The following is a 72,089-nucleotide window of genomic DNA, read 5'->3' as shown; positions in this document are numbered from 1 at the left end:
AGATATCTACGTAAATGCTTGAGCGTATATGATGAAACGGTTCCATTATCCGAGGTGAAACTGGATAATAAGTTAAGTAGAAGAGATCGTAAATGAAAGAACGACTAATCTACGTAATAAAGAAATGAAGTTGGTGCTTGTCAAGTGGAAACACCATCGAGGCCCAAATTATACTTAGGGAAAATAAGAATGAAATAAGAGGGAAGTATCCCCATTTGTTTTAATCGTTATGATTTCGGGGACAAAATCCTCAAAAGGAGGAGGTATTTGTAACACACACGTTCTGTTATCGTGTTACATAATTATTAAAAGTGAATAATATTATGAAATATTTTATAATATTGAGTGTAGAGTTCTAACAGATAGTGTTTACTAGAAATTAAGTGAAACTATGTTTAGAATCACTCAGAAAATATTGGAAGTCTTATGAGATTCCAATTAAAAGCCAAATAGTGAAATTTAGCGAAAATATAAAATTTGAAATAAGTAAAATTTTATTATGGAAAGTTGTAAACAATGTCGTTAGAAATATTTAGGCGAAAACCTCGTCGAAATCTGAGTTATAAGTGAGTTTTCGATAAACTACTTTTTAGCCTTAGTGATCTAAATGAAAGTTGTAGTACTCGTGAAAATAATAAACTTTCATATAAAGAACATTTGAATCTAACTTCGTATTAGGAAGTTATGATTTTTCTAAGTTTCAGAATAGCGGTAGGCAGCTAAAAACTCGAAATAAAGATCGAGCAATATTTAACCAAAACAACCTAAACGGGAATTGAAGGTCTCGTCAATAGTAGTACAACGGTAAAAAGACAGACGAAAACGGATGTCGGATGAAGAAGTTATGAATTTTTAACGGATTTACCAGTCTCAGTCAGTTAAAAATAATAATATTAAAAATAAAGTCAAAATTAGCCGACGAAGTCTAAACGAAAGTTGTAGAATATATTCTTGCCTACGAGTGCATATAAAGAACGTCAAAAAACGGAGCCCGTATGCGAAAGTTATGGATTTTAGAAGGTTTGGGTGCAATTTCCGAGGAATCTCGCATAGGCCACGTCACTTTCGCTCCATGCGCGTCCCGTGTCCGATCCGTGACTCATCCGAAGCTGGCTCCGCCGCGTGTCGCACACCTGTCGCCTTCCGATTGGACCGAATCGCGGACCAGTGCGCGTCCGGCGTGCCTCGCACAGGTGCCCGCGTACGACCTCGCATACGTGTCTCTCTCCCTCGCTGCCACCTGCCTTCGCTGACTCACGCTTCTCGGCCGACCCTCGCAATCTCGCCCTATAAATAGGAAGGCTGCGAGCCCTCCCGGGTAAATGTTGGAACATTGCCCATTTTCACCCCTAAACTCATATTTTAGCTATTTTGACATCCCCCGAAGCCCCGATATCAATTTTAACAACCGAAACACGTCCCGAAGTGCCCGGAGACCCCGAGAAATTTATCTTTTCGGTTTGAAGCTCTACCTTCGCAAGGCCCGGTTTTCAAGAAAGCTCCCGGTTTTCAACGAAGAAAGCTATTTATTATAACGAAGTGCTGCACAAATTGCTATTTTAACCCCGGTTATATCTCGGTGAGTTCAATATATAGGAATAATTCTATGTTATGTGTTATATGTGCTATGTGCTTTTCAGTGTTATTATTCCGGGTTATTTTCCCGTGTTATTTTTATCCGCTATTTTAATAGCAAAGTAATACCTTTGACCATGTGATCAGTGAAAGGACTTAGATTCACAATGGTACTGGTACGTAGCCTCTGGCCATGTAGAATATGTCTCCGTAAGAGAATGACTTCTATTCTATGGCATTGGCAAATGGTTAGATATGGCTATAAGCCTGAAATCTATCAAGATGTTAATCAGAAATGGTATGTCTTCTGTGCCATTTTGTCACACCCCGAAACCGACAGCGGAAACGTTCCGGGGCGGATGACGTCATGTATAGTATCACAACCAATGAATAACAGCAATCATAGCAACACAACCATTACAATGAATACTTAAATAAAATGTTTACATCGGTTTGAAACTTTGTCTAAAACTTTGTTTGCATTACATCCAAATAGTTTTGCATGAACATAAACATTAAGTTCTTATTGCTCCCAGTCCCCCAAAAATCCAGCAGGTACCTGTGTACTGATTTCCTGAGAATACAAGCAGTTTGAAAATATCAGCATAAAGCTGGTGAGTTCATAAGCAGTAATTTGTAATGAAAACTTGTTGATGAGCTAGTCAAAAGTTGTAACGTTTCAAGAAAGTCCGATATTTTCTTTAGTGAAAATGTAGCGTTATCGTTTACGTATAAAACCATGAATGTTCGTTACTGAAAACTGTATTGATAAGCGAATATACTACCTCATGTGACTAACTAAAGTTAATCATGAAGTATAAATATTTTGAATGCATAGCCATAGCAAGTGGTTCTGCTTGAAAACCCTGGCCTGGCCAGTATACGTAGTGTGTTTTAGTTCTATTTAGTAAAAATAAAACCGTTGAAGAGTGCCAGGTTTGTAAACTAAAGGTGATTTATACATAATGTGAGTCGTATAACCATGCTTGATATGACTAGTGACCATTCCAACGTTCTTCAGGTGTCGAGTGAAATGACATTTGTACATCTCAGGCATGCCCGCCTAACTGTAGCTAGCAGTGCAGATGTGGGATTGTCAGTCCCGAATAGATCTATTCACAAATCTCACGCTCTCCCTCCAGGAGACTCTGGTTATACAGTGGTAGGATTTATCCCTGTACACCTAAGGGTACAGTAGTGAAGTAGCGCCTCACAGTATCATACAATCTAGTTTACATGTAGGGTAGTGTCGTTCTACCGTAGTGAAAAACCGTATGTATACCGTAGATAGTGATAATTACAGTTATGAATACCATGATAAAGTAGTGATGTAAACTGTAAACGGTTTCTGTCTCAGTGCATATGTTTAACAGTGAACGTTTATGTACTTGTCATGTTTTTAGAAAAATCCCAAACTACACCGATTATAGTTTGCATGAATAGTGAATAGCGTGTCCGGAAAACTATGCAAATTTTAGTGAAAACGTCCCTTATGCTCAGCATATCACAAAAGGGATTTAAAGTGATTTGCATGAGTTTTTGAAAACATTTATGTTTAGCTTGTATTCCCCCCTGAAAACATTAAAAATACGGAAAAACGAAGGGGTATGAACTCACTGTTGTTGCGTGAAAATCGTTGACCGAAATGAAGATCCTCGAGTTGTTGCACGTGAAACTTAACGAAATCCTATATTCAAATAAATACATATATGTATCTAATTTAGCGATTTCGATAAATAAAGTGTCATAAGAACACTTATATTCGGTTGAGGAATGTTACCGGGACTTGATCGAATCGAAGAAAATGGGTTTTCAGCCAAAAGCACCACCGAAAAGGTGTTTACGGCCGTGAACAAGAGTTTACGGTCGTAAACTGGAGTTTACGGTTTCTGAAGGATTGGGGAGTTTACGGCCGTAAACTCAAGAACAGAGTTTACGGTCTTTGAAGGCTCGGACCGTAAACTAAAGAACATAGTTTACGGTTTCTGAAGGCTGACCTTAAACTCAAGAACACTAGTGCTGGATGCTTATTTCGAAGAGATGAGTGCCCTGAGACGTTCCAAAGCGACCCAAACGTGGTTTTCTCGATGCCTTCCGAAGTTTGAAGGTGTTTTGAGTGTTTACGGTTAAGGTTTTTAGAGAGACAAGGAGAGAGTTTTGGCCAGAAATGTTCTAATGAAGGTGGAGGCATCGTATTTATAGGGGTGTTGTGGGGGGTCCACTCGTTACTGACCGTAAATAGGTTTACAGTCGTAAAAGAGTTTACGGCCGTAAACACGTTTACGGTCGTAATCCCACTTCGACCGAAAATGTTTGATTTTTCGAGATAATCGGGTTTCCGCTCGATTTTTGGTTACGACTCACAAATAATTTAATTAAATATAACTAGATTATTTTCTAAACCAAAAAGTTTGACGGAAAAGTTAACGAATTCGAAATTCTATTAACGGAAATCGCGTAACGGAAACGGAAAAAGTTTCGGGTTGTCACACATTTGGGCCGAAACTTTATTGATGTATATCAAGTATGGAAATTGTTGTGTCTCATAGATTGTATATCTTTGAATCAAATCATTGATTAATATGGAAAGTTTGTCACATGATTCACATATGCCTTTGTTATCCCTTGTTCCTCTTTGCTTCTGTCATATTGAAGTATATATATGGCATAACGTTATATTGTATCTATTGTTGAACTCACTAAGCGTCACCGCTTACCCTCTCAATGTTTAAAAATTACAGGAGATTAGCATTCAGTATAGTTATATACTGATAGAAAATTTTGAATAATTTGAAACTATTGTATTTAGTAATCATGTATGTATAAAAGTATAGTATCATGGGTAGTTGTGTAATATATATATATATATATATATATATATATATATATATATATATATATATAACACTTTGTAATAGTCGGTTTGTATCCAAATAGTTTGTAATCACCTTATCCATGTAAAATATTGTTTTTACGAATATGCATGTAGCATGTTTTGAGGAAGTAACATGGAGTGTTTATGCAAGTGAGGGTTCTTTCAATATGTATGTACGTATTTTCTGTATGTATATTTATGCAAACGATAACATATATGGTTGCGCCAAAAATGACCCGTTTATAAAAGTATTAGACAAAACTACAAAAATGGTTCATTTTTTCTGCTTTTTAGTTCAAATTCGACTTTTTTGGTTTCATGTTGATTTTTGCCTAGTTTGTATGTGGTTTTGGTTGCTCTGAAAATTAAATTGACTATTATACCCTTTTACTTGTATTTTTAACATTTTTAATATTTGTTTTAATAATTTAATAACTAAAAATATAAAAGGGGACCTCTCTCTCTCTCTCATTGAATGTATAGTACAAACCTATCTATTGATCGAGGTTAGGAAGGTTGCCTTGTGCTTTCCTGTCCTTCCTTTGAATCGATGGCATAATCTTGCTTTAACTATACCATCGGATGTCATCCAACACCCATTCATTTTACATTTTTTAAGCCCTACCATACAATTTGGTTAACGTACTTACAATTTGAGGTCATATTTGTTTTAATTTTCAGACCCATACACTATAAAAGCTTTAAGGAAGATTGATGATGCTAAGCTTTTGTTTGTTGAGAGAGAGAGAGAGAGAGAGAGAGAGAGAGAGAGAGAGAGAGAGAGAGAGAGAGAGAGAGAGAGAGAGAGAGAGAGAGAGAGAGAGAGAGAGAGAGAGAGAGAGAGACCCTTTTTATATTTTTAGTTATTAAATTATTAAAGCAAATACTAAAAATGTAAAAATATAAATAAAAGGGTATAATAGTCATTTTAATTCTCGGAGAGAACCAAAACCAGATACAAACTAGACTAGAAAGACAATGAAACCAAAAAAATCGAGGTTTTGACTAAACCTCAGAAAAAATGCATATCATAGGGACCATTTTTTGTAGTTTTGTCAAAGCATTATATATGTTGAGATTTTCTCACCATGAGACTATAAGAGCCCTTGAGGTGAAAGGAGAGACATCGATATGTATAGAGTCTGTCTAGTCGAACAAATACAATAGACAACAAAAGGTGGGGGTGGCCATTGAATACTAGGTCAACTGTGATAATCTTTTATTGTTAGATAATCTCTATGAATATGCAATGATAATTATTGGATTTGATTAGCAGATATATCAAAAGGTACCAGAAGTTGTCGAGAACTTAGAATGTTTGAATCATACAACGATTTCAGTTTCTCCCAGACCTCTTCGACCGAATCAAGATCAACAACAATGTCAAGCAGCTCTTCCCTAATTGAACCCAAGATCCAACCTTTGATAAGTATATTATATTGTTTCTCCATCTCTGGGCTCAAACCTCTTGACGAGTAAATTTTGCATCTACAATGCCATACAGATTGTAAGTCTCCATCAGGGAAAACATCTGTGTCTTCCAAAGATGGTAATTGTTGTTGCTGGAAAGCTTCACAAAAACAAAATTAGAAACATTAGTATTTGATGCGTATAAGTACTTTAGGTCTTCTTGTATTGTGCTAAAGCATTTGGAGGAGGAGGATGGATTGATGAGCTTGCCATCTGAATGAAGAATAGATCTAAATGAATGCATGCAGTTAACATCTTCATGGTTCATATATAGTTTAAACAGGTTTATATTGTATTCGATACTTGCAATGTTTAGTCTCCGCTTTATCTTTTTACACTCACGTTGTGTTTGCCAGAAGATATTCCTACACAGATAAGAGCATTAAAGATGAATAAAGTACGAACATTTTTTTTAAACGGCAGCTATCCTACTCCTAGTATCTTTTTTTAATAATTACTTTATTCTAATGAATCTTGTCAATACTTGGATTGGGCAGGTGGGGGCCGGTTATGTCAGTGGCGTGGAAAACGTGTGTATATGTATTTCATTTGAGTCTGATATTTCCGGTTATCATTTTTATCCGTCCACTCAGTGGCGGATTCAGGATTGAAGTAAAGAGGCATCGCCGACAAAAAAAAATCACGTAATACACAACTAAAAAAAATTCTGAAAAAAAATTACAGTAGTAAAATCTTTTTGAGGTGTATCCTGGGCTACCGTGGGATACATACTAGATCCACCATTGTCCGTAACTAATCTGTAGGTATAATTTACCCATGAGCATTTATGTAGAACTTATGTAGGTATCGCCACCACCGAATACGGATTGTGTTGTAGGTATTGACCTTGTTATCTAGTGGTGTCTAGTAGTGCTACTTAGTTTTCAACGTTAGTATAATTGAATGTTAATCCAATTTCACTAATGATCTGAATTGGTTACTAAATAGCTAGTTTAGGGCATATTGGTCGCTCGAAGTTTCATTTACTTTGTCACTTAAGAGAAACTTTAGGTGGAATTGGTTTTCTGTAATGCATATGTGGTGGTCATGAGCAATTGTTGATAGTTAAATATTAATCGGTTTTGATGAGGTGTATTATTATTTATGTTACTATTAATATTATTATTATCATTAATAATTTTTTTATTTTTTTTTATTATTATTTTTTAGATTTAAAATTGAATACTCGAATTTTTTCAAGTTCATTGACAAGATTCCTGTAATTATTTAAAGACCTCTCAGTGTACGAATATCGCTAGCAAAAAGAAAGAGTAATAAGTGAGTAAAGATAAAGCGGAGAGCACGCAATGCATGCATGCAAGTACTATGAAATATATCAAACGGATCTTGGTGTTTTGAAATGACATGTCCCTCAATTCCTTTATACTTTTAGTTGTTCTATCTTGGTTTGTTAGGTATAAATTTGGCGCTGATTAGCGATTAGGTTCCACGATTAGTTAAATATAGAGTCGTGTATACAGTACACGGGCTAAACTTTGTACTCTGTCTCCAATTCCCTGATGGCTTTATTCTTTTCAATAAATGCTGCCATTAAAAAAAAAATAAACAAATCGTATATATTAGTAATGCCCCTAATCTGTGTGGGAATATGTTTCGCTCAAAGAAAGTAAAAGGACAAAAGATAAAGCCGATACTAATTGATGCACGCATCGAATATAATATTACTTAACCCTGCCCTATATATAAACCATGAAGAAGCTCATGAACATGCAATTAACCCACACATATCTCTTCTCCATGCGAATGGCACTCCCATCAAACCCATCATCTTCTTCTTCTTCTTGTGACGCCTCCTCATTATACCCAGATCCATTTCATGCAAATGTTTCTAACTTCGTTTCTGTGAAGCTTTCCAGTGAACGAAACTACCGTCTATGGGAGAAGCAGATGGGGTGCCTCCTGAAGAGTTACAATCTCCATGGCATTGTATGTGAACCAATTACCCCAGACCTCATTACCCGATTTGACAGACTTGTTAAGGGTTGGATTTTTGGTTCGATTAGTGAAGAGCTACTTGACAATGTTGTCGAACTTGAATCAGCTAAAGCAGTTTGGGACAAACTACAATCTATCTACTGTCCGTGTTGTAAAATACGACGGATCCAAATTGACTTAAATAATATTAGCTCAATGCGGAATGGGATCAAAAATTATCAAAGCGTAATAATCACAACGTAATACGAATAAAATAAATAGAATAGAGACACAGGAATTTACGTGGAAACCCAAATCGGGAAAAAACCACGGGCGGAGGAAGCCGAGAAACAATTCACTATAATTTGTAGTGTTTACAGGGATTATGAAAGATATTACAAAATAGAGTGGGAGAGCTAAAATACACGGTGGTGTATCAGTATATATATGTAATGCTTTTTTTTATATATATACTTGGATGATTTTTGGTTGTTCTAAAACTTCTCTGGCTCAGGCTATTTATAGCCAAAGAGAATACCAATTGCAAAATAAAATGTCGTCCAAATTGTAGGCGTCCAATTGTAGGCGCCTATGAATTATATATGCGCCTTCAAATTATTCAATTTCACATATACTATTCATAGTCAAATTTTGAATGCGCCTAACAAAAGAGTTCACCGTCCATTCTTTCATTCACATATATATTACTATTCATAGTCAAACTACGAATAGTAAAGGATAAGTTACTGAAATAACCCCTGAACTATTTGCCACTTGCTAATTTTGGAGGCAACTTTTCCACAATCTCCACCTTGACATCAAAATTAAGCAAGTCATGCTTTACGATTAGTCAAAACCTATAGCTCATCAAACTCTAAAACTTCCATAAGAACCTGCAAATTTTATATAGAGAAAAAAATTGTTTCCGAAAAATAAATAATACTTCCTCCACCACGAGCCTTCAGGCTCAACTGCGATCAGAAACACCCACCATGTCCAAACATAATTTGAACTTGGCTATAGGAAGACTTTTGGTGAACATATCAGCGGGATTATAATCTGTATGAATCTTGTCCACAACACAATCACCTTTTTCAATGATATCCCGCACAAAATGATAACGAATATCAATATGCTTTGTTTGGTCATGAAACATTTGATCTTTACTCAAGAAGATAGCACTCTGGTTGTCACAGAAAACTGTGGTCACCTTTATTCTATTATCGAGTTCTCCAAATAACCCCTTCAACCAGATATCTTCCTTAACTGCTTCTGTAATCGCCATGTACTCTGCCTCAGTAGAAGACAGGGCAACTGTAGACTGTAACTGGGCTTTCCAACTAACAGCACAACCATTTAGAGTAAACACATACCCAGTAATTGATCTTCGTTTATCCAAATCTTTGCCATAATCTGAATCAACATATCCGAACACCCCAGTGTTAAATTTACCAAAACGTAAACACATAGAAGACGTACCGCGTAAATAACGAAAAATCCACTGTACTGCTTTCCAGTGTTCTTTCCCCGGGTTCGCCATGTATCTACTAACCATGCTAACAGCATAAGCCAAATCAGGGCGCGTGTAGATCATAGCATACATCAAAGACCCAACAGCACTAGAGTATGGAACACGTGCCATGTAAGCCATATCAGTCTCATTAGTAGGACTCAAAGCGGATGATAGCTTGAAATGAGCTGCAAAAGGTGTGTTGACAGACTTTGCTTCGTGCATACTGAAGCGTCTTAGGACTTTCTCAATATAAGTTTTCTGAGAAAGATGCAAGATCCTAGACTTCCTGTCACGAATAATTTCCATACCTAAAATCTTTTTGGCAGCTCCTAAGTCCTTCATTTCAAATTCAGCTTTCAACTGGTCTTTTAACTTCTGAATCTCCTTCATATCTTTCGCTGCAATCAACATGTCATCCACGTACAAGAGTAAGTAGATCTTTAAACCATTGTCACCTTTCTTGAAATAAACGCAGCTATCATAGGTGCACCTGCTGAATTTGTGACTGGTCATGAAAGAATCGAACCTCTTGTACCATTGTCTAGGAGACTGCTTGAGGCCATAAAGAGATTTGTTCAATTTGCATACGTAGTTCTCCTTTCCAGGAACTGCAAAACCTTCAGGTTGTTACATAAAAATCTCTTCCTCATCTCACCATTTAGGAAAGCTGTAGTGACATCAAGTTGTTCTAACTCAAAATCATTAGAAGCAACCAACCCCAACAATACACGAACGGAAGTATGTTTCACAACTGGGGAATAAATGTCAGTGTAATCAATACCAGGAATCTGACTTTAGCCTTTAGCTACTAACCGAGCTTTGTATCTTGGTTTATCATTTTGGTTGACAGGTTCCTTGAGCTTGTAGACCCACTTGCATTTAACTGGTCTCTTCCCTTTCGGAATAGGAACTAAATTCCAAGTACTGTTTCGCTGCAAAGATTCCATCTCATTTTGCATAGCGAGCATCCAATCATTTGAGTCTTCAGATTTGATAGCCTCGTCATAATTTGCAGGCTCCGTTACAGACTCAATATTATCAGCAACAATAAAAGCATAGGCAACCAAATCAGATTCAACATACCTCTTCGGAGGAATAATCTGTCTTCTCGGTCTATCTCTTGCAATGCTTGGAGTAGTAGCTTGTGGTTTTGAAGGTGTTGAATCTTCACCAACAACATGCTCATCCGACGAAGAAGAATCTTGATGCTGATTTGTACTCTGATTAGTGGTAGGTGAAGTAGGAAGCTCCACCTCCATTTGAGCATTCTCTTTATTTGCTTCGGATGATACATCTGATGCATCTGTTCTTTTAGAAGAGTCAGCAACCGGTTGAAATATAGCAGACTCATCAAAAGTAACATCTCTTGAGATGATAATTTTCTTCAAATCAAAGCTCCATAACTTGTAACCCTTTACACCTTGATTGTACCCAAGAAAAACGCATTTGATTGCTCTTGGTTCTAGCTTCCCATTGTCAACCCGTGCATATGCTGGACATCCGAATGGTTTTAAATCTGAATAATTTGCAGGTTTACCGGACCATAATTCAAACGGAGTTTTCTTCTCGATTGCTCGTGACGGTGATCGGTTGATAACATAGCAAGCAGTCGAAGCAGCCTCCGCCTAAAAAGACTTTGGCAATTTGGAATTAGAAAGCATACACCGGACCTTCTCCATAATGGTGCGATTCATCCTTTCAGCTACACCATTTTGTTGAGGTGAATGGACTACTGTGCGATGTCGAGTAATGCCTTCCTTTTGACAATAGACATTAAACTCTTCTGAGCAAAACTCAAGTCCATTATCCGTACGAAGATACTTTACCACCAGACCTGATTGCTTTTCAACCTGAACTTTCCAATTTCTGAAGGTAGAGAAAACGTCTCCTTTATTTTTTAAGAAGAAAGACCACACCTTCCTGGAGAAATCATCAATAATAGTGAGCATATAAATAGCTCCACCTTTTGAAGCAACTCGAGCCGGTCCCCACAAATCCGAGTGAACATAATCAAGTGGTCCTTTCGTTGTATGGATACCACTTGCAAACCTTACTCGTTTTGCCTTGCCATATACACAGTATTCACAGAAATCCAAATCAACAATCTTTTGTTGACCAAGTAAACCTCTTCGACTCAATTCTGACATGCCTTGAAAACTCATATGGCCGAGTCGAAGGTGCCAAAGACGAGACTGATCTGGATCCGAAAAAAAACTTTGACACAACAGCAGCATCACTCGAAATTGTTTGCCCGTCAAGAAAATAAAGATCTGAGGTTTTTCGTTCGGCTCTCAGTTTGTCGGAACCGTCTTTGAATACCCTGAGAACTCCACCTTTACCAGCAAACTCGTATCCCTTTTTGTCAAAGGAACTGAGAGATAACAAGTTTCTTCTGAGGTCAGGAACATATCTAACATCCCCCATGGTTCGAATAACTCCGTCAAACATACGGATCCTGACTGAACCATGTCCAAGAACTGGACATGTAGTATTGTTACCCATCAACACATAGCCCTGGTTAACCTTTTCAAATGTGTAAAACCAACTTTTGTTGTGACACATATGAAAAGTACAACCAGAGTCGAGTATCCAATCACCAGTGGAATCCAGTTTATCTGAATAAACTGTCAAAAGTTCTCCAATACCTTCGACCTCAGCTAGATCGGCTTCACCCGAAGTGCTAGCTTGTTTACCATTTGCTGCCGTCTTCTCTTTTTCTTTGTTCTTCAACTTGAAGCATTCTTCAAGCACATGTCCCTTCTTGTGACAATAGTTGCAAAACTTTCGTTTGCCTTTTGACTTGGATCTGGTTCTGTTGGAAGATTGAGAAGTTCTACTTCTCTCTGTTGTTCTTCCTCTGGCATTCAAACCTTCGGCTTTAGCATCACTTGAACCACCACCAATAATATGCTTCATCTTCTCTTTGGAATCCAAAGCTGTATAGACTTCATCTAAAACTAGAGTGTCACGGCTATAGATAATAGTATCACGAAAATGGCTATAGGATTCTGGCAACGACGATAGTAAGAATAGAGCCAAGTCTTCATCTTCATACTGAACATCCATATTCTCTAAGTTATTTACTAACTCTTTAAATGTGGATATATGTTCAGCTAAAGAGCCTCCTTCAATCATCTTGAGATTGAACAACCGTTGCTTCAAATGCAACTTGTTTGGTAAGCTCTTGGTCATCAACAGTTGCTCCAACTTTAGCCATAAAGAAGCCGCTGACGTTTCTTTTAGAACATCTTGCAAAACATCGTTTGAGAAGTGCAAACGAATCTGGGATAAAGCCTTCAGATCTTTCATCTCCTTTTCTTCTTCGGTCCATGTATCGGGCATCTTATTGAAACCCAAGAGCGCCTTGTGTAAATCCATCTGAATGAGAATGTCTCTCATCTTTACTTGCCACAACGGAAATCGGGTGTTACGATCCAGTAGTGGAATATCGTATTTTACCGAAGACATGATTAATTACTTGATAAAATGATCCCAACGAGCTAATATCACAACCCGGATGCTCTGATACCAATTGTTGTAAAATACGACGGATCCAAATTGACTTAAATAATATTAGCTCAATGCGGAATGGGATCAAAAATTATCAAAGCGTAATAATCAAAACGTAATACGAATAAAATAAATAGAATAGAGACACAGGAATTTACGTGGAAACCCAAATCGGGAAAAAACCACGGGCGGAGGAAACCGAGAAACAATTCACTATAATTTGTAGTGTTTACTGGGATTATGAAAGAGATTACAAAATAGAGTGGGAGAGCTAAAATACACGGTAGTGTATCAGTATATATATGTAATGCTTTTCTTTTATATATACTTGGATGATTTTTGGTTGTTCTAAAACTTCTCTGGCTCAGGCTATTTATAGCCAAAGAGAATACCAATTGCAAAATAAAATGCCGTCCAAATTGTAGGCGTCCAATTGTACGCGCCTATTAATTATATATGCGCCTTCAAATTATTCAATTTCACATATACTATTCATAGTCAAATTTTGAATGCGCCTAACAAAAGAGTTCACTGTCCATTCTTTCATTCACATATATATTACTATTCATAGTCAAACTATGAATAGTAAAGGATAAGTTACTGAAATAACCCCTGAACTATTTGCCACTTGCTAATTTTGGAGGCAACTTTTCCACAGTCCGACTATAATGATTCCTCAAAAAGGTATTCTCTTGTTATTCCAAACTCAATATTGCAACATTCTAACAATCAACACTGCTTCATATGCACTTATAAGTTTTATACTCATGATTGCCTGTCTCACGTGTGGTAGACTATTAAAATTACAATTTCCACATCATGAACAATTTGATGCGCATATATGCTTTTAATCACATTTGCATCATCGTTTATAAACACACTGCTGTTACATAAAGCTTCTAGAACTTCCAGACTGAGTAAAACAATTGCATAATATGCATAAGTTGGATTATGTAATGCGTGTAATGCACGTATTTTACTTAATTTAGAAGTCCGTAAGCATAGTACTTCTATAAGTTTGCAGTGTGAGTTTAAATGTTCCAATTGAGACAAAAACAGAAGAAAAAGAAACACTTGGAACAGAAACAAAACCTCAAGACATAATTAATTTTAACAGATATACAAACAAAAGTTGAAGACCCAAAAAGGGACGGCCAAAACAAGATCACACGCAACAAGGAGTTGTTAATGCTTGGGGCTATATTGAAAGGGAAATGGCGGGAAGTAGAATCCAAACTAAAAGAAGATAAAGCCGCAGCCACAGAGGCAATAACCAGTGATGGCAACACAGTGCTTCATATAGCTGTTGGAATAGGTCGTAACATTCTGGTCAATGAAATATTATCTTTAATCGAACCCGGACAATTACCTAAAATGGTAAATTTAGATGGAAGCACTGCCCTTCACATTGCAGCAATCGTTGGCAACACAGAAGCAGCAACGCTCTTGATTAAAAAAGACAGAAGTTTGTTGGAAATTCCAGACAATAAAGGTGAAACACCTTTGGATAAAGCTTATCAAAATATGCATCTTGACACCATTGATTGTTTGTTGAAAGCTATCGTCGATGATATAAAAGGAAACAAAATGACTTTTGCTTTAGGATCTGGTGTAAAACTAGGCGTTAACCTTCTTGTTAATGCTGTTTCTGCAAAGAAATATGGTGCGTACACAATATATATTATAGAAATACGATGATCCAAAGATTTACTGCTTTAAATATTCACAGTTTTTCGAATATGCTTGCAGATTTAGCAACAGAGTTACTCAAAAAATTTCCAGAGTTTGCTGTGGAATCTGATAATGTACTTCTAGCAATAGCTAAAACTTTCCCAATTGGGCTGGATTACTGGGAAACACTTATTTATCCAAGTAAGTTTCTAATATACTAGGGATATATAATGGCTTTGTTATTCTTTTTTTATTATGGTCTTTTTTCTTTCAGTTGTGGGTGATATTTGCGAAAGGATAGTCAAGAGAGCCAGGGACTCGTTTAAAATATTAGTAGACTACTACGAGGGCATGATGTCCTTAATAGAATATATACCTGACGACATGATCATTAGTACCATACGATTGCTACTATACTTCACATTGAAAGGTGAGATATTGATATATAACCTGTTAATACAACCCCAGAATTAATCATTTAATTGACTTCACAAAATACAACCTATTTTACAAATGAAAGTTTTCTGCTTATGCAGGTCCATTAGCCATGCTTCGTTGTATTTATTTCATGATTTGCCTACTCATATTGATGCTTTATTTTCCATTCATTATGTTTTATTTCCTCTTCTGGAAGGTTGCAACAAGAATAGGTATATAATGCATGACTCATGTTTAAACTATAATTAACTTCTATACAATATAGATTTGATGACTGTTTTGAACCAATTATTTTCCAACACTCAGTTCCACCCATGAAGCATATCGAGAAGAAAATGAAGGAACAGAAAGAAGCAAAAGAAGTTCTAAAATTGGTATGTGATGAAATAGAGAAGTTGGAATTCCCTGATGTTCATCCTCACTTTTACACCAGACCAATTCTTGAGGCTGCATGTCAAGATATTTATGAGGTTGTTGATGAAATTGTAAAGAGATACCCTGAAGCAATTCGATTAGCTTCACTGGCGCCAGGTACGTCCAAAGTCAATTCTTAACCATTATTGTAGCTAGGGAATTGAAGTAATATATTTTTTGTTTGATATATATAGTAGCAAAAATAATGGGTTAAATTTATTTTACAGGAAGTGGAGAAGGTCGTGTTTCCCAGTTGCACCACTAAAGAGAATACTTTTAAGGAGACACCAGATAAGGTGTTTAGAAGGGAGCACGAAAATTTGGTGAAGGAAGCAGAAAAGTGGATGAAAGCAGTAGCAGAATCATGCAGCATCACTGCAGCACTAATTACCACAATTGTGTTTGCGGCAGCCATTACTGTACCTGGGGGAAGCAATCAAGAAACAGGTATTCCTGTGTTTACAAAAGAAATTGCTTTCACGATCTTTGCAATAACAGATGCAATCTCACTATTTGCATCCAGCACAGCATTACTCATGTTCTTGTCGATCCTCACAGGAAGTTTTGATGAAAGAGATTTTCTCTACACTTTGCCAAGACGACTGATGATTGGGCTTTGCACCTTGATGCTATCTACAACTGCCATGATGGTGGCCTTTGGGGCAACGTTGTTCCTTGTCTTTTGTCATAAAAGACCATGGATGATTGCTCCAATTTGTGTATTATCTTGGGTCCCGATTGCAACTTTTGGTAAACTTCAAATCCCCCTCATAGTAGATCTCTATCGGTCGACATATGGAAACATCTTTCCGATTCCAAAAAAAAGATTATTAAAAGTAGCTATATTTTATTAAAAGCGTAAAAAAAAGATTATTGAAAAAAAAAATTCCAAAAAAAAATGAACAGTTTGAAATCAGATGACATACAATTGTTTTTTGGTAAGTGAAACAAATATGCATCTTGGAATGACCATCTATAGGGTCCAAGAATTGTACATTGATTATGGTGTTGTGAATAGTCGATTTAAGAATTGAGTTCTAGTTTGATAATTAAAAGTATTCCATATATTACATGTCTCTTAAAGCTCTTGATGCATTGATGAATATTTAAGAATTATAGATGAATAATTGAATGATTTAATGGAAACTAATTGTACAGGATGAGAATTTATTAAGTGTCAGGGTGTGTTTGGTTGGATGGAATGAAATGAATTAACTAATGGAATTGATAAGGTAATCGAATGGATTATTATCATGTTATTGTCGTGTTTGTTTACTCCAATGTAAATAAGTCGTTAATACTTGTTGTATGTACAGAGGTATGAAAATTAAAATAAATGGAATGAATTAATGGGCATTGACAAACGCTACTAAAGAAAGCGCTTTTCCCGAGGGACATTTTCCTCGGAAATTCCTAGGAAAACGGCGTTTCCGAGGAAATGCCAAGAAAATTTTGTGCGTAGGTAAAACCCTCCTAGGAAATGTTTTGTAAGCGATTTCTGAGGAACTTTCCGACGCCTTTCCTAGGAAATAGTTTTGTCGGAAGTACCGAGGGTTTTCCTAGGAAGTTTATTTCCGATGAATATCCAAGGAATTTCGGAGGAAGTTTATTTCTGAGGAATTTCCGAGAAAGTTTCAACAACATTATCCTGGAAAAAAATATTTACTAGACACCAGATCTGCTTGAAAATTAAGGTTCAACATATAGGTTCTCTTTCGTGTTCTTGATATATAATCATGGTCAAATTTACGCTTCATATGATAAGCTACCATCCTTTCCCACTGGGAAAGAAAAAAAAAACCATCAAAATGAATCGCGAAAGTTGACATTCCAAACGTAATGTTCAACAAAATTTTTGACTTGTCTGGTGCAAGCAATTTTTTTTTTTTATTCACACTGAAAACATTTCTATAATAAACATTGTGCTTGAACCAAAATGCGTTCTCTATGTTGGATCTAAGTAGCTCGTAACATACATTATAGGGTTCTATTTTAGGGCATAAACTATTATGCAAAAGCTCAAGCAATGGTCACTATAAAGTTGAAATACGTACTACCAAGGATTAGTGTCTTTCCCTAACAGATGGTTACCATGAACAATGCTCAGTTGCAGATGGCAACAACAGTTTCGAATATCTTGTAGTTCATGTAATTTATCAAACAACTAATATGCATCTAAAGTTAATATATATTAATGTTCAGCATCACAACCCACAAAAAACAGTTTCATTGAACAAAGATCGTAATAACAACTAAAATTATAAAACTCGTGATAAACACTTGGTTGGAAAAATCGCTACCCATCACAATACCTGAAATACGAAAAAGAAAAGAAACAAATTTAGATGATATTTAGAAGTCACATAAACATAATTGTTTTGATAACAAGTGAATTGTATGTGTATCATGTGCCTTCATTTCTTCAAACCAACAAAGCATATTTATTCCAATGATTTAATGTAGATGTTAAACACCACACCCTCATCTTGGCATGTCTAGTTGGGAGGGTTAACGAGGCAACCGGTTGTAGATGAGATAGAGTGTGTGATTTTTCTGTTTTTTTTTTCTCTCTTTTTGACTTCCAAAAAATACTTCATTTTTCAAAATATAACCGTTTTTTTTTTCAACTTTTCAAAGTTTAAAGTATTCATCAACTACTATAAATACCAATAAACTTCTTTATTTTCCACCACCTTCAAACATTTTTCATTCATCTCTCCATAGCTTCTTATTTTCCACTGCCTTCAAACCTTCTGCATCTCTCAAAATGGATAAAGAGATCATTTTGGCTCGTGCATGAGTCGATGTAAGTGAGAATCCAAATAGCAACTACCTTAGCAAATACTATGAGGATGCAAATAGAATATGCTAAAAATAGCACTACTCCATCAAACTTAATAGGTTAAATTGTTATTCATGAAGGGTGAAATCAACAATTTTTATTCTTTTACATAAAAAAAAAAGATTGGGGTACCCAAGAAATAAAAAATCACGATTTTGAATGATTGACATTCCTTATTAAAATGTGACATTTCACTCGAAAATGTGCTTTTTTCATTTCTAGTTAATTACTCGTTGTAATCCCTTGGATATTAATACATATCAAACGGGGGCTTAAAGTTGTGGTATGCAAAATATCGTGTTTCGGGGAGATTTCTAGTCTTAGATCCACAATAGAAGCTTTATCAAAGTTTTTTCTTCTTTTTTTTCCCTCAGAATGAAAAAGTTTCGAAAAAACTTTAGAGAAGGAACACGAACACTCAACTTAGAGAGGGTGAAACTAAGTTAGGTTCGTTTATTGAAAAATGGATTAATCAAACATAGTTAATAAAAAAATGCTACAATTAAGATGAATTGTATGGCCTTGAAAAAAAATAACTAGTTCTTGAAATAACTGTTTAATTTGGAGATTTCGGAATTTTAAGGAAATAAATGAAATTACAAGAGTTTAGTTTTGAACCTCATTTTGGTAATGATGCTGATTTGAAGAGATCAAACTATATTGGACATAAAAAGGTGGATTATAATTGTTGATATTGATCCAAAACTGTTTTTACTTAGCCATCAAGTTAACCATCTATTAGGAATGTTTCCTATTTACAGGTTTTGGATATTGTTTACAATTCTATATAAGGCTATTATATAAAGTAGTTAGAAGTCATATATATTCTATTCGTTCCCACATCTTCTCAATCTCTCTTCGCCCTTAGAGACTTGTTAGCAATGTAATCGTTTAATAAGAGTGTCGTTTTCATAGTGGTTTTTTCCTTGTTTCGGGTTTCTACATTATATCGTGGTGTTTGTGTGGTTGTGTTATTACAGTTTTCTGAATTAATAGTTGATCTGTTTTATAAAAAGAAGTACCAGAGAGTTCAAAGATCCAAATTTGTATGTGATCGACGTTGGCCATTTCAAGTAGATCATGTTTCATTGGTCGTTATGAATTGATCGTTTTTTCTTGGCCAATTATTCTTCGGTTGGTCATTGACTTTGTTGGCTGTTTCGGGTGATCAAGTTATTTTTCGGTTAAAATTATCTTGAGTTTCTTGGTCATTTCAAGGTGATCGATTCGGCGTTACGAATTGATCGAGTTTCATGGCTGTTTTGAGTTGATCGATTTTCTTGGCTTTTTCGAGGTGATTGAGTTCTTTTTTGTTGTCCTGTTCGACTATTACAAAATTTTTGAAAGAGTGTTTGTGTTAGATGTCATTTTATACATCTTATATGGTAGCTTTTATTATCATTGTAGCATCATATTTTGTACATTTGCATGTCCTTTATATAAATAATGTTCAGCTCATGTCTTTCGTTAGAATTCCCCGTACTGCTCATGTTTGTATGTCAATTTCAGATAGTTCGAGTGGAGTAGTGCTTTGGAGAAGTTGGATGCGCGTTTGGAGCTTAAAATTGAGCTTGGAACTTATGGAGTATGTTGAGGAATGATTGGAAGATGCTTTGGTCAAGACACATTCGATCGAATTGATCACACGAAGATAGAATATGCAATCTATAGTTAAAGGATGTTGCTGGTAGCTTTGACCCCCTGTCAGTATTTTGACCATATCTCGAGAACCGTAACTCTGATTGATGCAATTCAGAATGATTTGGAAAGTAGACGACATTTCGGACGTCTTAGGCACAACATGCGATCGCGGGTTAGGTCGCAACATGGATTCGAGGTTTTTTCGTGCCAAAAATTCATCCGGAAGTGAAAATGAAAACCTGCGATCGCAGGTTGTGTACATGCGATCGCAGGTTGGCCAAAAAGTGCCAAAATCGCATCCTACTTCATTAAAAAGGCACGAGACGCATTTTCTTCAAAACCTGCGATCGCAGGTTGTGCGCATGCGATCGCATGTGCGTCGTTTTTGCTGTTGGGCGTATAAATAGAGTCTAATAGCATTCCTGTAACCTAAGTTGGCGATTCCAGAGGTACCAGACGACGAAAATACAATCTTGGAGGCGTTTCTTCTCCGATTTCAACGATTTCTGAAGATTTGAAGACTGTGGATCATCTCCTTCAATTAGATTAGTAAGATTAGTTGTTTGATGTCTCTTTTCATCTGTTTTGATCAGATTTTGGCCATGTCTGGCTACAACCTTAGTTTTAAGTTCTGCAAAGAGAAGTACTTTTCATGTGATTGATCATTAGATCTGGTTTTTGATTTGTGTTTTTATCTAGATTCTTCAGTTTTTTTCTTAATGAATGTTTGATTTTGATTGTTGTTATTCTGATCACCTAACTATTGTTTTATCATTCCAGTTAATCAGTTATAGAATACGTAATTGTTCTTGTCAACTGGTAATAAGTAACAAGTAATAAATCGGTTCCGTTTTGGGGATTTGACTTTATTATAAACTGTAAAAATCATATCTTTACGCTTCTGAGCTTGTGAGAAGTATTGGGTATTGCCGGGAATTTTACAAAGAGCTTAATGCAACTTTTCTGATCTTAATTAAGAGCATGTTTAATTAGACAGTAAAAATTTAGGGCTAATTGAAGAGCTTGTTTTGGTTAACTAAATAAGGTAAAAGAGATTATACTAGAGCTTGTTAGTTTTTCTCAGTACCAGCTTAGATAGAACGCATCTGAAATAACCAGGTCAATGTTGATTGCATGATTAGGAAAGTCGCAGCAGAGCTGAAATCGTTTTTAATATTGATTTTCGTTTAGTTTAATATCACTGCATTTTTAGTTTTTATTTTTAATTATAACCCCCTTTTATATAACTAGATTGTGCCTGATGTTAAAAGGCATTGACTTTTAGGTTGTGTCCCTGAGGATTCGACCCTGCTTCCCTGTGCTATATTTTTAGTGCAACTGGCAGTGATAATATACTTGTTTAATACGCGTGCGACAGCGTGTTAACAAATCGGGTATCTGACTCGCCGAGTGAGCGCTGCTAAGGAAAACCCTAATTGCCCAGGTTTGTGACCTATTTAAAGGCCCTTATGGCCTCTATTTGCGGCCACACTTTCCATTGAGAGACCCTAATCGATCCAGAGAGCTTCGAGAGAAAGAGGTAGCTAATTTTCTTCATCTTGGTGAATTCTTGCAAGGAAGAAGGAGAGGGTGTCTAGAGGGGCTCAGATCTTCTACTATTTCATTCAAGGTTGTTGTTTAAGGTATGAATCCATACATGTTTTCATATGATTAGTAGATCTCATGAATTTGGAGTTTCTTTACTCTCTTTTAAGTTGAGTTAGGAAGTATGTGAAGTCCCTTTGAGGCTTAGACATCAGATCTGGACCTTGAGAGGTCCAGAGAGTCCCATGATCCCATATTTATGCAGTCACATAAGAGTATTGAGCCTAAAACACCAATATGAGGGTTATTTTGTCAAATAGAGCTAGATGTGCGATGCATGGACATAAAGATCGAACCTTTATGTGACTTCTGAGCCCTATGAGAGTAGATCTGAAGTTTGGGAAAAGATTTGGCCCCAAAATTGTCTGAATGCAAAAGAGTCTAAATAGACTCGCCGAGTCGAGCAGCTGTCTCGGCGAGTAGCCCAGGGTTTGTCCTGATGAACTGAGTCATGTGGCGACCCGACGAGTTAAGGGTTAGCTCATCGATTTGGAGCTTTCTGAGGTTACCAAGAATCGAATGGACTCGAGGAGTCTCACGAGTGTACTCGACGAGTCTGGTCAAAGTTGGACTGTTGATTGGAGTTGACTTTTGTTGACTTTAGGGTTTAGGTGAAAGAGGTCTAGGAAGGGTAGAATGGTCTTCTACCCACCTTTCATAGATAAGAGTGTAAGGAGAATACTAATTAGAAATATTACCTTGTGATAGGCGGAGGCTAGATCGAGGATATCGAGCACGAGGTTTTTACTAGCTATCTTACAAGGTGAGTCTTCTCACTATACCTTACCCAGAGTGGTAATTATGTGTGACCGGAAGGTCTTATGTGCTTATACGTGATATGTGATATATGTTTTATGTGATATGCTATGTTATGAGTTTGCCTGGTTTGGACCGGAAGGTCGACAGGGTTTGGACCGGAAGGTGAACAGAGTTGGGCCGGAAGGTCAACAGAGTAGGACCGAAAGGTCAACAGAGTTGGGCCGGAAGGTCAACAGAGTAGGACCGAAAGGTCATCATGGGTAGGGCCGGAAGGTCTACCAGAGTTATAGCCTCGAGTGGCTAATATGTGCATGTGGTATTTTGGGGAACTCACTAAGCATTCGTGCTTACCGTGTTATGTGCTATGTGTTTCAGGTACCTTAGAGGATCGCGGGAAGGCACCGGCGTGATTGTACACACATCGTTGATATGGAGCTATTTTGTGGATCCTGGATTTGACTTGTTATTTTGAAAACTTGTTGATGGATATTCGGATTTTGATAATGAAACATGTGTTTTATGATTTTAAAAATAAAATTTTTAGTATGAAATTTTTGGATGTTACAAGTTGGTATCAGAGCCTTGGTTTGAGGGATTCGGATACACCTTCGGGTATGTCTGGACTCAAACTGAGGATTTGAGAAGAGTTTTCCAAAGGAAATGATTTTTTTAAATAGATAAGAGATTTAAGAGAAAAAGGAAACGAGCAATGTGTACAATCAGCCAGCGCCCGAACGGTGATTTCCCAAAATACTACCACATCTGACTCAACAGCTCCTTCTTCCTCTGAGAACTCTACTTTGATTCCAGCCTCAACTACTGGTGTGTCATCTTCCGTTCCAAGTGCTTCCCTAGTGGCATCTTCACTCATGACAGACTCAAGCATCGAGTCTTCATCGCTGTCACAGGCTACGGCTTTGTAGTCCTACACCACTGCATCAGGTTCGTTGTCCTTTGTGAACCGGAAACCATTGTTGCTCGGTTCTCCTTTTTCAAATGGGAAGGCTTCCCGGACAATCAACGTAAACAAAGACTCAACCTAAGCTAAGGCTCTTTCCCTCTGTGGTTGTTACGAAGATATTACGTACCCTTACTTTATGTGTTATGAGATATTATGAGATATGAGATGCATGCTAGAGAGTAGGATATGTATTTCATAATTTAGGACTAGAGTGGCCTGATTTGTGATGCCTTAGCCTAGGAGTTACTGCTACTGTGAATTACTTCGAGTGTGAGTAGGTAGCAGAAAGGAGCTTATGAGAGGTCTACAAGGGTGTAGCCTGTATTCAGTGAGACATAGAGTGCTTGTGAACTGGGATCTTAGGAGGAGGACTCGGGGTGAATACTGATGTGGTGTGAAATGTAGTATAGGGCCTGTACTACTGGAGACACCGGATCAGTGAGCAGTCCAAGTAAGAGTCCCTAGGATACCAAGGAACAAGTAGCGATGATTGATCGAGTGTGAGTGATCTCGATCGAGTCTATGATTATTTTATGTTGTGTTTCAGAGACATCATGGTGGTTACGCGTCGCAACGACGGGGGCAGCGGTAGCAGTGGTACCAATGATGAGGAGATCCGCAGGATGATTCATGAGGAGGTGGCCGCGGCGATCCGAGAGGCTATTCGGGAGATGTTTGGGTATATTAAGACCACACTGATCGAGACGTTTGAAGAGCGATATACTGCTGTTACTGAGGCGGCTGCTGATGCAGTCACCGCAGCTGTCGCTGCTGCCCGGCCATAGGGGGGTGACTCGTTGTTGTACCGGGAGTTCAGCAACATGAAGCCACCAGAGTTTGATGGGACTCAGGATCTGATAGCCGCGATGAGATGGATCTCTGACATCGAGGGATGTTTGAACACTTGTTCCGATCCGGAACATTTGAGGGTATGGTTCGCACTGAACCAGCTTCGCTTGGGGGCGAAGGACTGGTGGAAGTTTGTGACAGCTGATTTCACGCCTGTTGAGCTTACCACGGTGACTTGGGAGAGGTTCACCACTATGTTTCGAGACGAGTACGTTCCCCCAGTGGATAGGGAACAGTTGGCTCAGGAGTTCTTGTCCCTCAAGCAGGGGACTGAGTCTGTGACGGTGATTACGAGGATGTTTCACGAGAGGGCGTTGTTTCGCCCTGAGCACGTGTCTTCTGAGCAGATACGCATGAGTCTGTACTTGAGCATACTGAGGAGGGATATTCGCGAGTTCGTGGCGAACTCGTCATACCGGACATTTGCTGAGCTCCAGGCAAATGCCCGGAAGGAGATAGAGCTGGAGACTCAGGCCAGGGAGGAGGCGGAGTCTTAGAGGAGGGATCGGCGGCCGGCTCATTCTCAACCATCGGCCAAGCGGGCAAAGCCCGCTGATTCGAGGGCTGGAGGCCAGAAGGGCCGCACTTATGGAAAGTGCAGCAAGGGACATGAGGGGATTTATAGGGCAGGTGCTTGATACAAGTGTGGCAAGGAGGGACACGTAGCCAAGGATTACCCCAAGGGGTTCATGGTTTGCTTTCATTGCAATCGGACAAGCCATCGGAAGGCCGAGTGCCCACAGTTGATACAGGGATCAGCGCAGGGATCTGTTGGATTAGATGTCTAAGCCCATAACTATTATTGGTGAGTATTCGACCCGAGAGTAGCATGGTCCATTTGGGTTGCACTTCACCTAACAACTTGTATGGATATAGTTTTGAGAATAAGATTTTTATGATATATTAATATATTATTAGTTATAATATATTAATATGATATCATAATTATTTAATTAGTATTGATCAAGAATTAGTTTAGTGATCAAAATGGAGCTAATTAAATATGGACTCTTGTTTATATATATATATATATATATATATATATATATATATATATAGATTGGGCTAAGATTTATTTAGGATGGGCTAAGAGTATATGGAGTCCATGCAGCTTTTAACCCATGGATCCTAGGTAAATGAAGAGTCATGGGCATTAGGGTTTTACCCCAATCCTCCATACTATATAAAGGAGTCCTTGGTTCTAGAATTGGCACTAGTTGTGTGTGAACAAGAGTGGTGGCCGATCTCAAGAGATCATCATATTCCACTTGAGGCTTCCACACTATTGGGGCTAAGCTTTTAAAGTTCAAGACTTTAAGCCACATCAAAAGGTATGTCATTCTTCTAGTATTTTTATGATCCTTGCTCTCCATGCTATGCTAGTTAGGATGTAAACCTTGGAAACTCTTATTTGCATGTATTTTAGAAGAAAACATAGATCCAAGGTTTCTAGGGTTGCATGTACACCATAGGAGTGTTAGAATGCTCAAAACCCAACAGGGGTATCCGAGACTAGGCTTGTTTTCTTGAATACTTGATGCAAATTGCTGAAAATCGAAGTTTGTATGCTGTCTGCACAGCTAACTCGCCGAGTCCATGAAGGGACTCGACGAGTCCATGCCTAAATTCATCCAACTCGTCGAGTTGGTTCATGCACTCGACGAGTTGGACCCCCAGACAGCATATCTTCGAGTTTTGGTGCTGGAATTGGTCTAAAATCATTACCTTAAACTGTTTTGCACTTATAAAACCTGTTTTTGATGTGGTAATGATTATGGTGAACCAATTTCAAAGTTATAATCAAAGGTTCAAGTTTTATATATGTTTATATGATTCTTGAAAGTTGTTGATTATGGATGTTCATGAACTTATGAGTTTTGGTAGATCATAGGAATTTTGTGCAAATTGTTTGTTATTATAATTCTTGATCTTTATGACATTGAATGGACTCCATAACTTGTCCTCAAGTTATGGAATTCCAAAAGTTTTTCTTTAAAAGATTCATAGGTTACACATTTGAAGAGTTGTTTCTCATAAATGGTTTTATGGACTCCATAACTTGCCCTCAAGTTATGGATATCCAAGAGTCTCTTCATTAAAAGTTTTTTTTTAACATTTATTAAAACTCATAAGTTATGAATATCCAAAAGTTTTTGAATTGTTCAAAACTTGCCCTCAAGTTTTGGAATTTGTAAAGTCTCACATAAACTTTAATTCCACACATTAGAATTTTAAAAGTTTAAAATTCAGTCCTTATACTTCTATAATATTAAAAGTTTAATATGTATATGTATAAGATCAAGTCGTTTTACCGTTAGAAGGCCTCATTCACGAAGCAGGTCTATAAGGGGGGTATAAGGTTGTTGCCTATAAAATGGCAGCTTAATGGGTGTCCACTCTCACCCACCGCTTCCTTGATCGGTGGAGGGTCGTTAGCCGAACGGGTAGGACAATGACTTTAATTCTCATTAAAAGTATAATGAAATTATAAAGTAACTAAACCTTTATAAATTCCCAATCTTAGTTACTTTAGGAAAATGTGAAAGAGGTGCTAACCCTTGAAATTACACTTTGCACCTTACCAAGTCGTTAGTGGAGCGTGTGTGGTTAATCGACACACTAACAAGGACTAGTAAGAGTGGCAAAGGGTGACTTAAGTTTTATCATAGATCGGTGGAGCGCGTGTGGTTAACCGGCACATCGATTGGGTGATAAAATTAAGGGTACCAAGTCAATTTGCATGGTTATTCACACCTTGTTTGTGATCCTCGACATCCTAGTCACAAACTTGAGAGGGCACAATCGAGATTTAAACATGCCATTGAAAAGTTCAATGAATCTCTAAAGATCTAGGAGTTTCCAATCCAAGTAAAACCTAATATTATTTCGTTTTTCATGGTGGAAATTGGTGAATTGTCATTCGCCTACCTTCAAATATTCTATAGCTTGGATTACGGCATCCCTCTTCCAAGTTATAAAATATTGTGTTGGGTCCTAGCCTTAATATCTCATATTGGGTGTTATATTAAGGACTTAAAAATCAACTGACTTGAATATCTCCCATTGTAGATGTCTGGTTCAGACAAGTATGATCTTCCCAAATCTCTTGGAACAAGCTTCCTTCTTGAAGATGGTGTCCCTCAACATCATGCTTCACTTCCTCCAACTCCTCCAATTATTCTCCCTGACCCACAAGCTCGAAGACTTGAAAAGTTCAAACTCACTCATGTCCTATTGGATAGCAAACACAAAGGTGGAAGGACGGTGTGTGCACATGTCTTGGAAATGAAGGCACACATTGACAGGCTGAGAATGTTGGGTGTCGTTTTCCAAAGGAAGTTGGCTATTGACTGGGTTCTTCAGTCACTTCCTAAGTCATATAGTGAGTTCATTAAAGACTACTATGTGATAGATCGCGACATGACCCTAATAGATCTTACCTATTTGCTAATTGCTGCTGAATCAGCAATGATATGGCGCAATGGTCAAGCAAATTTGAATAGAAGGTCTTCCTCTCAAGCCAACATGGACATCCCGGAAATGATTCCTTCTCCTGAAGGAAAGGAATTGGCCATGGTCAAAAGGATTGATCATAAGAGAAAGGCTAGTGCTGAGATTGTACCAAATAAGCATGTGTGTTTCTATTGTTAAGGAAAGGAACATTGGAATCGAAGCTGCCCTAACTACCTGAGATCTTTAGTCAGAATGTATGGTTCTGCTCCAGGTAAGTCCACTATCTAACTTTGTTAAGTTCGTAATTGTTGATTCCTAATACATGATGTGACTATGTTACATTTTGATGTTTCACAGGATCAGGCAAAGAAAAGGAAGCTTAAAAGAAGAGTATGCTAAATCTGATCGCGAAGATGGATTTTTATCGCATGGTTCGAAGATCGGATTTTTGGGCTGCTGCTTAGAAGTTATGATAGAGTGCTAGGAAATATGTAATAGCATAGTTTTTTCTTGTAATTGCATTGTAAGGAAAAAGTTTTTCCGCATTTTATAAAGGAATAAAAGTTTTTTTTATTTTATATTATATTCCCTTATAATGGCATTTATGAAAAAAAGATGTTTGTGTGTTTCTAGCAATATTGGAAATGTGAATTTGATTCTCTCATTTGTGGTAATGACTGAATTTACCAAATAAGGAAAGATTCTCATCACCCAAGTCTCAATTGGACAGAAACTTGGAATCATACAATTAAGTTGTACTGTATGATGAATGAAAATTTTTATCTTTGGAAAGTTAAGTCTAATTCCTTGATCACATGTATATGTGAGTCAAGGGAAGGACTAAGGGATCGGGTACTCTGAGTGTGTGTTGGTCAAGGTCCACCACAAAGATCGATTCGTCATGATTTACTAAAGCTTAGTAAATATGGTTATACTTACAAGTTTAAGTATAATTCTTTAACATTGAAAAGTTTGAATGTATGACGGAACGAATGGGAAAGAATCAAATTACGTAGAATGATAAAAGTTTCTCATATCTGAAAAGATGGGAGAGTACTTTGGTATCATGTTTTATGATCATCTTAATGATTATGAAACCATATCACAACTTCATACTCTAAGGACATCTTAGTGCATTCTTATGACTAAGAAGAGGAATCGTGAATTGTTGAAATGGTTAAATCAAAAAGATGAATCATACTTCGTTCCAAAATTGAGTCTTAGAGTCATAGTCTAAGATTGTAACTTGAGTAACATAATCTTAAAGAAGGTTTATTAACACTAGTCAAATGTAAGAGCAAAAGGTTTTCTACTCTTGTACATTTGAATTTGGTAAGTTGTGATGTTTTGGATAAAACAGAGACCAACTTAGGCCAATTGTGTGAAGTGTTAGTCTTGATAAAGAATCCTCACTATCTCTTGGATGTTTGACAAGAGAGTCTTATATGTCAAGAGGACAGTGGGAGTCTTAAAGGTCTTGAAAGTCTCAAGAACTAATCAAGAATAAAACCTGAAGTTCTTCACTAGCACACGACTTGAGGTTTATAACCTATCGTGTTGACATATTATGTGCCCATTTCAGTTGAAGTTCGCTATACATTTGAAGGTCTGCATGTTCTCAATTGTTTGCATAACTACTTGGAAGCAATGGTAGGCCCTTGTGCTGCCAGGCGGCAAGAAGTTAAGGTTGAGCAAGTTCAGTCCATATGAGTTTGGATTTGTCACTAACCTTGTCTTGTGATTATGTTTATGACAGATTCACATGGATAAGAACATATACACCATAAAATCTAAGTGTCATAAGATTTCTCTCCGATTCATGTAAATAACAGTGAGGATATGCTTTCACTAAATAGATTTTAACTAGATAGCAATTGTGACATTTCCATTCTCAAAGTCGTTAGTGGAGCGCGTGTGGTTAACTGGCACACTAACATAGACTTGTGAGAAATGGCAATGTTCTAAACAATTGAGACTATGATTACGACATCCCTTTTCATAGTTCTAAAATTGTTTAGACACATGTGAGCTATCCAAGGAAAGGTGTATAAATTTTGACAAAGTCTTATCAAAGCATCTCGTATAAGAAATCTGAACTTTGGTAAGAAAGTCAATAAAGTATTGATTTCAAGAAGTCCAGCTGATTTTTGGATACATGTTAGAGCTAGTGGGAGCATAAGTGTTATGCTAATAATCATCATGTTAGTGGGAACATGATTATTATGTTAAGTGTTGCAAGTTAGCAATGTTAATTATAGAAAACAAAAGTTTCAATTCGGTTTGAGAAGTTGTTTTGCTATAATTAAGGGAGAAGATTTTATACTTCATTCCATTTCTACAAGCTTATATTGAGATTTTAATCAGCTTTAGTCAAGGATATATATGAATGTTATGTTGGAATGGTTCAACATAAGGAAATTCTATATATGTGGTGTTCTCAAAATTTCATTATGATTATGGAATCCCTCTTCATAGTTCAAATTGTGAGAACATGGCAAATAAAATTTTATAGCATGAATCGTCTCCCATATGCTTCGGGTATAGGATCGATTACATCCATTCTAAATTTTCCAAATGCTTATGGCATTAACAGGGAAAAAAGGAATAGAACTGGATATGACTAAAATGATTAAGCAATTGTCGAGGACAATCTGAGGTTTACCAAAGATTGGTTGCTCGTGGACAATTGGAAGTATAATGTGAACTTTGCAAAGGACCATATTGACATATTTTGAAAAGGAGGCAACTCTTGTTCAGAAGTGATAGTCAAAATGGTAATATGGAATTGATTCCATAGGAGGAAGTTATTCTTTGAATCTGTGTAAGATTAGAAAGCTTAATGCAAGAAGGATGTTCAAAGGAATGAACTTTGAATTTGAGACTTCGGTTCCATGGAATTGCTCTCCATTGGAATTCTTTGTAATGTCTGTTGCCAAATCTTTGTGACTTTTGTGCATAGTCATTACAAGAGAATCATCGCATATAAGTTTAGAATCTAACAGATTACTGTAAATGGAAAGAGTTTGGTATTCTTACATTTATAAAAGGGATTTGGATTGTGAAATGAGCATCATTGTAGTCGTGTTTAATTGATCTATTTCACAAGAGAAAGGACCATAGGTAAACATAGAGTGCATGCTTGGAGCATGGCATGGCTATTGTTTTTTATTCAAGTATTAAGTTGATAAAATCGAAACATTGAATAATGAGTAATCAACATGGTGCTTAGATAAAAGGCGTTTTTATTTACTGTCAAAGTGTTGGGGCCATATAGGATTAGTATTATTCTTGTGTATCAATTTGCATGTTTTGACTTCCAGAATAACTAGGTCGTTCTTCCTGGATGAGTAAGTTATTCAAACCATCCACAGTTGGTCATATGTTGGAAGTAGATATGAATCAAGACTGTCATGAATCTGGCTTGTAAGATTTGTCTAAGGTGCATTAGACATAGCAATGGTTGCTACAACATTCATGAGTGCTCATAAGTTCTGAGTATTGGATTAAACCCACGCTCACTTGTATCACTTCATGGAATTTATCTCGAGTGATCGTGAGACGGTAATATCATATATATCTTCAAACCTAGAGATATGAGTTGTTGACTATGAGTTGGTTATCCATTGATTGTACGAAAACGCATCAGTAACATGATGTCATAAAACATGCTTTTGTGCATAATTCAACAAGTAGTTAGTATAAGCATATGAGTCGAAGTTTATCTGTTCCTTCTAGCAATAGAAGCAATATCTGGGCCCCTCGATGATTTGGTTTTGACTTATGTGTCGGGCCCGGTCAGAACCTAATTGATGTGTTCAATTTAGTTCTATGTCAAACAAATCAGAGATCGAGAAACAACTGCTGGACAATAAGTACGACATTGTTCCATGTATTTGTCCGGCTGATATCATGAGAACAGAGGATTACATGATCCCTTATCTAATGGACAAGTCATTTGACTAGGTTAGAGTTCGACAGCGGCTTTAAGAGCTACGATTGCTAGTCGGGATCTTGGAGTCATATGCAATAATAATTTTAGACTTATCTAAGTGGGAGACTGTTGGATTAGATTTGTAAGCCCATAACTATTATTGGTGTGTATTCGACCCGAGAGTAGCATGGTCCATTTGGGTTGCACTTCACCTAACAACTTGTATGGATATACTTTTGAGAATAAGATGATTATGATATATTAATATGTTATTAGTTATAATATATTAATATGATATCATAATTATTTAATTAGTATTGATCAAGAATTAATTTAGAATTAATTTAGTGATCAAAATGGAGCTAATTAAATATGGACTCTTGTTTATATATATATATATATGTATATATATATATATATATATATATATATATATATATATATATATATATATATAACACCCATAAAAATTGAGCCAAATTAAAACATTTTAATTCATTCAAAAACAATTAATTTCATACATCTCGTTTTCAAAATAGTTTAAACATCAGAGTATCCCCCAGAACCATATCACATAAATCATAAAACATGAGGAGCGGTACGATCACGCCTTCGCCTTGCCACGATCTCCTGAAGTACCTGAAACAATACACTGAATTGTAAGCCCGAAAGCTTAGTGAGTTACCCCCAAAATACCAAACACGCATAAAACATACTCATAACATATCACAAATAGAACAGCCATGCACATCAGGTCTACTGTGTGACTGGTCCGCCCACATCGGGCCTTCAGTCCCCCTGGTCCACCCTCCGAGTCTAGCCATGTACCTCGAGTCTACAGTGTGATTGGTCCGCCCGCACCGGGCCTTCAATCCACCTGGTCCACTCTCTGAGTCTACAATATGACTGGTCCGCCCGCACTGGGCCTTCAGTCGGCCTGGTCACTCTCCGAGCCTCGGCACGTCTGGTCCGCCCGCACCGGGCCTTCAGTCGGCCTGGTCCACTCTCCGAGCCTCTGCACGTCTGGTCCGCCCTCTTGGGGCCTTCAGCCTATCCGGACCACTCGTTGGCCCTTCAGCATATCCGGTCCGCCCTGGGTATGTTGGCCTACAGCACAAAGCAGGACCCGCCTCAACCCAACCCCCGTCAAACAAGCATGTGCACATAAAACAATTAATCGCATAACAAGTCCTTAACCAGAAAAACAGTCTAACAGATCACATAGCATATCAACATCCTAACCAGGATTCCGACCTAACCGGTCACTAGCATAATATTACCCTATATCCCGGGTACCTACCTTAACCAGGTCACTAACATAACACCATCCTAAATACTAGGATACAGATCTAGCAAAGCAATAACATAACAAACAATACCCGGATTTCCATCCGATAAAGGGCCGGCCTTGGTGCCGTAGACCCTGTCGATATAGTGAGGATAACTCACCTGCAATTGCCGAATGAAGAGATACGACCAAGTTGCTCCGACCACCGACACGAACTTCACCACAGTACACTACCAAAGACCCAATACCAAAGTTACCAAAATACCCTTGGAAGTCAAATTGGTCAACTCTTGGTCAAAGTCAAAGTCCTCAGTCAAAGTCAACCTTCCTGGTTGACTCTACTCGCCGAGTCAACCCGTCGACTCGTCGAGTTCTTATACTCAGAAAACTCCCATAACACAACTCAACTCGCCGAGTCGCCCCAAGACTCGTCGAGTTCAATGATCTCGGAATCCCATCCAGTCCAACTCAGTGAGTCGCCAACCGACTCACTAATCCAAAGCTTTAACCAAAAGAGGTTGGGTTCTGCGACCAGACTCGCCGAGTCCAAGAACAGACTCGCCGAGTCGAAGGCAATCTTCAACAGACTCGCCGAGTTGTTCTTCCAACTCGTCGAGTCCATGCACATGTTCATACAACTCATCGAGTACACCCATGTGACTCGCCGAGTCTCTTCAGTTCTCAATTTATACAGAGACTTTTCGAGCCATGCAGGGGCTCCAATCCATAGATCCACTCTTCTACAGCCTAACCCTCACATAAAGTTGCAAACTTTACGTGAAACCAAGGAGATATAAGCCTAAAACACTCTAGGACTAGGGTTGATGACAAAGGGGCTTCACCAATAACTCTTAGATAGGAGCTTTATGACATTATGGACCATCACAAGCCTAGATCTGAAGTAGCAACCTCAGATCTAAGCCTCTAACTCGAAATAGCTCTCAATCATACCAAAAATGCCATAAATCTCAAATGATAATAGATCTAGATACAAAAGAGCCCAAGCAACAGATTAATACCTCCAATATATGCTCCAACTGAAATAGATCCCGGATCTACACCACTCCTTTGCAGCAAGTCTCTTGATCTTCAAGCCCCTTTCCAAGATTTTCTCCTCCAAGGCTCTATTCTCTCTATTAATGGAGACTCAATCGAATCTAGGGTTTTCTGGAACTCTCTGGGGAATAGGAGGCTGGGAGAAGGACATAAAGTCCTTTAAATAGGGTGCAACCCTCGGGATTAGGGTTTTCTCATTCCATCACCAACTCGGCGAGTACGTCTTCCGACTCGGCGAGTTGGCCACTTAACCCGCGATCAATCCCGCTCCGACTCGACGAGTAGCTTCCTTAATTTACACTTAGCACCCTCCAACTTCTTGCTTCCGAACTTGGGATGTTACAATATATATATATATATATATATATATATATATATATATATATATATATATATATGGATTGGGCTAAGATTTATTTAGGATGGGCTAAGAGTATATGGAGTCCATGGATAGTCCATGGAGCTTTTAACCCATGGATCCTAGGTAAATGAAGAGTCATGGGCATTAGGGTTTTACCCTAATCCTCCATACTATATAAAGGAGTCCTTGGTTCTAGAATTGGCACTAGTTGTGTGTGAACAAGAGTGGTGGCCGATCTCAAGAGATCATCATATTCTCTCAAGTATTTCCAAGTTGTTTTGGGTGATTTTTGATTCCACTTGAGGCTTCCACACTATTGGGGCTAAGCTCTTAAAGTTCAAGACTTTAAGCCACATCAAAAGGAATGTCATTCTTCTAGTATTTTATGGTCCTTGCTCTCCATGCGATGCTAGTTAGGATGTAAACCTTGGAAACTCTTATTTGCATGTATTTTAGAAGAAAACATAGATCCAAGGTTTCTAGGGTTTCATGTACACCATAGGAGTGTTAGAATGCTCAAAACCCAACAGGATCTTCCCCTTCCGCTGCACGAGCTTCAGAGAGTCGGCCAGTAAAGGCAGAGGTTCTGAGGGCTCGCGGTAGGGCCTTTCAGTTGACCGCGGAGGAGGTCCGCGCAGCACCCGATGTTGTCGCTGGTATGTATTCATTTACTTATCCTATTATCGAGATATGTTATGCTTATATTGAATTATGCGTAGGTACTTTCCTTGTGAGTTCTGTACCTGCTCTTGCATTGTTTGACTCGGGTGCGAGTCAATCCTTTGTGTCATTAGGTTTTAGCCGTCACATCATCAACATACGTGAGACGTTGAGTCGACCTCTGCGAGTTTCCATAGCCGATGAGAGGGCGGTATTTGCCGCTGATGTGATTCGGGGATGTACGATCGAGATTTTCGTTGTTGAGTTTCCGATAGATTTGGTACCAATCGCGTTGGGGTATGTCTGTGTCATGATGGGCATGGATTGGTTGAGTCGTTTTGGAGCTGTTATAGACTGCGAGCATCAGTTGGTGACCATACGAGACCCTAGTGGGGGAGTACTTGCGGTGTATGGCGAGGTACCTGATCTGGATCAGCATTTTGCTCGGCTGCCAGAGCGAGGCAGAGTCTACAGCAGGGTTGTAGAGGATTTGTAGCGTATGTGATGGATACGCGAGTGGCCGCCGAGAGACCGAGTTCTATCTTTGAGGTGCCGGTGGTGAGTGAGTTTCCAGATGTGTTCCCCGAGGATTTGCCAGGTGTGCCTCCCGAGAGGCCGGTGGAGTTCCGTATTGATTTGATTCTGGGAGCGGCACCTATCGCCAAGGCACCTTATCGCCTTGCGCCACCAGAGATGCAGGAGTTATCCTCACAAATCCAGGAGTTGTTGGGAAAGGGTTTTATTCGGCCGAGTAGCTCACCATGGGGAGCACCGATTCTTTTTGTGACGAAGAAGGACAGATCTCCCCAGATGTGTATTGATTATCGGGAGTTGAACAAGCTAACGATCAAGAACCGTTATCCGCTACCGAGGATCGATGATCTGTTTGATCAGTTGCAGGGTGCATCTTGGTTCTCCAAGTTCGACTTGAGATCTGGATATCATCAGATGAGGGTGCGTGATGAGGATATTCAGAAGACAATATTTAGGACTTGTTATGGTCATTACGAGTTCGTGGTGATGTCGTTTGGGCTCACTGATGCACCGGCGGCGTTCATGGATCTCATGAACCGGGTGTGCAGACGTATGCTGGATCGATAGATCTCCCCAGATGTGTATTGATTATCGGGAGTTGAACAAGCTAACGATCAAGAACCGTTATCCGCTACCGAGGATCGATGATCTGTTTGATCAGTTGCAGGGTGCATCTTGGTTCTCCAAGTTCGACTTGAGATCTGGATATCATCAGATGAGGGTGCGTGATGAGGATATTCAGAAGACAATATTTAGGACTTGTTATGGTCATTACGAGTTCGTGGTGATGTCGTTTGGGCTCACTGATGCACCGACGGCGTTCATGGATCTCATGAACCGGGTGTGCAGACGTATGCTGGATCGATCAGTGATCGTATTCATCGATGATATACTAGTATATTCGAGATCCAGGGAGCAGCACGAGGAGCATTTGTGGGAGATCCTTGGAGTGTTGAGATCGGAGAGGCTGTATGCCAAATTCTCTAAGTGTGACTTCTGGTTGCGAGAGGTTTAGTTCTTAGGGCACCTCATTAACCAGGATGAGATTTTGGTAGATCCGGCCAAAATTGAGGCTGTTATGAGTTGGGAGGTGTCGAGATCCCCCACCAAGATCAGGAGTTTTCTGGGGTTGGCCGGTTACTATCGGAGGTTTATCAGAGATTTCTCCAAGATTGTTGTTCCTCTCACCAGGTTGACCCGGAAGGGCATTGCTTTTGTTTGGGGTCCCGCGCAGCAGAGATTGTTCGAGACTCTTCGCCAGAGATTATGTGAAGCTCCGGTGTTATCCCTTCCTGAAGGGATGGAGGATTTTGTAGTTTACTGCGATGCATCCATATCTGTATTGGGTGCAGTGCTTATACAGAGGGGGCACATGATAGCATATGCTTCGAGGCAGCTAAAGCCTCATCAGACGAGGTATCCCACCCACGATTTGGAGCTGGGGGCGGTGGTGTTTGCCCTAAAGATCTGGCGCCATTATATGTACGGGATTCGGTGTACCATATACACGGACCACAAGAGTTTGAAGTATCTTATGGATCAGCGCAACCTGAACATTCGGCAGAGGAGATGGTTGGATGTGGTAAAAGATTACGACTGTGAGATTCTGTATCATCCGGGCAAGGCTAATGTGGTAGCCGCTGCCCTGAGCCACAGAGTAGAGAGTGCCTCGATTCGAGATATGTGTATGAGGATGACTGTGATGACTCCGGTGTTGGATACCGTTAAGGCGGCCCAGGCAGAGGCTGTGAGACCAGAAAACTGCAAAAGGGAGCGGGTGATTGGGCAGGTATCCGAGTTTGTGGCTGATAGCCGAGGGCTTATGACTTTTCGAGGGCGGATTTGGGTGCCTTATACGGTCGGGGCTTGTGGCTTGCTGATGGAGGAGGCGCATAGATCAAGGATCTCGATCCATCCCGGGGCCACTAAGATGTATTTGGACCTGAAGAGGGATTATTGGTGGCCCTGTATGAAGAGGGATGTCGCGTGGGTAGTAGAGAGGTGCTTGACCTGCCGTCGGGTCAAGGCAGAGCACTAGCGTCCACATGGTCTATTGGAGCCTTTGGAGATTCCCCAGTGGAAGTGGGAGTATATCTCGATGGACTTTATCACCAAATTTCCGAGAACGGCGCGTGCAGTTGATGCGATCTGGGTGATTGTAGATCGGTTGACGAAGAGTGCTCACTTCCTTGCTATTAGTGATAGCTCTTCTGCAGAGAAGCTGGCCTAGATTTATGTGAGAGAGGTGGTATCTTGGCATGGAGTGCCGGTCTCGATTGTGTCAGATCGAGACGTGCATTTTACTTCCCGGTTTTGGAAGAAATTTCATGAGGAGTTGGGCACGCGATTGCATTTCAGCACCACGTACCATCCGCGGTCAGACGGCTAGAGTGAGCGGACGATTCAGATGCTCGATGACATGCTTCGAGCATGCGTTATGGATTTCAGTGGGAGTTGGGACACATACCTACCCTTGGCTGAGTTTTCCTACAACAACAGCCATCACTCGAGCATCGGTATGCCTCCCTTTGAGCTCCTTTATGGGAGGAGGTATCGCACTCCCATCTGTTGGGGAGAGGTGAGGCAGAGAGTTATGGACGGCACTGAGATAGTGCTGAAGACGACCGAGCAGATTCAGTAGGTCAGACAGAGGTTACTAACGGCTCAGAGTCGTCAGAAGATTTACACGGACAAACGACGATCCGAGCTTGAGTTTCAGGTCGGAGATTTTGTGCTTCTGAAAGTTTCCCCATGGAAAGGAGTAATCCGGTTTAGGAATCGGGGCAAGTTGGGGCCTCGATATATTGGACCTTTCAGGGTGATCGCCAGGGTAGGCAAGGTAGCATATCAGTTGGAGCTACCTGAGGATTTGAGCCAGATCCATAGTACCTTCCACGTGTCCCAGTTGCAGAAGTGTGTGGCTGATGAGACGGCAGTAGTATCATTAGAGGACATTCAGGTGGATGCGAGCCTGAATTATATCGAGAGGCCGATCGCGATCATAAATCGGAAGGTGAAGGTTCTAAGGAACAAGGAGGTGCCCCTGGTGCAGGTTCAGTGGCAACATCGGAAGGGATCTGATCTGACTTGGGAGCCGGAGTCAGAGCTGCGGGAGCAGTACCCTGAGCTATTTGCGGAGCAGGACTTCGAGGGCGAAGTCTGATTCTAGTGGGGGAGAATTGTAACATCCGGTTTTCCAGGTATATTATTTTAAATATTTAATTTAAGGATTTTGGAGGGACTCGCGACTTGGTGACATGTTTAATGAAAGGACTCGACGAGTCGGGTATCTGACTCGCCGAGTCAGCGCTGCTGAGGAAAACCCTAATTGCCTGGGTTTGTGACCTATTTAAAGGCCCTTATGGCCTTCATTTGCGGCCACACTTTCCCTTGAGAGACCCTAATCGATCCAGAGAGCTTAGAGAGAAAGAGGGAGCTAATTTTATTCATCTTGGTGCATTCTTGCAAGGAAGAAGGAGAGGGGCTCAGATCTTCTACTATTTCATTCAAGGCTGCTAGTTAAGGTATGAATCCGTACCTGTTTTCGTATGATTAGTAGATCTCATGAATTTAGCGTTTCTTTACTCTCTTTTAAGTTGAGTTAGGAAGTATGTGAAGTCCCTTTGAGGCTTAGACATCAGATCTGGACCTTGAGAGGTCCAGAGAGTCCCATGATCCCAACTTTATGCAGTCACATAAGAGTATTGAGCCTAAAACACGAATATGAGGGTTATTTTGTCAAATAGAGCTAGATGTGCGATGCATGGACATAAAGATCGAACCTTTACATGACTTCTAAGCCCTATAAGAGTATATCTGAAGTTTGGTAAAAGATCTGGCCCTAAAATAGTCTGAATGCAAAAGAGTCTAAATAGACTCGCCGAGTCGAGCAGCTGACTCGGCGAGTAGCCCAGGGTTTGTCCTGGTGAACTAAGTCATGTGGCGACCTGACGAGTTAAGGGTTAGCTCGTCGAGTTGGAGCTTTCTGAGGTTACCAAGATTCGACTGGACTCGACGAGTCTCCCGAGTGCACTCGACGAGTCTGGTCAAAGTTGGACTATTGACTGGAGTTGACTTTTGTTGACTTTAGGGTTTGGTCAAATGGGTGAAAGAGGTCAGGTAAGGGTAGAATGGTCTTCTACCCACATTTCATAGATAAGAGTGTAAGGAGAATATTAATTAGAAATATTACCTTGTGATAGGCGGAGACTAGATCGAGGATATCGAGCACGCGGTTTTTACTAGCTATCTTACGAGGTGAGTCTTCTCACTATACCTTACCCAGAGTGGTAATTATGTGTGATCGGAAGGTCTTATGTGCTTATACGTGATATGTGATATATGTTTTATATGATATTCTATGTTATGAGTTTGGCTGGTTCGGACTGGAAGGTCGACAGGGTTTGGACCAGAAGGTCAACAGAGTTGGGCCGGAAGGTCAATAGAGTTGGACCGGAAGGTCAACAGAGTTAGGCCAGAAGATCGACAGAGTAGGACCGGAAGGTCATCATGTGCAGGTCCGGAAGGTCTACCAGATTTATAGCCTCGAGTGGCTAATATGTGCAGGTGGTATTTTGGGGAACTCACTAAGCATTCGTGCTTACCGTGTTATGTGTTATGTGTTTCAGGTACCTCAGAGGATCGCGGGAAGGCACCGGCGTGATTGTACACATATCGTTGATATGGAGCTATTTTGTGGATCCTGGATTTGACTTGTTATTTTGAAAACTTGTTGATGGATATTCGGATTTTGATAATGAAACACGTGTTTTATGATTTTAAAAATAAATTTTTTAGTATGAAAATTTTGGATGTTACAAAATCTTCATGTAAGAATGCAGTGTTTACATCCATCTTATGAACCAACCGCTGTTAATTAAAAGCTACAGCTAGAGCACATCAAACTGTGACCATCTTCGCAACCAGGGTAAAGCTCTCATGGAAGTCTATGCGTTTAATTTGTGTGTATCCCTTTGCAACAAGACAGGCTTTATGTCGCTCAACCTGACCGTCTAGTATATGTTTTATCTTGTACACCCATTTTGAGTCAATTGGTTTTTTTCATGGTGGAAGAGAGGTAAGACCCCAAGTTCCATTTTCTTCAAGTGCTCATATTTATTTTCTCATCGCTTCTCTTCAATCTGTGTTAGTAACTGTTGGAGAAAAATTTCTAGGCTCGTCATGAGAACTGATAGCCACATGAAAAGTTTGATGAGTTTTAGAAAATTTTGAGTCAATTTTGAGTCAATTGGTTTCTTTCATGGTGGAACAGAGGTAAGACCCCAAGTTCCATTTTCTTTAAGTGCTTGTATTTATTTTCTCATCGCTTCTCTTCAATCTGTGTTAGTAACTGTTGGAGAAAAATTTCTTGGCTCATCACGAGAACTGATAGCCACATGAAAAGTTTGATGAGTTTTAGAAATTTTTTTATTAAAACAAACTGAGATATATGATGTATTGTAGAAGAACCTGCTCGGGAACGATGATAGGAACAATGGTGGAGTGCTCGCGAGAGGATGACAGATCAGTAATAAATTCATTCATATGTCTTGGTTTGGTTTTCATTCTTGTACTCCTCTAATTTTCTTGTTGTGCGCTCTCGTGTGTTTTAGATTCATGTGTCGGAGAACTAGTCTCTTCATGACTCACACCAACCTCGCCATAATGATCATGGTTGTTGGGATCAACACCATTATCGTCTTATGGTGACTCATTTTGAGGCTTGCTTTGACCTGTTGTGAATTTCTCTTGGCTTTTAAAAGTATTCCCTTGTCCATCCCATTGGTAAACATCCTTTTGTATCTTATACAGATCCTCAACAAAGCTTGTTTTGCTCAAATCTTTATGGACTTAATAATTTTTACTAAAAGGGAATGTCTTCAATAGAAGTAACCTTGCGACTAACATAAAATTTCCCTTCTTGTAAGTCAAAAAAACTTGTATCCTTTTTGACCCTTCGGGTAGCCTAGAAAAAAAACATGGTTTGCCCCTTTCAAGGAATCAAATCAACTACAAGGTATGTAATTCTAGCCATCTTTTTATGTTCAAAGTTCCCCATGTATGCTAGATAGGATTATGAACCTTGGAAATCAATTTTGCATGTATTTTAGACAAACATAGATCCAAGGTTTTCTAGGGTTGCATGTACACTTAGGTTGCATGGGATCATGCATTTGGATTAACTAAAATGACAGAAATAACACTGATGGTTTATTAATATATTATAAGTTCTAATATATTAATAATATTATTTAATTAGTATTGATCAAGAATTAATTTAGAATTAATTAAGTGATCAAAAGATGACTAATTAAATATATGGGTTGATTATGTAAATCATCCATAACTTGTATAGTGGACTAAATGCTCCATGGATTATCAAGTTGGGCTAAGGTCCATAGGATGCTCCATGGATGCTCCATGGGAGTTACAAACCCATGGGTCATGGAAATGAAGAGTCATGTCACATTAGGGTTTACATGGTGTAACCCTAATGCAACACACTATATAAAGAGCATCATACTCACCAAAATCGGCTACACTAAGACAAGTGGAGGGCAAGGGCAATTTTGAAGTGTTCTACATTCTCTCAAATTTATTCCAAAGCATTTGGTGTTGTGTGAGACATTTGAGGAATCACACTTGGGGTGCTAGGCTCACAAGGTTTTCAAGGGATCAAATCAACTACAAGGTATGTAATTCTAGCCATCTTTTTATGTTAAAAGTTCCCCATGTATGCTAGATAGGATTATGAACCTTGGAAATCAATTTTGCATTTATTTTAGAAAAACATAGATCCAAGGTTTTCTAGGGTTGCATGTACACTTAGGAAGTGTTAGAATGTTCAAAACCCATCAATTTTCTCACACAGAGTTTTTATACAAATAGGTACCAAAAGAGTGTCAATTTTATTAAGGTTAAAAGGAATTTATACAATACATGGATTACAAGTAAAGAAAAGAGATAAAATTAAGGGCTATATAAGTAAACAATATATACGATTGAGAGAAGATCAAGGGATGACAATTGGATTCCAATACTCCCCCTCAAGTTGGAGCATGTAAGTTATGAATGCCCAACTTGACCAAAAGGGTTTGTAAAAGGTGAGAACCAAGGGGCTTGGTCAGTAAGTCTGCAAGCTATTGTTTTGAGTTGATGTGAAGAGGAACAATTTCTTTGTGCTCAACACGTTAACGAACAAAAAACAATCTATCTCGATGTGTTTCTTCTTTTCATGAAAACGAGATTATTTTTTATATATTTTTTTGCTTGGTTATCGTAGAATAGAGGTGTAGGGTCATTCACTATGACATCGAGTTCTTTGAATAGCCACCGAACCCAAGTGACTTCGCTAACGGCAACACGTAACCCGACCTCGATCGTCTACTAAATGGGCACCTCAACAAATCAGCATCACAGTATGCCACAAGGTCGGTATTGTTGAAGTTTGAGAGTAGGATCCCTTGACTAATGGTGCTCTTAAGGTATCGCAAGACTCTATTAGCTACATCCAAGTGAGCACGCCCTGGGTCTCCAACAAATTGACTTAGGCCACTATATGAATATGCTATGTCAGGGCGCGTAACTTGTAGATAAAGTAGTCATCCTATGAGTCTTCGATATTGTCTCGCGTCAATCTTTTCTTCTTCTTCTTCTTCTTCTTCTGCTTTGTTAAATTTGAGGTTTGGTTCCAAAGGAAAGAAACTAGGTCGGCATCCATGTAACCCACTATCTTGTAGGATATCCAACATGTATTTGTGTTGGCTAAGGACTAACCCCTCGGATGTTCTCGCCAATTCAATCCCTAAAAAATATTTTAAGGGTCCAAGGTCCTTAATGTTGAATTCTCTATCAAGATGAGAATTTGTTCTTTCAATCCACTTCATATTGTTTCCAACAAGTATCACATCATCTGCATAGATGAGAGCTGTAACATGAGTATCACCATCTCCGTAAATGAAAAGGGAATGGCCTGCCTTAGATTGTTTGTAACCAAGATCAACAAGAGACTTTATGAACTTGTAGTACCAATTTTGAGATGCCTTATTTAAGCCATAGATAGACTTTTTGAGTCTGCACACCCTTGTTTCATCCTTTTCGAAGAACCCTTGAGGAATTTTCATATAAACTTCCTCCTCTAAATCTACATGAAAGAAAGTGTTGTTGATGTTTAACTGTTTTATCTCCCACCCTGCTTCACGACAATGGTTAGGAGTGTTCGCAAGGTCACCAGTTTAGCAACAGGTGTAAAAGTGTCGTGGTAATCTACTCCCTCCATTTGCGTAAAGCTTTTCGCCACGAGTCTTGCCTTATATCTTTCTACCTCGCTGTTTGGTTTGAACTTAATCTTGTACACCCATTTTGAATTGATTGCCCTTTTTCCTTTTGGTAATTGTTCAAAAGTCCACGTCCCGTTTTGCTCAAGGGCGTGTATCTCTTTTCGCATGGCTTCTCTCCATTCTTCACTTCGAGTTTCTTGATGAAAGAATTTTGGCTCATCATGATTTGTGATGGCGGACAAGAAAGCTTTGTGAGTATTAGAAAAATGCTCATATGAAACATAATGAGTTAATAGGTGTACCGTCGAGGAGTCCTGATTGGAACTTGATAGTGTGTGGTCGATGGATGGGGGAAGATCCACTTGATAATAACTCAAGTGTCTTGGTTGTGTCCTTTGTCTCTTTTGCCTTCCTTCTACAATCCCCTGTTGAGTAACAGGTTGCTCCAAATGATCTTCCGAGTGCGTGTCATGAAATTCATCACTTCGTGTGTTCTCAATAATTTCTTCCGATTGATCCTCCAAAACATCTTCCATCAAGACGTTATTAAGGCTATTGGTATCTTTCGTATTATCTTGCGCGGGAACTTCCCCTATCTCCATAGTTTCCGCATGTTCATCATGAGATCCATCACACTGTGAGATGGGACTCAAGTGTTCAAAAATTTCTTGTTCAAAAATTTTTAACTGGGTTTTCGAGAAAGGAAAAATATCTTCGGTAAATTTAACATCTCTCGTCATTACCGTCTTTCTTTGTTCTAAATTGAAGATCTTATATCCCTTCTTTCCGGGAGGGTACCCTAGGAATACCCCTGACTTTCCTTTTGGTTCGTACTTATCCCCATTCGTCTCGGTGTTAGACAACCAAAAACTCTCATGTGGTCGTATTCGGGAATCTTTCCAAATAAGACCTCATATGGTGTTTTATCATCTATCACTTTTGAGGGTAAACAGTTAACAATGTACGTAGCTGTCAGTACACACTCCCCCCAAAAGGTTGTGGGAAGACTTGATTCAAAACGTAAAGCTCGAGCGATTTCTAAGAGGTGTCTGTGTTTTCGTTCTACTACTCCATTTTGTTGTAGGGTATGTGGGCAAGTGGTTTCCAAAATGATTCCTTGTCCTCTATAAAATTCATTCATGATGTTTGAATCAAATTCCCCACCATTGTCCCACCTATTCCTTTTAATATTTTTTCTAATTGTGTTTTCACCATCTCACAAAAATCAATTAGGCAAGTGCTTGCCTCATTGTTGTGCTTGATCAAGTATACCCATACCTCCCTACTATAGCCATCGACTATAGTAAGGAAGTAGGTTGCCCCTGTTAACGATGGTTTTCTATATTTCCCCCAAATATCACAATGAATCAAACCGAAACAATGGGTAGTTTTAATGTTACTAATCGGAAAAGGTAATCGAGTGAGTTTTGCTTTATTACAAGAATCACAAACCATTGTTCTAAAATTCGAGCAATATCCTTAAGAAAATTAACACGAGGCAACTTTAAGTGAGATGCATGCCCAAGTCGTTTATGTCATGCATCCATTGACACCATCATTGCTTTCCTTTTTTTCTTTTATCCCCCCCATCCAATAGAGACCATCACGATAATCACCCGCTCTAATCAAGCTCCCCGCTTCCAAATCATGTAAAACAAAGAAATTGGGAAAAAACGTTATTGCCCAATTAAGTTCTTTGGTAAGTCTCCGAACCGATAAGAGATTGCACATGGAATTTGGAACAAAAAGGACTCCTTCGATGTTCACTCCTTCTTTAAAGGAAATTTCACCTTTTCCTTTCACAGGAATGGGTTCCCCATTAGGGAAAGTGACATGCCTTTCATTGATGTTTGCCGATAAGGTTTTAAAGTGATGCTCCTGGTAGGTTATGTGTTCGGTGGCACCCGAATCCACAACCCAATCACCATCATTACTTATTCTACCTGCCATGTTCGCTACAATCGTTTTTTCTTTGTTTCCTCCAAACAGTTGGAGGAAGCTGGTGTACTGTTCTCCCGTCATCCCTGGAATAGGGCATGATTTTGTTTCGACCATAGTTGCCCATGGTTTCAATTTATCTCCCTTTCCTTTGCGCGGCTAATACTCAGGATAGATGATTCATTTGAAGCATCCCTACCTATCATGCCCTTCTTTTCCATAATGATTACATGGTCCGGCTTGAGGAGTGATTTTCTCATATTTCATCCAACTCGTTTCACGCCATTTCTTTGGTTGATATCGCTTCTCTTGGAAACTGGCTTGAAATGCAGCAGTCCTGTGAATAGGCTTCTTTGAACTGGCTTCTTTGAACCGGTGATCGTGCGTTGTTTCTCATCTTCAGCAACAAAGTGATAGACGATACTCAGTTTTGGTGTTGACTGCATAGCCAATATCTGTGTTTTGATAACACTGAATTGGTCATCCAACCCCATCAAGAACTCAAAGGTTCTTTCCTTTTCTTTGAGTTCAGTCAGTTTCTTAGTGAGCCCACATGAACAACCATCACAAGAACAACGAGGAGTTGGAAGAATTGACTCCATTCCGTCCTACAGAACATGTAATCTGGTATATAATAGGCTGACACAGTTGTGCCTTCCTGTCGGGTGGTGTTTAATGACCACTTGTTCATAAGCCTTGGGTGCACTCTCCTTTCCAAAGCGTTATTTTAAGTCTTGCCAGATTTCTGTTGCGGTCTTAGCGTATTTCACGCTGTTGCGAATCTTCTTCTCCATGGTGGTCAACCAACCTTTGACCATTGTATCACAACGCATCCAAATAAGGTATTTGTCGGAATTCACCTCTGGTTTTTCAATAGCGTCGTCGATGAAGCCGGTTTTGTTCTTTGAAAACAAGAAATTAATCATCTCTTGTTCCCAATCACCATAATTTTTTTTTCAGTTAGCACATCGTTCACGTGCAACTACTTTGGGTAGTCGGAAGCTTGTAGATAGAGGGGAGAGTTGTGATCAATTGACTCTCCATCATTCTTGTTCTTGTTGTTTTTGTAGGCATCATCGGCAGCCATGAGGAATGATTAGGGGTTTTTTTCTGGATCTGATGCTCTGATACCATATACAAATAGGTACCAAAAGAGTGTCAATTTTATTAAGGTAAAAAGGAATTTATACATACATGGATTACAAGTAATGGAAAAAGCTAAAATTAAGGGCTATACAAGTAAACAATATATACGATTGATAGAAGATTAGGGAATGACAACTAGATTCCAATAGTTTTGTCTGGGGTGATTGGAATTGGTAAGGAAGTAAGGCGAATATATATCAAGAATGAATTTTTCTCCATTGGATGAACCTGGTCGTTCACCGCTTGACATTATAGATAAACACTAGGATTGGATTCCTAGGATCCTTTTGTAGGATATGAGAGTAAAGATAAGTATATAAATTAGATAAGGATCTAATCCATGTAGAACAAAAAAAACGTAAATAAAGATAAATATAAGGAAACTAAAATAATCTCAACACATACATCGTATTTTGGGTAATATATATCATTTAATGCCTCTTCAAAATAATCAAACTTCACCTTTTTAGGAGCGTTGGTGGTCCACATGACGCTTGTCAGGCTCAAAATAACTCAGGCTATTCGGAGTAGATAGCTCTGTACTGGTGAAGGGATGAGCTGGAGGGGCTCAGGACGCGTGAACACCGCCCCTAGCCCCGATGGTTTGGCTGTGGCATCTCCATGTAGACTGGGGAAGACACCCAATAGGAAAATGGGAGCAACATCGGTCTCTCTTTATCTCTCTTCTTTTTGCCTCTTCACCACCAACCCACCGGTGAACACCATTTTCACAACCTGGTGGGCGGGTTGGTTGTGAAATGGTAAAAAATCTACGTGGCCTCACCCTTATTCACAAACCACGCATGAACATGGCCAATAGCCTCACTTCTAGAAAAACACCAATGTTGATACCCTTTTAAATCTTGAACATATCCAAAAATGCCCCTTTCTTTTCCAGAGGTTCCCTTTTACACCACCTACATAATTGGTCTGTTTTCTAGACCAAACCTCAAAGGGATTCTTACTAATAAGAATGATGAAAATAGTTTCCTAAATTGAGGTCATTATTCACCACATTCGCCTTGAACATTTATTCTTAGGACAATCCTGTTTCCAACGTCCATTTCTGCCACACTTTTGGCAACCATCTCGCGGTTGGACTTTTTATCAGGAGATCTTGATCTACCCCTCATTTTCTTTTTTCTGCTGCCAATTTGTACACGTACATGCTTTGATCTTCACCCCATTACACACTCAATCCAAATGTTTGATCTTCCCCAATAACACCCAATTCCTTGTGCCTCAACTCTTGAGAATGTAAAAATGGTCTCCCCTCATCTAATGTAACACTGTCTTGGTTGACTACAAATAAGTTACTAAGTTCTCAAATGAAAGTGGAAATGATAGTAGAAGGATGATGTTCATGTCCTTGTACTTTATTTTTTTAATTCCATTTTTTTTAAATCGATTATGATGAAATTAAGCTCATTCAATTCAAATGCCCTTTCAAAATATAATATTCCTTTATTTTAAGCGAAAACAAGTGTTACTTATAAGCTTGTTTGCCAAACAAGGCTAAGCCATATGTAAATAGACCTTTTCTTCTGTTTTGTAACCAGACCAAAATGATAGCGAGCAATAATATACAACATAAGATTCCATGTGAGTAATCACGTGAAGGTTATATATTATATTTAAGGATCGTCGATGTTTCTTTATATCACGTATTGGATTAGTTTAGTAGGTTTAATTTTTTACTCTTTATGTAAATCTTTCTAACGATTTACCGAAAAGGGATTTTCTAATATGTGCCCTAAGGGAACATATAAGAAACATTAATCGAAGTATTAATTATAACAAATATTACCATAATTAAATGTGATAAACATTAATTATGTATAATATTAACATAATTAAATGTATTTTACATTTAATTATGGTAATATTATACATAATTAATGTTTATCGCATTTAATTATGGTAATAATCCTCATAATTAATACTTCAATCAACGCTTCGTATATATGCCCTTAGGCACATATTAGAAAATCCACAGAAAAAGCTTCTTAATTATGGTATATAGTCATTTTACTGAAATTTCAAAATGGCATACACATTCGGCAAGCGGAAGCGGAAACAGAAACTGAAGACATAGATAGAGTTCCAACAGAAATTGAAACAGAAGACGTAGATATTGTTTTAGTGGAAACAGAAAATCAAAACAAACTTAATGTTTTCAATTGAGACAAAAACAGAAGAAAAAGAAACACTTGGAACAGAAAGAGAACCTAAAGTCCTAATTATAAGAGATATAAAAAAAATTGAAGACCAGAAAAAGATCACACGCAACAAGGGGTTGCTTAAGGCTATTGTGCAAGGGAGATGGCGGAAAGTAGAATCCACACCCGAACAAGATAAAGTCGCAGCCACAGAGGCAATAAACAGTGATTGCAACACCGTGCTTCATATAGCCGTTGGAATAGGTCGTAACTTTCTCGTCAATGAAATTGTTAGACACTCATAGGTTTCTCATACGTTTCCATTCTTTAATGTGATTTTTCATCTTCTTGTAATTTTCCTTATTCTCTAAGGGTTGTATATGTAAATTATTCTTATTATAAAATGCTTGCTTCTCCACCGTATTTGGTATGGAGACTCTTTCTGTTATGGTATCATTTGCCTAAAGATCCTATTTTTTCTCATTTCCTTCTCTGCACATTTTCTTTTTCTCTCTTCTAATCCATGGCAGGTTCCACCTCCGCTGATACTCTCCTCCCCATTAACACTCTTATGCATCTCATTACTATTCGTCTTTCCCCCTCAAACTATTTTTTATGCAAGAGTCAACTTATTCCTCTCCTCACACATCAAAATCTGATGGGTCACGTTGACGGCACCTCCTGTGCTCCACCCACAGAACTCCTCGTTGATGACAAATCCTCACCAAATCCGGCGTACTCGGTATGGCTTGCTGCTGATCAGCGCACCGTTATCATCCTCCATGTCTCTCTCACTGAAGAGGCCTTCTCTGAAATTATTGGGCTTTCAGGATCCAACTTTTCCTCATCATGTGTGTCGTCTAAACAAAGTTCTCTATGGGCTTAAACAGGCTCCGCGGGCTTGGTTTCATCGGCTAAGCACCTTTCTTGTTGCTAGTGGGTTTGTTTGTAGCAAGGTGGATACTTCTCTATTTGTATTCAAACGGGACTTGTGCATCTTGTACTTGCTTGTCTATGTCGATGATTTAATTTTGACTGGAAATTAAGAGGCCGTCATCCAGTCTTTTATCACCAAATTACACGATACGTTTGCTATCAAGGATCTCGGCCGCCTTAAGTTCTTCCTCGGGCTTGAAGTCATCTATACTGATACTGGCTTATTTCTCAGTCAATCTAAGTATGCTCATGACATTCTTCAGCGAGCGGCTCTTCTTGACGCCAAACCAGCTACCACCCCACTTGCTTCCAATGCTGCCTTTGTCACGAGTGGTGAGCTATTTGATGACCCGACTCACTATCGGTCTCTTGTTGGTGCGCTGCAATACTTGACCATCACACGTCCTGACATTTCATATGCGGTAAATCAAGTTAGTCAGTTTCTTCAGACTCCTACGCGTTCTCATTTTCAGAGTGTCAAGCGCATTCTCCGATATGTCAAGGGCACTATGTCCTTTGGCCTCACATTTTCTCGCCATAACTTCTTGGTTATTCTGATGCAGACTGGGCTCGGTGTCTTGAGACACGTCGTTCTACTTATGGCTACTCTATTTTTCTAGGCGGCAACCTTGTATCGTGGAGTGCTAAGAAACAACCCACCATCTCTCGCTCGAGTTGTGAATCTGAGTATCGTGCCATGGCAAACACTGCTGCAGAAATAATATGGATCACTCATTTACTGCGGGAGCTGCATGCTCTACCTCCGGATCGACCAACGCTTTTGTGTGATAATAAAAGTGCGTTATTTCTCACACAAAATCCGGTCGCTCACAAACGAGCTAAGCACATTGAGTTGGATTATCATTTCATTCGTGAACTTGTTTCTTCTGGGAAACTTCACACCAAATTTGTTCCTACCAAGCTTCAGGTGGCGGATATCTTTACAAAGAGTCTACCCCGACATCAATTTGAGTTCTTCCGCGACATGTTGTGAATCAAACCGCCACCATTTCGCTTGAGGGGGGATGTGAGACACTCATAGGTCTCTCATACGTTTCCATTCTTTAATGCGATTTTTCATCTTCTTGTACTTTTCCTTATTCTCTAAGGGTTGTATATGTAAATTATTCTTATTATAAAATGCTTGCTTCTCCACCGTATTTGGTATGGAGACTTTTTGTGTCAGAAATATTAACTTTAATCAAACACGGACAATTACTTAAAATGTTAAATTTAGATGGAAGCACTTCCCATCACATTGAAGCAAATCGTTGGCAACACAGAAGCAGCAACGCTCTTGATTAAAAATGACAGACGTTTGTTGGAAATTCCAGACCATAAAGGTGAAACACCTTTGGATAAAGCTTATCAAAATATGCATCTTGACACCATTGATTTTTTGCTGAAAGCTGTGTACGATGATATAAAACCCAAGAAACAGTCTTCTACTTTAGAGGATTATGTTAGCCCTGGTGTAAAACTAGGCGTTAACCTTCTTGTTAATGCTGTTTCTGCAAAGAAATATGGTGCGTACCCAATATTTTTTAAAATATTTACTGCTTTAAATATTCACAGTTTTTCGAATATGCTTGCAGAGTTTTGCTGTGGAAAATGATAATGTACTTCTGGCAATAGCTAAAACTTTTCCAATGGGGCTGGATTACTGGGAAACACTTATATATCCAAGTAAGTTTCTACTATACCAGAGATATATAATCTCTTTGTTATTCATTTTTTATTATGATTTTTTCCTTTCAGTTATGGGTGATATCTGTGAAAGGATAGTCCAGAGAGCCAAGGACTCGTTTACAATATTTGTAGACTTCTAGGAAGGCATGATGTGCTTAATAGAAGATATACCTGACGAAGTGATCTTTGGTTGTGGACAAATGCTACTATTCATGACGTTAATGGGTGAGCCATTGATATATAACCTGTTAATATAACACCAAAGTTAATCATATAATTGACATCACAAAATATAACCTATTTTAAAAATGAAAGTTTTCTGCTTATGCAGGTCCATATCTCATACTTACTTGGATTTATATCATGATTCGCCTACTCATGCTGATTCTCTATTTTCCATTCTTTATGTTTTATTTCCTCTTCTGGAAGGTTGCAACAAGAGTAGGTATAAAATGACTCAATTTATATCAGTTGCGTTTAAACTACAATTAACTTGTATATAATATAAAATTGATGATTGTTTTGAACCAATTATTTTCCAACTTTCAGTTCTACCCATTAAGCATATGGAGAAGAAAATGAAGGAACAGAAAGCAGCAAAAGAAGTTCTAAAAATGGTATGTTATGAAATAGACAAGTTGGAATTCCCTGATGCTCATCCTCGCTATTACACCAGACCAATTCTTGAGGCTGCATGTCAAGATATTTATGAGGTTGTTGATGAGATTTTAATGAGATCCCCTGAAGCAGTTCGATATAAAGATGAGAGTGGGTATGACGTTATACAGTTAGCAGTTATACACCGTTCAGAAAATGTCTACAACCTTATCTATACCATTGGGGAGCGTAAGAGTGTTTACAGAATGATCGAAGATTCTTCTAAGAACAATATGTTGCACTTGGTTGGAAGATTACCTCCTTTGCAGAAACTCAGACATAGAACAGGCCCAGCATTACAACTACAGAGAGAGCTTCACTGGCGCCAGGTACATCCGAAATAAATTCTTAACCATTATTGTAGCTAGGGAATTGAAGTAATATATTTTTTGTTTTATATATATAGTAGCAAAAATAATGGGTTAAATTTATTTTACAGGAAGTGGAGAAGCTCGTGTTTCCCAGTTGCACTACTAAAGAGAACATTTTTAAGGAGACACCAGATAAGGTGTTCAGAAGGGAGCACGAAAATTTGGTGAAGGAAGCAGAAAAATGGATGAAAGCAGTAGCAGAATCATGCGGCATCACTGCAGCACTAATTACCACAATTGTGTTTGCGGCAGCCATTACAGTACCAGGTGGAAGCAATCAAGAAACAGGCATCCCTGTGTTTACAAAAGAAATTGCTTTCACGATCTTTGCAATAACAGATGCAATCTCACTATTTGCATCCAGCACAGCATTACTGATGTTCTTGTCGATCCTCACAGGAAGTTTTGATGAGAGAGATTTTCTCTTCACTTTGCCAAGACTACTGATGATTGGTCTTTGCACCTTGATGCTATCTACAACTGCTATCACAATGGTTTATTTTTGGACCATGGATAAAGAGTGTTAGTAATAATAGACAATAAAATAAATTTCAGAACACAATATTTAACGTGGTTCGGTCTAATCTGACCTACGTCCACGGGCCAACGAGAGAGAGAGGATTTTATTATCACCAGAGAAAATTACAATCATACAAGGCTAAACTGCACTTGTAATCTGATCACTCAGTATAAGGTATCACTCGTGCTTTTGGCTGCCGAAAAGGCTCTGCACAAAAGGCTTCCTCACTATTTCTACTGGATATATAAGAGAAGTTACTTGACTCTTATATATGTTTTTGTTGTGTTTTGGTGTATCTTTTCCCTTCAACATATGCTTCCTTTTATAGTAGATGAAAAGGAATAAAGAGGAGAAATTAGTGGAGCAAATCAAGGAGTAATTTATGGAAAGAGGAGTGGGTGGGAGACAATGGTGAGTCTCCACCAATTAACTCAACAATCTCCCACTTGGAGACTTGAACCATACGGTCTTCTCTATCATCCAGCTCTTGCAACACACACACACACACACACACACTCTCGTTATCTGCCATGCCTTCCTCCTCAAACTTCTGGAAGGCCAGTTGAAGTCATGCATAACTTCAACTTGTCAGTGGTAACCACCTTGGTGAACATATCTGTTGGATTCTTCGTTCCAAGGATTTTCTTCAGATGTAGAGTTCCATTACTGATTAACTCTCGAATGAAATGGTATCTCATCTGAATGTGTTTCGTTCTACTGTGAAACACCGGAATCTTAGCTAGGTGAACTGCACTTTGGTTGTCACAATGCAGTACACAATCCTCCTGTTGAAATCCAAGTTCTAATAAGAACGTTTTCAACCATATAAGCTCCTTGGCCGCTTCTGCAATAGCCATATACTCTGCTTCTGTGGTTGAGAGAGCAATACTCTTTTGTAACCTGGACATCCAACTGATTGATGTACCTCCAATTGTGAACACATAACCTGTTGTGCTCTTTCCTGAATCCACACATCCACCCAAATCAACATCGGCGAACCCTTCCAATATCACACCCTTTCTTCTGAAACATAGGGCAACCTCAGATGTTCCTTTCAAGTAGCGTAACAACCACTTTACTCCCTCCCAATGCTCTTTTCCTGGATTTGACATGAACCTGCTCACAACTCCCACTGCATGAGCAATGTCTGGTCTGGTGCATACCATAGCATACATCAAGCTGCCAACTGCAGATGCGTAGGGAACTTTAGTCATCTGGTTCTTGTCTTCTTCCGTCTTTGGGGATTGCTTCTTTGAGAGTGTCAACTGACTTCCCAAAGGTGTACTTCTGGCTTTAGCATCTGCCATGCTGAACTTTTCTAAAACTTTCTTGATGTACTTAGCTTGTGAAAGTTTTAATGTACCGGTAACTCTGTTCTTAGCTATGCTCATGCTCAATATCTGCTTAGCAGCCCCTAGGTCCTTCATCTCGAACTCTCTGGACAACTGCTTCTTAAGCTTGTTGATTTCCTGCATGTCGGACCCAGCTATCAACATGTCATCAACATATAATAACAGGATGATGTATGAGGAGTTGAATTTCTTCAAGTAACAACAGTGATCCATTTCACATCTGTGATACCCACTCCTCTGCATGAAGTTATCAAACTTCAAGTACCACTGTCTTGGAGCTTGTTTCAATCCATACAGACTTTTCTTTAATTTGCACACCAAGTTTTCCTTGCCAACTGTTGGGAAACCCTCTGGTTGTGTCATGTAGATGTCTTCTTCCAAGTCACCATGGAGAAAAGCTGTCTTCACATCTAGCTGCTCTAGATGGAGATCTTCAGAGGCTACAATTCCCAAGACCATTCTGATTGTAGTCATCTTCACAACTGGGGAGAATATCTCGTTGTAGTCAACACCCCTCTTTTGTTGGAAACCCTTTACTACCAATCTGGCCTTGTATCTTTTACTGCCATCAATCTCATCTTTGACCCGAAACACCCATTTGTTCTGCAGTGCTTTCTTCCCTGCCGGGAGCTTGACCAAGGACCAAGTATGGTTCTTATCAAGTGAGCTAAACTCGTCTTCCATAGCCGTCTTCCACTGTATGGAATCTTTCATCCTTAAGGCCTCTGGATAAGATTCAGGTTCACCATTCTCAGTCAATAGCAAGTAATTAGCTGAAGGAGAATACCTTACTGGAGGTCTTCGTGATCTAGTGGATCTACGAATAATAGGAGTTTCGGTTTCTGCATCATCTGCAACCTCATCTTCTGAACTACTATCCACTGTGCTCCCACTATCTCCAGATACATCGGAGCTCCCACTGCTTCCTGAACTTTCACCTATCTCTGGAGTACTAATAGGTTTTACAACGTCATCGTCTGAGATTTCTTCTAACTCAACTTGATCCTTCTTTTCTGGTTGCTTGTCACCATTGGAGCTTTTTGCAAGTTCATCCTTGTATAGAGCATTTTCGTTGAACACCACATCCCGACTTCTGATAACTTTCTTATTCTCATTATCCCAGAAGCGGTACCCCATGTCATCCAACCCGTAACCTATAAAGGTGCACTTCCTTGCCTTTGCCTCTAGCTTGTCTCTCTCCGAGTCTTTAACTTTAACATACGAGACACAACCAAATACCTTCAAGTGTTTGAGCGAAATCTCTCGACCTTGCCATTCCTCTTCTGGAATCTTGAACCCTATGGGAACTGAGGGTCCTCTGTTGATTAAATATGCAGCTGTGTTGACCGAATCTGCCCAGAACATCTTGGGTAAACCTGCATGCAGTCTCATGCTTTTAGCCCTCTCGTTCAATGTTCTGTTCATCCTCTCAGCTACTCCATTTTGCTGAGGTGTCTCCGGAACCGTCTTTTGCATTCTGATTCCTTGGTCAGCACAATAATCAACAAATTCTTTGCTACTGTATTCGCCCCCATTGTCTGATCTGAAACACTTGATTTTCAAGTTTGTTTCATTTTCTACAATAGCTTTCCATTTCTTGAATGTGCTGAAAACTTCAGACTTATGCTTCAAGAAATAAACCCAAACTTTCCTTGTGCAGTCGTCAATGAAAGTAACATAATATCGGGATCCTCCCACTGAAGAAACTGTAGTGGGACCATAAACATCTGAATGTACTAGCTCCAACTTCCCGGACTTGGGTGGACGACCAGTCTTCACGAAAGTAACTTTCTTCTGTTTACCAAGAACACATGGCTCACAGAAATCAACTGTTACAGTCTTCAGATATGGAATTCTTCCTTTGGAGGCTAGCATCTTCATTCCCTTCTCACTCATATGCCCAAGTCTTTGGTGCCATAGAGTAGATGCCCCAGCTTCTTCTACAGCATGTACTTCAGAGTCATCAGCTTCCACCATGTAAAGTGTACCCCGCTTCTGACCTCTAGCAATAACTAAGTTTCCCTTCGTTACCTTCCATTGCTGATCACCAAATGTAACATGGTGACCCTCGTTATCAAGCTGCCCCACTGATATCAACATTCTCTTTAGGTCTGGAATGAACTTCACATTCTTTAAAGTCCAATTCGTGCCTAAAGTTGTCTTGAGAACCACGTCTCCGACTCCCGTGATATCTAGACTCTTGTCATCAGCCAATCGAACATTTCCTTTGTAATGTCTAAAATTATGCATCACATCTTTGGAATGAGTGGCATGAAACGACGCACCAGAATCCATGATCCAGGATTCAATTGAGTTTTCAACCGCACAAATGAGCGCGTCACCTTCAAAATTTGCTGCCATATTTACTTCCTTCTTGCCTTTATCTGCCGAAGGCCTCGGGCACTGATTTCTGAAGTGACCTTTCTCCTTGCAGTTCCAACAGGTAATATCCGACCTGTTCTTTGACTGACCTCTCTTTCTCGACTTTGATCTTCCTCTACCGCCGCCTCCTCTATTGGACCTTCTTCCCCTGTCTTCAGTACTAAGAAGACTACTGGAAGATTCTCCGGCACTCCGTCTGCGTACATCCTCACCAAGGATTAAATCGCGAATACCTTCGAATGTTAGCTTAGCACCTCCGGTTGAGCTGCTAACTGCTGTCACCGTACCGGACCAACTTTCGGGCAAAAATGATAATAGTAGCAACGCCTCGACTTCATTCTCGAATCCAATATCAACCGAAATCAATCTTGAGATGATTGAGTTGAATTCATTCACATGATCTGTCACCGAGCCACCTTCCTTCATCTTTAGATTTACTAACTGTCGAATCAGAAAAACCTTATTTGCTGCTGAAGGTTTTTCATACATGTTAGATAGGGCCTTGATCAACCCATGAGTAGTCTTTACATTGACAATATTGTAAGCTACATTTTTTGCCAATGATAATCTCACCACACCAAGTGCCTGCCGATCTAACAAGTCCCAATCCTCCTCCTTCATATCTTCGGGTTTCTCTCCGGACAGTGGTTCATGTAACTTCTTCTGGTAGAGATAATCTTCGATTTGCATTCTCCAGAAACCGAAATCGTGACCATCAAATTTGTCGATCTTAACCTTCCCATCTTCCGCCATAACTTCGAAAGAACAATATTGTATACTAGAATATAAATCTGTCGTACACAAAACGGTCAACCTTGTTTCTGATGTGGCCGATCAGACTAAGCTGCAACCACAGAGCATACTACAAGATATGACCTCCTTCAACCTTGGGCTCTGATACCAGTTGTTAGTAATAATAGACAATAAAATAAATTTCAGAACACAATATTTAACGTGGTTCGGTCTAATCTGACCTACGTCCATGGGCCAACGAGAGAGAGAGGATTTTATTATCACCAGAGAAAATTACAATCATACAAGGCTAAACTGCACTTGTAATCTGATCACTCAGTATAAGGTATCACTCGTGCTTTTGGCTGCCGAAAAGGCTCTGCACAAAAGGCTTCCTCACTATTTCTACTGGATATATAAGAGAAGTTACTTGACTCTTATATATGTTTTTGTTGTGTTTTGGTGTATCTTTTCCCTTCAACATATGCTTCCTTTTATAGTAGATGAAAAGGAATAAAGAGGAGAAATTAGTGGAGCAAATCAAGGAGTAATTTATGGAAAGAGGAGTGGGTGGGAGACAATGGTGAGTCTCCACCAATTAACTCAACAAAGAGATCATTTTGGCTCGTGCATAAGTCGATGTAAGTGAGAATCCAAATAGCAACTACCTCAAAATTGTTCTTTCTAGAGCAAAGCGAATGTGGCAGCAAAAAGAATGTGACAAAAATGACACTACTCCTTCTAGCCTAATAGGTTAAATTGTTATTCATGAAGGGTGAAATCCGCAATTTTCATTCTTTTGTATAAAAGAATAATAATAATAATAATAATAATAATAATAAAGAACGGTGTAACCAAGAAAAAAAAATCATGATTTTGCAGGCTTGACATTCCTTATCAAAATATGACATTCCAATCCAAAATTTATTTTTTTCATTTCTTGTTAATTACTTATTCTAATCCCATGCTTATTAATACATATCAAACAGAGGCTTAAAGTTATAGTATGGAGAATATTGTGTTTCTTATGTGGCGAGATTTGTAGTCTTAGTTCCACAATAGAAGCTTTTTGAAATTTTTTTTTTCTTTTTTTTTTAGAATGAAAAGGCTTTGAAAAAGCTTTAGGGACGGGACACAAACACTAAACTTAGAGAGGGTGAAACTATGTTAGGTTTGTTTATTGAAAAATGGATTAATCAAATATAGTTGTTTAATCGTTGCTATAATTAGGATGAATTGTATGGCCTTGAAAAGAAAATAACTAGATCTCGAAATAACTCATTAATTTGGAGGCTTCAAAATTTTAATGTAAGAAATGCAATAACAAGAGTTTAATTTTGCACCGCATTTTGGTAACGATGCTGATTTGAAGAGATCAAACTATATTGGACATGAAAAGGTAGACTATAATCTCTAGTCTACATGTTGATATTGCCTTCACGATCTTGGCAATATCAAATGTAATATCACTATTTGATGAAGTTTTGATGAGAGAGATTTTCTAGTCACTTTGCCAAGACTGATGATTGGTCTTTGCGCCTTGATGCTGTCTACAACTGTCATGATGGTGGCCTTTAGGGTAACGTTGTTCCATGCCTTTTGTCATAAAAGACCATGGATGTTTGCTCCAATTTGTGTATTATCTTCAGTCCCGATTACTACTTTTGGTACTCTTCAAATCCCCCTCATAGTAGATCTCTATCACTCAACATATGGACACATCTTTGTCATTCCAAAAAAAAATTAATAACAAATTGAAGACAGATGACATACACCTGTTTTTTGGTCAGTGAAATGAATATGCATCTTGAATTGACACATCTAGGGTCTGACAATTATACATTGATTATGTTATGGACAAATGTCATATTAGTTCACCAAACTTATCGTGTTTGTTCTAAAAGGTTACCAAACTTTTTTTTTGTACATTAAGGGAATAAACTCTTATTTTCATGTTCTAAAACATCGTTATGTGACCTGATACCGGGTAAGCCTGTAAAATGCGTTGACCACTGTTGGACCATCAATTTCACCTCCATCAAAATATCCTCACCATATCTACCCTTCTTGATCAATTCAACTAGTTCTTTTCATTTTTGGATCAATCGAACTGAAAAACTAGATGATTGATGATTCATTTTCAGATCAATCAAACCCTTCTTGATTAGCTTAAACTTTCTCACCATATCAGTTACTTTTATTATTGGGTCTCTTCATCATCTTAGAAATTTGTCTCTTATTAACAATCGAACCCTTCTTCAGTGGGTTGTTAAAAACGGGTATTGGAAGACTTTCTAATCTCAAAATTTTGCAATTTCATGGCATTCTTTTTCGAGCCCCTCCCAGGTGAAATATCACTAGTACAAAAATGACCTACGGTCACACTTTTCAAAAAATGGCCTATGACACTTTTTATTTAAAGTGTGGCCAAATGTCACTAAAAAAATCCCGTGACTGCTTTTGGATACATTTAAATTAGTTTATGTGGCCATTGTACAAATAATCAAAACTTTAACCACACTTAAATATACCAAATGTGACAATTATTAGCCACACTCGAACGTTGTGACCATATATCACCATCAGCTACGAATACTGATTAGCATTATGATACATTTTTTATACAAGACAATAGATAAATATATGGTGACATGAGACAATTTTATATGTTTCTATATCATGGTGCCCTTTTAGACATATGAAAGCCAATGTAGCTAAAAGGTGATACATATGGTCACATTAAATATTTGTGTGTCCATAGGGTGGTGTTTATTAGCGACTTAGTAAAAGCAAGAAAACAAGTTACTTTTAGTGGTATATGGTTATGTGCCTTTGATTATGTGTGTCAAAATATGATGAATTGGCTTTAAAAAACAAATATTGTACGTGTAAGTAGCATTTGGTTATGGTTACAATTATTATGTGTGTCTATAAGTAAATTTAGGTATAGAAGACATATAATGTCTCATCAGAATAATTATAGTATGGTCATTAAATGTGTGACTATGATTTTATAATGGTAATTATTTTTGTACTAGTGTATGTCTAAAGTTAAAGAATAGTCTACATAAAACGAAAATATGTTGCTATAAGTATTTACTAGTAACTTATTAATATATTTTGTGCTTCATTTTTTTTATTTATTATTTTTGGGAGAGGGAGACCCTCTGGAAATTTTTATAAAACAAATAGAAAATGATAGAAAATGAGGAAGAGGGTTAAAAGGGGTCATGGAAAACTTTTACTAGTGAGGTAACGTGATTAAAGCGAGGGAGACTACAAAGTTGGATAGAGAACGAAAGATATACGGGTTGTTTGGCAGGATATGAATTTTTAAGATTTGGATTTTTAAGAGGTCTGAATTTTTAAGAGGGTCTGAATTTTTAAGATTTGAAATTTTAACATGTTGTTTGATTGGAACCTATGAAATTATGTGCTTAATTATAAAAATGACCATTTTACCCTTTGTATTATTTTTTAATAAATTGAATGTTTATTTTTCTAAAATACAATGTTCTAACTAGAAGAGGTGGAAGTATGATGTTATAATACATAAATCAATAAAAGTACATTGTTATTTCTTACATTGAACCCTTTACAAAAACAATCTTACAATAGATATGAAAACAACCTGAAAAGAAGAACACTAGTAAAGAAACATAAACACAAATTGTGTATATAAATTGAAATGTGAAGGTTTTGTTCCTGAAAATTCTACCATGACAACTTTGATGTTGTATAATGCAAATAACGGATTTTTCACCCAGACAGATTCCAAATGGAATGATACCATCAACCGGTATCTTACTCCAAAAATGGCTTTATGTTCACAATCATATGCTAAACACCTACAAAAAAATATTCTAAGCAGTAGGTTAATCTAAATGATTCAATCACATAAGCAACGAGTCTAAATGCAACCATTCTATAAATCAAGACAAGCTTAAACTAATAGATGATTTTAGTCAGGTGGCATCTACAAGAAGTATTAAATTGCCATTCAATCTGATGTTGACTAAATGAACAATACCCGGTGGTAATTGAGTCATAGAGCAAGGAAAAAAAGAAGAAAAAACCGATATATGAACTTATAATCTAATTCATAGCAAAAAAGAATGAACAAATCAATGTATCACTAAGAATCGATTTCTAGGGGGAAAAGAATTTTTTTGATGTATTCATGAGAAAATGATTCCAGCAAAAAAATCGATTTCAAGAATGTTTTACCCCGAGAGACGTTGTCGTTGGACTTTGATAGCGCTGGGAAAGGCATTGGCTAGAGTTGGTTCAAGGGCTGGCGGAGGCGGTCACCGGACTGGAGGGTGATGGCCGGAGATGCAACCCTTCTATAATGCAATTCTTAGCAAAAAGAAGACAAAACAAATCAATGTATTACTAAAAATCGATTTTCAGGGGGGGGGGAAGAAAACAGATTGATGTATTTAGGGGAAAAACGATTCCAACAAAAAATAGAATTTAGGGCAAGAAAGTTTTACCTGAAGGACGTTACTGTTGGATTTTGTCATCGCTGGCAGAGGCACTGGTTGGATGTTGTTCGAGGGCTGGCGGAGACGGTCACCGGATTGGAGGGCGATGGCCAAATATGCGAGCGATGTGGAGGAGTGGCGACGGTCGGCGCTGTAAAGCAAGAGAAGTGGATCGTCGGGTGTAAGGCAAGAAGTTTCACCAATGTTGCAGACTCGGCGCTAGCGATAGAGGATCGTGGAGGTCGGATGTGGGTCTCTCGTGGAGGCCGGTGTTGTAAGGCATGCTTGGCTAGACAAAGGAACCAACGAAGAAGAGGGAAAATGAAAAAATAAGTGTAGGATTTTTAATTTTAGTGAAATTTTGTAACAACCAAATATTGTTAAAAAAAAAAGATTGATTACATAATATAATTAGAAAAAATATTGATTAATATTGGTTATATAAAATATACAAAATTATATGATTTTTCTATGGTTTGTATTCATGTGTTTGAGAATAATTATCAAAACGTTTATGTGTTTGTTTCTATTTGTGTGGTTTGTTTTTGACAAATGTAAAATAACTTTTTAACATTTTGTGATGTTTGAGGTAGGGTGAGGATGAGGATGAGGGTGAGGGTGATGTGGGGTGTGTATCATGGGGGTGGCACTAATCCATGAGGAATGGGTGTTAGATTGGTGGGTGTATGGTGTACTGTAGGTGAGCTTATAGCTTTTGGCTCATCGTTTATGGTTTATGGCTTAAGGCTTATGCTTAGGTATTACGGTTCATGGATTGTGGCTTATGGATTAAGGCTTTTTAGTGCTTAAGGCTTAGGGTTTATGGCTTATTAATCCATAAAGCTTAAGCTGATGGGTTCTGATTAACGTTTGGCTTTAAGCTTATGTCTTGGGGTTTGGGGGGTTAAGGTTTATGGTTTGCGACTTAAAGAGTATGACATAGGGCTTAGGGCTTAAGGCTTAGGGTTTATGGCTTAATATGGCTTATTGATTGGGATTTATGGATTATGGCTTAAGTTTTAGGGATTAGGGCCTATGGATTAAGGCTTGGGGCTTTAAGATTACTTCTTAGAGTTTGGGGCTTAAGTCTTATGGTTTATTGCTTAAATAGTAAGTCTTGGATCTTATGGCGTATGGATTATGGCTTAAGGCTTATGGTTTATAGATTAATATGTCTTATGGCTCACGACTTATGAATTAGGGATTAAGTCTTAGTGCTTATGGCTTATGGATCAAGGTCTTATTGATTATTGCCAAGCACTTATTTCTTATGACTAGTCACTTAATTATACCTTGTGGCTTACGGTATATAGCTTATGGCTTAACGCTTATGACTTATGGCTTAAGGCTTAGGGCATATGACTTAGGGCCTAGAGCTTATGGCACATGATTTAGGGCTTCAGGCTTAGGGCATATGGCTTAGGGCTTAAGGCTTAGGGCTTAGGGTTTATGGCTTAATGCTTAAGGCAAATCCTGACCTATGCCTCACCCTACATCCCACACCATCTACCAAAATCTACCACACCCCTACTCATACCACCGACCCTCCCCCATCCTTACACTCGGCCCTCCCATATCCACACCCACACTCCCATACCCACCCACCCTCACCCTATATACCATATGTTACCCTTACACATACATACCCCACACCCATCCTGACTTGTACCCCTCATACCAACACCCACATACTCATCCCAACCTACCCCATATTTACCTTAACCCCACCCTCACATCCATACCTACAAACCCATGTCGACTCCTATCCAACCCACCCACACACCCTACCCCCATATTAATCCCTACCACCCCATATCCATACCTAGACAACACCTAAATATTTGCTTTAGAGTAATTCCATGTTCATCATTATTAAACGAATTCTAGAAAATCTTTTAAAAACGGAGTGAAGTCAAAATTAAAACTAATTCATTAGGATAACGATTTTTTTAGATTAAAAAGGTAACTAGAATTATTATTAAACTAACTTTACTTTTTTTTTTAACTTTTTAAAACCCAAAATAACTAACTAGGATATTTTTTATTTCATTTTTAAAATTTTCAAAATCTTCAAAATATTGAATTTTTTTCTACGTACTATTTACATTCCCCGCTTCAGTCTGCCCTAGAAAAAATCGTTCCAGTCTCTCGATTTCGTCTCTGCTCTTATCTCGATCTGCCCCATCGTATCTTCTTTCTTACGGGAGTATCCTTCATTAGGTGCATCTTTACTCGCTGCCTCATCCTTTTGCCTCTCTCTCAATCGGTGGCTTCTCTATTTTTGCATAAGAAGACTTTAAATCAGCGAATCATTAGGTTAAACTCTTGAAGGTTAAGATAGGATTCGGTTTAATAAATCCTATATAGATCAACAATTAAATCCATACAGAGTCTCGAACTTCGTCTGTCAAATCCAAATCGGCATAGCATCGGACCAACACAAATATGGCCGCCCAAATTCGTTCATAAAACTCATAATCTGAAGATCATCACTCACACATGTACGTCTGTGTAGGATACAATTTTTTATGCACTTTTCTTGTTTTTGATTCTATCTGTAAAGAACGATATGCTATTGTATAGTTTGAAGAAAATGGAGTCATTAAGTTCAGTTAGTAGTTTGCTTTGTTTGGTTTAATGAATCATTTCTTTCTGATTTACAATAGCTGGAAATCCCATGGTTGTGAAGCAGGAGACTGAGATGCTGGAAGCGAAAATCAAGATGATTAGATAGAGAATTCAAGGGGATGTGTCGACGAATGCTGATCAAATTGCATTAATTGAGAGATGCAGCAAGCATAAAACAAAGAGGCAAATCAATTTGGGATTCTTCTGGTTCATTCAATCACTTGAAGATGTTATATATGATCCATGTTCATCTTCAGTAAAACCAACATCTAGCTTCTTTAACTACTAATGTTTTGTAAATGTAAATGAATACAGGGAAAGGTTGTTTTATTTGTTGATGTTTCAGATCTAACATATGAAAAAAGTTGTTATATTACTTGTTTTCATATTTAAACATTTTTTACAACATAATAGTATGTCTTCAAATAATAGTTTTTTAAAGTTATGATGCAGATTGGAGCAATTGTGGTGGTTGGATCTTGGACCTGATCCAAATGTAAACTATTACAAAATACAGTAAGATACCCCATTTACTCATTATATCAACATCTTATATACCTAGTGTTTTGGAAATATATCTATGTATTGAAGTTAAATTTATAAAAAGTTGTAAGTGGTGAGTAATTTGCAGGTATGAAGCTCTTTGCATTCATGAGAATCCAAGATGCATTTTCATTGCTACTAACAATGGTGCCACTATCAATATGACTAATTTACAAGAATGTTCAGGTAAGAATCAAGGGCATTCACATCTTTTGCACTCAAATATCAAGCATGAGTCTTTGTCCCACCTTACCTTTTCGAGTCTTAGTCCTGGCTGTTTAAGTTTTCACAAATTGGGTCTCAAGGTTTTACTTTGTTGATTTAAGGGTAATATGGTAATTAAGTGTAATGTGCTGCATTGTTAGGTGTTGGGTGCATGGTTGCTGTTGTTTATGGAGCAACAAAGAAAGAGCTAACTGTAGTCGGAAAACCACCAATCTTTTTGATGGATTTATTACAAAAGATGTAAGTAGTCAATTGAATCCTTACTTCCATTTCTTAATCTATTACAACATTATACTATTAACTTTTTCTTATAAGGACATTATACTTTGAAAATTCTATCCAATAATAGCATTATACTTATAATTTTTTGTCTTAATGTTTGACACCTACAATTTTTTGTTGCTCCAGGTATCAAATCCACCATCCAATCAAAATTAAAACACGGAACTCCAAGATTCTAAGAAGAAAAATAAAACTTATACAACGTTAGAGTGCATGACAAAAATGTTGGAAATATAGTTCTTAGTTTATGTGTAAAGTCTTGTATATATGATGTATCTTTTGATTACAAGTTAATGTATTTAGTATTTGAATTGAAAACTTATCTATTGATTTTTTTATTAATGTTAATATCATTTTCTTTTAAGTTTTATCATGTTTACTGTTGTTTTTATTTTACAAAAAATTGGAAAGAAAATGAATAATATGTCTATTGATAACTGTAACTTTATGTAAACATTAGTTACACCATATTAAACAAAATTCATGTGGCTTTATATAAATATTAGTCACACCAAAATTGTAATATTTTATGTAATTGTGTCTCTATACGATAGACAATAGTCACAATAAAAAATTGTTTGTGTGACTAATTATTAGCAAATTTTCACTTATGAAAGTAATTACATGTGGCCATTTAGTGAACATGGTTATGTTCAACGTAATTGTATGTCTGAAAAAGATACCCAATAGTTTTAATAAACTTTGAATTGTGTCACAAATTATTAGCTAAACGCCACATTGAAATAACATGTATATCGTCAGTTGGTGATATACAGTCACTACAATTACTAAAAAAGCGTGTCTACTGATAGTTTAATGCCACAATATTGGATAAAATGATTGATTATAGCAACAAAAATCCATACCCAATAGCCACACTTTTATAATACAGCTACATTTTTTCATATCATACGAACACTAAATTTTAATGTGTCCATAAGATCCCTACGATGGCATCGCCTTCTGTCACACTTTCAGTGAAAAAACAAAATGTCACTATACGTATATGGTCACACTTTTATGGTGTGTCTGTAGGTCATTTTTATACTAGTGTAGGAAACCTAACTAGTTTGATGTTGTTAAACTTGGGGCAAAACCAATTTCCGAGTACCATTCCTGTAGAATTTTCAAACATTTCTTCACTTCAAATCCTTTTGCTTGGTAACAATAATATTGAAGGAGAGATTACATATGAAATCTTGTTGGGGATATTGAAATAGGGTTCTGGGAAATCTGGATAACAAACAGGAATCGTGTAAACACTTTCCTTGTTTGATATTTTGACCCTATATGCCTTAGGTATCACGAAATCCAAACTGGGATAATTCCTGATGCAGCAATTCCGATCTTAGGCACTAAATCAGAATCAATTGAAGAAGATGAAAAAGAAATCGTTCTGTGTTTTTCTCTGTGTTTCAATAGGCCGTTTTACCAGACTTATCCAACAACGGATAAATCAAAACAGTTGTCATCTTTCAAGAATGAAAAATTAGACCTTGTAATGTCTTTCAAGAATGACAAATTAAACCTTGTAATGTCTTAACACAGTAGATTACGGTTCGATACTAACAATATTTAGTAAATACAAGTGTGCACTCCCGCACCTCCTAACTTGTATTATAACTAAAATATTATTCTTGAAACACTTGTTAAGTCCATTACACTAAAATATATTTGGTGATAAAATCACCAACAATCCTCCCCTATTTTAGTGTAACCTTGAATTAACAACCTTAAAACAAAAGAAACGAAAAACTAATGCATAAATGAAAATATCGATACGATTGAATTTTTTTGTTAGTATATTACACATTTCAAACATTCGAGAAATCAAGGTATCTTAAAGATTGAACCCATCAACTCGTTTGAATATCTGAAGATAATATACACATTAGTTTTACAATCATCTAAAAGAAAATAACTTGACACTAATTATAAAGCCGTGTGTCCCAATCCATTCTTGATCGTATAAAAGCAAAGTCCCAAGCTCTTTGAAGTACGGCTACACTTCATGATCATATAGGTGATTCTTTATTCATGTCCCTATATACATTTTATCAAAAGAATCATTAAGAAATCCAATTCATCTTGGTCTCTACAGGTTCAAACACACGTACCTTGGGATTGTTATAATGTTTGTTCCAATTCATATAAATAAGCTTTCCACATTGAATTCAACCTCTAACATTGGTTCAGAGGGGAAGTGGGTGTCTCATTCATAAGAATTCATAAGGACTTTAAGTCCATCCCTATAACAGACTTGTGCACTAAGTCTCGCGGCAAACTCTTAGTGACATGATCCGCCAAGTTTTGTTGTGATTTTACAAACTCAATTGATATCACACCATCCATTATTAGATTTCTAATCATCCCATGTCTAACATCAATATGTCTCGATTTACCATTATAAACTTGACTATAAGCTTTACTCAAAGTAGGAACACTATCATAGCGGATAGATAATGGCGCAATCGGTTTCCTCCACAATGGAATCTCATAAATCAAATTCTTTAACCATTCTGCTTCCTTGCTTGCAGCGGCCAGTGCAATAAACTCATATTCCATTGTTGAACTTGTTATACAAGATTGTTTCTTAGATGCCCATGAGATAGCACCTCCACCAAGTAAAAATACCCAACCAGTTGTAGAAGAATGATCTTCTCTATTGGATATCCAACTCGCATCAGAATATCCTTCCAAGACCGAAGGAAATCCTGAGTAACACAAGCAATAATCCTTGGTTCCTTTCAAATACTTGAAAACACGATGAACCGCTTGCCAATGTTGAGTACTAGGATTATGAGTAAATCTATCAATCTTCCCACTGCGAAAGCTATATCAGGACGAGTGCTAGTCATATCATACATCAAAGATCCTATAGCTTGCGGGTAGTCTAGTTGAGAAACTGATCTGCCTCTATTAGGCATCAGCTTCATGCTTGAATCCATAAGGGTGCTAACGGGTGTACAATCACTGTAATTAACCATTTGAGAATTTTCACAATGTAATGTGACTGTGTAATAGCAAGTCCCTTGTTCACCTGTTTAATCCTTATTCCAAGGATTACATCCGCTTCCCCCATGTCCTTCATAGAAAACTTTGAAGACAACAAATTCTTTGTTGCATTAATTTGATTTTGATCAGTGCCAAAAATCAACATATCATCTACATACAAGCAAATGATCACACCAGATCCAGATGAATCAAAACGGCTGTAAACACATTTGTCAGATTGGTTTAAAGAAAAACCATTAGACAAAATTACTTCATCAAACTTCAAATGCCATTGTTTTGGAGCTTGTTTAAGTCCATACATTGATTTCACAAGTCTACACACTTTTTGCTCATTTCCAAGCAAAACAAAACCTTCTGGTTGTTTCATATAAACTTCCTCGTCAAGATCACCATTCAAAAAATTTGTTATAACATCCATTTGATGAATGACTAGATTGTTATAACATCCATTTGATGAATAACTGCCAAAGCGAGTAACAATCTAATGGTAGAAATCCGTGCTACTGGTGCATACGTATAAAAATAATCGATACCGGACTTTTGTCTAAAACCTTGTATAACCAGACGAGCCTTGAATTTATCAATGGTTCCATCTACCTTCATTTTCTTCTTGAAAATCCATTTACATCCCAAAGGTTTAGAACCAGGAGGTAAATCAGATAACACCCAAACATTGTTCTCCATAATGGATGACATTTCGTCATCAACCGCTTCTTTCCAAAACGCAACATCTCGCGACTCCATAACTTCCTTAAAAGTCTTTGGATCAGTCTCAAGATGAGAGGAATATGAGTATTGATTCTTCACTTTATCCCTCGAACCTTCAACCTGTAACACTAGTCAAAATAGGTCAATAACAATCACATGTGATTATATCAATCATGTAATGTGATTTTGTCAAAACAAGTAATGTAGTAAACTCACTATGTATTTCATGATAATTCTAATATAAATATGAACTTTCATACATACTTTATAGTATAAATCAAAGTATACATCCATACGATTCCAAAAATATAGAGAACATCTAAATCTGACTTCGCGTGAAGAAGTTATGATAAACCGAACACTATAAATCTCTATAATAAGAGGAATTTAAAATAGACTTAGAATTATCTATTTGAGTCTAAAAGAAAGTCGTAGTACTCGGAATTACCTACGCGTGCATATAAAGAACGTCAAAAACGGAGTTCATATGGAAAGTTATGACCTTTTGAAGTTGGAGCTGTCTGAGAGCATGGCACGTGGCAGGAAACCCTAACTGTCTGGATTCATGACTTGAAGCTTAAATTCACGATGTGAAAGTAGTCCAGGACACATTTTCGGATCTAGAAGGTGCGTGACGAGGCTACGAAGGGGATAAGTTCAATCCTCACGACGTGGACATCAAATTCACGACGTGAAACTAGAATTGTGACACGTTCCGAAGCTAGAAGACGGATGGCAAGTCTACGGGGATAAGATCCAAACTCACGACGTGGGCCTTATAAAACCCACGATGTGGGGGTCCAAAATTCTTACTATAAATACCAGGTCCGGCTTCAGCCATTCTTACACCTAAACTTCTTTATCCTCTCTCCTTAGCTGAAGCCATCTAGCATCCCGAGCGCCGACGACCTCGTACCGCTGACCGTTTCTGCTTAGATTACATACAATCACGCTACTAAGGTGAGTTTCACGGCCCCACTTTCTAATATTTCAGGGGAAAACACATGCTAAATATTATATATACATTATTATTATGTCTATATGATAGTATATTAGTATCAATGTAGATAGTTATAATAACCGGGATATAGTTATTTCGTATTTGAAAATATACAACTATTGTAAAGTTGTTGGCATGTTATTGTTATAGTAGTATACTAATGTAGATCTTGAGTTATACTTAGGATTCTATATATATTATGTGTGCGATATAGTTCCAGAGTTATACTCGGAAGTCCTATATGTTAATTGATAAATATGTTGTTATTGTTGGTTTTATGTCAAGATAAAACCAGGTATGTTATATGTTGTGGTTATTGGTTTTATGTCAAGATAAAACCTGGTTTTAATTATAATAATAGTTGTTGTACTGCCTAAGTATTATAAATATTAGGAGTAATGTTAAAAGCATAGTCTAATAACTTAGGGTTTTAGACACGAATATGATTTTACTACTAGAACTAACGGAACTCGACAAGTCTACATGAGTTATTGTATTCATCAACTAAGATTGGAAATCTTAGGGAAAATCCTCTGACCTGTAACCGTTAATCCCGTGTGAGCGAGGAAGTCGTGTATGAATAAGATACGGGTTGACAACCCCACTCGTGGTTGCTTGCTACAACACAACAGTGTGCGAGTGACGAACTGTCCTTTTGCTTGTTTATTGTTCCGACGTTGATGAAGCGTGTGGAACTTATCTCAAGATGCGAAACTTGTAGCATCAAGAAGATGTTTGAAACTAGTCATATAGTCGCGGTTACGGACTTATGGTAGCAAATTGTTAGAAGCATTATACTTTGTCGTTATACAAGTATTAATGTTAAGTATAAATTTCCCAAACACTTATACTCTACGTACAAGAAACTTGTAGGTATACTACTTGTATATTAAGTAGATAATTATACCTAACACACATACTCGTATAGAATTGAAATAGATTTATACGTAGCGATTTTACTCGTATAGAATTGAAATAGATTTATACGTAGCGGTTTTAATCGTATAGAATTGACATAAGATTTATACGTAGCAACTTTCGTTTGTATGGAATTACAAACACTTATATTCATAGTATATGAGACTTATAGGTATACTATTTATTTGGTAAGTAAAAATTTATACCTAGGATATATATACTAAATGTTGGAGAGTCAAAATGATACTTTCAAAACTATACTTTTGAACTTGGAAAATGCATTATTTTATGGGGTCAAAACCTGTGAACTCACCAACTTTATGTTGACGTATTTTAAATTGCATGTGTTTTCAGGAAGTTGATAACTATGATACGAGAAATGACGTTACAGTGCCTGGTGTTTCCGCTGACGGCCGGGGTGTGATAGATTGGTATCAGAGCTATTAACTATAGTGAATTAGTACTTTATGAGGATAGCACGAATATAGTTTAGGGCTTACTCTGCTAGGTTTAGGTATATCCCTTAGCCTAGAAATATAAAGTATTATTAAATATACTATTAAAAGGACTACTTACGGGAGCGGTGACAAGGATAGACATGTCGATTTGGGTTGTTGGATTCCAGAACGGCTATATGCTAAAATGATCCTGCCCTTTCGACTGTCCTGACTGGCCGGTGCCTTATCAGATAGACATGAAGAACAAACAATAATTAATAGAGCATGGATACAACAAATAATAAATATAGAGTCAAATATCAAGACTCAGACCAACGATGAGA

General features: G+C 38.1%; 2 protein-coding genes and 1 long non-coding RNA gene across 6 annotated transcripts; all 3 read left to right on the top strand.

Annotated features, from left to right (window-relative positions):
- Positions 1 to 7,684: 7,684 nt before the first annotated feature.
- Positions 7,685 to 16,255, top strand: LOC145126998 (uncharacterized). The gene is made up of 7 exons (XM_079062253.1): positions 7,685 to 8,027; positions 13,996 to 14,541; positions 14,628 to 14,750; positions 14,824 to 14,979; positions 15,086 to 15,199; positions 15,294 to 15,529; positions 15,629 to 16,255. The coding sequence occupies exons 1-7, from the start codon at positions 7,685 to 7,687 to the stop codon at positions 16,253 to 16,255; spliced, it is 2,145 nt and encodes a 714-aa protein (XP_078918379.1).
- Positions 16,256 to 51,036: 34,781 nt separating this feature from the next.
- On the top strand, positions 51,037 to 53,043 carry LOC145126996 (uncharacterized). The gene is made up of 4 exons (XM_079062252.1): positions 51,037 to 51,325; positions 51,375 to 51,485; positions 52,038 to 52,474; positions 52,585 to 53,043. Exons 1-4 carry the CDS (start codon positions 51,037 to 51,039, stop codon positions 53,041 to 53,043), a joined length of 1,296 nt encoding a protein of 431 aa, XP_078918378.1.
- Positions 53,044 to 64,094: 11,051 nt separating this feature from the next.
- On the top strand, positions 64,095 to 66,031 carry LOC145123787 (uncharacterized). Of its 4 annotated transcripts, none has more exons than XR_013715325.1 (6): positions 64,096 to 64,490; positions 64,656 to 64,918; positions 65,071 to 65,133; positions 65,249 to 65,346; positions 65,526 to 65,625; positions 65,794 to 66,031. It is a non-coding gene; the product is annotated as an uncharacterized LOC145123787 (long non-coding RNA). The 4 variants fall into 4 exon arrangements; XR_013715324.1 differs by having other exon boundaries at positions 65,060 to 65,133; XR_013715322.1 differs by having other exon boundaries at positions 64,095 to 64,490; positions 64,656 to 65,133.
- Positions 66,032 to 72,089: the final 6,058 nt, after the last annotated feature.

Source organism: Lactuca virosa, chromosome 7, assembly GCF_052849685.1.
Source record: "Lactuca virosa cultivar CGN04683 chromosome 7, Lactuca_virosa_CGN04683_v6, whole genome shotgun sequence".
In the NCBI taxonomy this organism is placed as follows: Eukaryota; Viridiplantae; Streptophyta; class Magnoliopsida; order Asterales; family Asteraceae; genus Lactuca; species Lactuca virosa.
The sequence above is the reverse complement of the archived record's forward strand: the minus strand, read 5'-3'. Positions and strand labels throughout refer to the sequence as shown.

Bases quoted from the DNA above. Each gene is read 5' to 3' on its own strand.
- LOC145126996 (XM_079062252.1), top strand. From the start codon at position 51,037: ATGGAAGCACTTCCCATCACATTGAAGCAAATCGTTGGCAACACAGAA. The intron at 51,326-51,374 runs GTGCGTACCCAA...AAATATTCACAG, and splicing joins TGTTTCTGCAAAGAAATATG to TTTTTCGAATATGCTTGCAG. The intron at 51,486-52,037 runs GTAAGTTTCTAC...TCCAACTTTCAG, and splicing joins GGAAACACTTATATATCCAA to TTCTACCCATTAAGCATATG.
- LOC145126998 (XM_079062253.1), top strand. From the start codon at position 7,685: ATGGCACTCCCATCAAACCCATCATCTTCTTCTTCTTCTTGTGACGCC. The intron at 14,751-14,823 runs GTAAGTTTCTAA...TTTTTCTTTCAG, and splicing joins GGAAACACTTATTTATCCAA to TTGTGGGTGATATTTGCGAA. The intron at 14,980-15,085 runs GTGAGATATTGA...CTGCTTATGCAG, and splicing joins ACTATACTTCACATTGAAAG to GTCCATTAGCCATGCTTCGT.